Genomic DNA, 72,089 nt, shown 5'->3' on the forward strand with positions numbered 1-72,089 from the left:
CTCCGGGAGAGAATCTCATCCTTAACCTCAGCGTGGAGTCCCTCCAGAAAACGAGCGAGCAACGCCGGCTCGTTCCAGTCACTGGATGCAGCAAGAGTGCGAAACTCTATAGAGTAATCCGTTATGGATCGATCACCTTGACATAGGGAAGCCAGGACCCTGGAAGCCTCCTTCCCAAAAACTGAACGATCAAAAACCCGTATCATCTCCTCTTTAAAGTTCTGATAAACGTTAGAACACTCAGCCCTTGCCTCCCAGATAGCTGTGCCCCACTCCCGAGCCCGACCAGTAAGGAGTGATATGACGTAAGCGATCCGAGCTCTCTCTCTTGAGTATGTGTTGGGCTGGAGAGAGAACACAATATCACACTGGGTGAGAAAGGAGCGACACTCAGTGGGCTGCCCAGAGTAACATGGTGGGTTATTAACCCTAGGTTCCGGAGACTCGGAAGACCAGGAAGTAGCTGGTGGCACGAGACGAAGACTCTGAAACTGTCCTGAGAGATCGGAGACCTGAGCGGACAGGGTCTCAACGGCATGGCGAGCAGCAGACAATTCCTGCTCGTGTCTGCCGAGCATTGCTCCCTGGATCTCGACGGCAGTGTTGCGAGAATCCGTAGTCGCTGGGTCCATTCTTGGTCGGATTCTTCTGTTATGCTGGTGAATGAGGACCCAAAAGCGACGTAATAGTAACAGAGTCTTTATTCCAGTATTAAACAAATAATGATTCTCCTGGATATAATCAATGGTAAATCCAAAACAGGAAACTGAAATCCTCTCGTCAATAGAGAGGAACGACTGGAGACGCGACCACAGACTGCAGGTCGCTTCGGGAAGGCACTGGCCGTAGCTGACATAGACACCTGCTCACACGCAGCATCTGAAGAAGGCAAAGAACACGACAGGGCGGAACAAGGACACAGGAACAGCAAACATCAAACAAGAATCCGACAAGGACAGAAGCGGAAACAGAGGGAGAAATAGGGACTCTAATCAGAGGGCAAAATAGGGGACAGGTGTGAAAGAGTAAATGAGGTCGTTAGGAGAATGAGAAACAGCTGGGAGCAGGAACGGAACGATAGAGAGAGAGAGAGCGGGAGAGGGAGAGAGGGAGGAGGAGAGAGAGAGAGAAAGAGAAAGAACCTAATAAGACCAGCAGAGGGAAGCACAGGGACAAGACATGATAATCAATGACAAAACATGACAACATAACTTGACATTACTGCAATCCATTGTGACAACCTTCTAATTAATGGGAATGCATTTCTTAGTCACTATACAATGCATTCGGAAACTATTCAGCCCCCTTCCGTTTTTCCACATTTTGTTACTTTACAGCCTTATTTTAAATTGATTAAATAAAAAAATGTTCCTCATCATTCTACACAATACCCCACAATGACAAAGCGAAAAATAGTTTTTAGACAGAAAACAGAAATATCTTATTTACAAACACTACCGGTCAAAAGGTTTAGAACACCTACTCATTTTTTTAACCTTTATTTAACTAGGCAAGTCAGTTAAGCAACAAATCTTTATTTTCAGTGATGGCCTAGAAACAGTTGGTTAACTGCCTTGTTCAGGGGCAGAACAACAGATTTTACCTTGTCAGCTCAGGGATTTGATCTTGCAACCTTTCGGTTACTAGTCCAACACTCTAACCACTAGGCTACCTGCCGCCTCATTCAAGATGTTTTCTTTATTTGTAATATTTTCTACATTGTAAAATAATAGTGAAGACATCAAAACTATGAAATAACACATATGGAATCATGTAGTAACCAAAAAAGTGTTAAACAAATCAAAATATATTTTATAGTTGAGATTCTTCAAATAGCCACCCTTTGCTTTGATGAGAGCTTTGCACACTCTTGACATTGAACATTGACACCAAGATTGAACTCTTTTGCCTGAATGCCAAGCGTCACGTCTGGAGGAAACCTGACATCATCCCTACGGTGAAGCATGGTGATGGCAGCATCATGATGCTGTGTGGATGTTTTTCAGCGGCAGGGACTGGGAGACTAGTCAGGATCGAGGGAAAGATGAACGGAGCAAAGTACAGAGAGATCCTTGATGAAAACCTACTCCAGAGCGCTCAGGATCTCAGACAGGGGCAAAGTTTCACCATCCAACAGCACCACGACCATAAGCACACAGCCAAGACAAAGCAGGAGTGGCTTCGGGACAAGTCTCTGAATGTGTTTGAGTGGCCCAGACAGAGCCTGGCCTGACACCCTAGACCCACTTCAATTTGCTTACCGCCACAATAGATCCACAGATGATGCAATCGCAATGCACACTGACCTATCCCATCTGGACATGAGGAATACCTATGTAAGAATGCTGTTCATTGACTATAGCTCAGCATTCAACACCATAGTACCCTCCAAGCTCATCAATAAGCTTGAGGCCCTGGGTCTGAACCCCGCCCTGTGCAACTGGGTCCTGGACTTCCTGATGGGCCGCCCCCAGGTGGTGAAGGTAGCAAAAAACACCTCCACTTCGCTGATACTCAACACTGGGGTCCCACAAGGATGCGTGCTCAGCCCCCTACTGTACTCCCTCCAACTCAATCATTAAGTTTGCAGACAACACAACAGTAGTAGGCCTGATTACCCACAATGACGAGACAGCCTACAGGGAGGAGGTGAGGGCCCTGGGAGTGTGGTGCCAGGAAAATAACCTCTCACCCAACATCAACAAAACAAAAGAGTAGATTGTGGACATCAGGAAACAGCAGAGGGAGCAACCCTGTGTCCACATCGATGGGACGGCAGTGGAGAAGGTGGAAAGCTTCAAATTCAGCGTACATATCACTGACAAACTGAAATGGTCCACCCACAGATAGTGTGGTGAAGAAGGCACAACAGCGCCTCTTCAACCTCAGGAGGCTAAAGAAATTTGGCTTGGCACCTAAAACCCTCACAAACTCTTACAGATGCACAATTGAGAGCATCTTGTCGGGCTGTATCACCGTCTGGTACGGGAACTGCACTGCCCGCAACCGCAGGGCTCTCCAGAGGGTGGTGCGGTCTGCCCAATGCATCACCGGGGTAAAAATACCTGCCCTCCAGGACACCTACAGCACCCGATGTCACAGGAAGGCCAAAAAGATCATCAAGGACAACAACCACCTGAGCCACTGCCTGTTCACTCTGCTATCATCCAGAAGGCGAGGTCAGTACATATGCATCAAAGCAGGGACCGAGAGACTGAAAAAAAGCTTCTATCTCAAGGCCATCAGACTGTTAAGGATCTGACAGACGGGGTTAAAACTGTAGAAACTAGTTCCTACATTTGAATATAAAAATTGGTTTTATCAAACAAAACCATACTACATTTTATCTCTGGGACCCCTGGGATGATAAATCAGAGCAAGATTACTGAATGTAAGTGCATTATTTACCATTTACCTTCAGAGGTGAATGTATCAAACCAGTTGCCGTGATAAATGTTTTTTGTTGTTGTGCACTCTCCTCAAATAATATCATGGTATTTTTTCACTGTAATAGCTACCATAAATTGGACAGTGCAGTTAGATTAACAGGAAGTTAAGCTTTCTGCACATTTAAGACATGCATATGTCCTGGAAAGTTGGCTGTTACTTACAACGTCATTCTTGTCACATTAGCAACAACCATCCGTCACTATCACATTAGAGGCTGCTTTAGATTTACTTTAGATTTGTGTGTATTGTTGTGAAATTGTTAGATATTACTGTTAGATATTACTGCACTGTTAGAACTAGAAACACAAGCGTTTCGCTATACCCGCAATAACATCTGCTAAACACGTGTGAGAAATACAATTTGATTTGGTTTGATTTGACTTAAACTCGGTCTAACATCTCTGGAGAGATCTGAAAATAGCTGAGCAGCGACGCTCCTCATGTAACCTGACAGAGCTTCAGAGGATCTGCAGAGAAGAATGGGAGAAATTCCCATACCCAAGAAGACTCGAGGCTGTAATCACTGCCAAAGGTGCTTTAACAAAGTACTGAGTAAAGGGTCTGAATACTTATGTAAATGTAATATTTCCAGAGGGGTGGGGGGGTTTATAATTTTGCAAAAATTTCTAAAAACCTGTTTTTTTGCTTTGTCATTATGGGGTATTGTGTGTAGATTGATGGGGGGGGGAACTATTGAATTCATTTTAGAATAAGGCTGTAATGTAACAAAATGTGGAAAAATGGAAGGGGTCTGAATACTTTCAGAATGCACTGTAAATGCCTCCAGTATCAATATTTCCAAGCAAACAAAAACAGGGAGAAAAGAGAATATGTAGACATGCTCAGATAAAAGAACATACTCTTTGCCAGAATTCATTCAGCCTTCACGAGACCATAACATATGCAAATATGTCCCCTTTTGTGTTTTCCACCTCCAGCAGAGGTATTGCATTTCTGAATGCGTGATATTCAGTTTCACTTGCATATAGGATGTTCTATGGATGGCCTTAAACTGCAGTAATTTATGTCTGAGATTATATGAACATGACTGAGCATTACATCAAATCTGTATCATCATCAATAGCTTCTACCAGGTCTTCCTCACATTTTTGTTTTACATGTTAAGTGTTATTCGGGAAAAGCCTCTATCAACCATTGATACAGTTTGGAAATCAACTTTGGAGGTTTGTCAGACTGCCTTAAAATAGCATCAGGCTTGTCCAGTGTTTGCTACACAGAGTGAATAAAGTGAAGTATCTGCTGGTCTTCCCTGGCTGCCTGACCCTGCTGAGACCCCTGTCACCATCTGATCCTCCTAAAATGAGGCATGACAGGGCCTCCCGGGTAGCGCAGTGGTCTAGAGAACCCAGAGTCTCTGGGTTCACTCCCAGGCTCTGTCGCAGCCGGCCGCGACCGGGAGGTCCGTCGGGCGACGCACAATTGGCCTAGCGTCGTCCGGGTTAGGGAGGGTTTGGGATATCCTTGTCTCATCGCGCTCCAGCGACTCCTGTGGCGGGCCGGGCGCAGTGCGCGCTAACCGAGGGGGGCGGGTGCACGGTGTTTCCTCCACACATTGGTGCGGCTGGCTTCCGGGCGCGCTGTGTTAAGAAGCAGTGCGGCTTGGTTGGGTTGTGCTTCGGAGGACGCATGGCTTTCGACCTTCGTCTCTCCCGAGCCCGTACGGGAGTTGTAGCGATGAGACAAGATAGTAATTACTAGCGATTGGATACCACGAAAATTGGGGAGAAAAGGGGATACAATTAGAAGAAAAAGAAAAAAAAAGAAGAAAAAAAATGAGGCATGACAAATAATTACCTGGCAGTACATTTATACATTATATTATCCAAGGATAGAATCAATGGTTCAATAATTGAAATGACCATTATTCCCAGATCCCAGACTGTAGCTTTAAGATTCAACTGCTGTCCTGTAACTACTGTAGGTCTAGACATCAATTATAGATGGAACATTGTATCATTCACTTGTATTGTTAATATATTGCAAAATTCACCTGAGCTCAGTAGACTGATCTTCCCTGGCTGTCTGACCCTGCTGTCACCATCGAATCGTGCTAAAACATGATGAGCATAGTGTTGTGTACTGACTGCACTAGAGGGCTGCATTCCTGCGGCGAGCCTGCGGGACCTGCAGGTCCTGACAGAGATCATTGTGATGCAGTGGGCGGGAGCTGGCAATCAGACAGACAACTTTGGGAGGAAAATAGTTATGTTGTCCCACAGATTATTTGGAAACGGTCCTCTTTCTGCTTTGTATGCGTTAGCCTACCTATTGTATTAAAAGCACATATTTTTTGCTGCATCAAATTCAGTAGCCTACTACTCCTAGCTGGGCATGAGAGTTCAAGTGCCCTAGTAAGTGTGGTCTCATTGATATAGAGTAGTCTGCCTAAATGGGCGGAGAACAATGTAGCAGTTAACTTGAACATGAAATTAATTTAAATATGTTTCGACTGTAGTTTATTACAGTGTCTGTAAATAAATATTGATCATGGAAAGTGGAGGGCGCTCAACCAAGTGCAATGGTTTTTTAAAATCATAACTTAAAAGGAAAAGGCACAAAGCGCACATCGGTTAGGCTACTATGGTGAGCAATCGTTGCGCCTTTTCAGTTTCAATAAGTATTGATTACTCATTTATTTGTCTCTGCCTGCAAATCGTCCTCCTAAAAGGTAGGCTATATCCTATAGGACTGTGAAAAACGTAGCAAGTGTTGCTGTCATCATTCTTGCTGCTTCCAGTTCAGTAGCCATAAAGCGTGAACAGGTGCACGTGTGGTCTCTATTAAATAGAGTAGGCTATAGCCTATGCATGTGCGCAGAAGCACGGGGCAGTTATCTTTCCAAGGAAATGTACTGCCTAAATAGGCCTATGATTAGGCTATAGTTTACTACATTGCCTAGAAATAGGCCTAAATATTGGTCACCCATTATTTCTCTGTCTGAAAATCGTCCCTCTGGTAAAGGGTATAGCTCAAGAGAAAGTGCAAGTCTTTCTCTACAAAATGCATGCTGTGTGTTCAAAATACATTTGACATGATATTGATTCCATACAGTTCTTGCAGTAGCGGGCGGGGAGTCAGTCTGACAGAAATCCAGCAGGTACACGCTGGAGGGGGATGAAGAAATCGGTCCTGCGCAGACTTTTACAATGCACCATGAGAGTGAAGCCTGTAACATTAGAGCTGTTTATTTTTTTATTTTTTTTATTTAACCTTTATTTAACCAGAGAGGCCAGTTGAGAACAAGTTCTCATTTACAACTGTGACCTGGCCAAGATAAAGCAAAGCAGTGCGACACAAACAACAACACAGAGTTACACATGGAAATAAACAAACATACAGTCAATAACACAATAGAAAAGTCTATATACAGTGTGTGCAAATGAGGTCAAATTAGGGAGTTAAGGCAATTAATAGGCAGAAGTGGCGAAATAATTACAATTTAGCAATTAAACACTGGAGTGATAGATGTGCAGAAGATGAATGTTCAAGTAGAGATACTAGGGTGCAAAAGAGCAGAAAATAAAAAAATAAAAATATGGGGATGAGGTAGTTGGATGGGCTATTTACAGAAGGGCTATGTACAGGTGCAATGATCTGTAAGCTGCTCTGATAGCTGATGCTTGAAGTTAGTGAGGGAGATATGAGTCTCCAGCTTCAGTGATTGTTGCAATTCGTTCCAGTCATCACAACCCAACTGGCTGGGTCAAAATTACTCAGCGTGTGTTCTGTCCAATATTTACCCGGCGGTGGGTAACCAAATACCCCAAATTGGGTTGTTTTAAACCCAGCATTTTGTTTGAGTGTAGCTACAAATCGTCATCAATTGGTTAAAACAAGTCATGAAAAAAAAGATGCATGCCGCTAGGATGGTGCGTGCACATTCTAGGTGAGTTTAGATTCAGTTGTTGATGGTTGTCACGTTCTGACCATAGTTCTTTTGTATTTTCTTTGTTTTAGTGTGGTCAGGGCATGAGTTGGGTGGGTAATCTATGTTTTCTATTTCTGTGTTGGGTTTGTGTTTGGCCTGATATGGTTCTCAATCAGAGGCAGGTGTTTTGCGTTGTCTCTGATTGGGAACCATATTTAGGTAGCCTGTTTTGTGTTGGGTTTTGTGGGTGGTTGTCTTCAGTCTTTGTGTGTCTGCACCAGACAGAACTGTTTCGGTTTCGTTTATGTTCACCTTTATTGTTTTGTATTTCGTAGTGTTCAGTTTATGTTTTATAATAAACGTTATGGACACTTACCACGCTGCGCATTGGTCCTCTGATCCTTCAAAGTTCTCCTCCTCAGACGAGGAGGAAGACGACAGCCGTTACAATGGTACTGTTCTTCTTCAATCATAGCTTGTTGGCAGAATGGACATTTTTAGCAAACACGTATGAGTTTCGTTTTCCTTTCTGCTAAATGAAAAGCTTTGATATAACAGGAAGTGGGTAGTGTCTCTGAGGGTTATTATCTCAATACTGTAGCCTGTCTTCTCTGCCATTGACTGTAAAATGAGGTAAGAATTTTACTAAAATTATAACATATTTGAATGACATGCACATACATAATCTCTCTCTCTAATGTACTTAATATAACACAATAATAAGCAATGCTGTTGTGTTATGAGTGAGCAAGAGAGAGAGGAGTTATGGCGGACTGAACACTTTGCTGCAGAACGTCTCAAGATAAAAACGGAATATTCAATATTTATAAATTTCACTAAATATTAGCACTTCACTCCACATCCTCGTGTGCAATAACCTTCAATCTGGATAACACAAAACGAATTATAAGGCTAGAGAAATGTACCAACCAATATTACCAATACAATCAACACCCAAACATGTTTGAAAGTAAGCATGGTGAACCAATCCCCAGAAGAAAACGCAACTCCTCGATAGCTATTGTAAAATATACTGTGTCCATAAAATGTATATAGGTTCAGATCTTTTGTGAAACAGCACAGTTCAAAAATATATGGCAAATAAAAATCAAACTGGAAGGTCTTCAGAGATAGATCGGAGGGCTTGAGGGAAGCTGAAGGAAAAACAAACAAAAAATAACTATTGTAAAATATATTGTGTCCGTAAAGTGTATATAGTACGTATTAGCTGGAAGTAGAAACCTATGTGTTGTTGTCCATTATTTTACTCCAATTAGGGAAGGTTAGGGGAAAATAATTTAAAAAATATATATTTTTTAAAGATATACAGTACCAGTCAAACGATTGGACACACCTACTCATTCCAGGGTTTTTCCTTATTTTTACTATTTTCTACATCAAAACTATGAAATAACAAATATGTAATCATGTAGTAACCAAACAGTGTTAAACAAATATAAATTATATTTGAGACCCTTCAAAGTAGCCACCCTTTGCCTTGATGACAAATTTGCACACTCCGGCATTCGCTCAACCAGCATCATGAGGTAGTCACCTGGAATTAATTTAAATTAAGAGGTGTGCCTTGTTAAAAGTTAATTTGTGGAATTTCTTTACTTCTTAATGCGTTTGAGCCAATCAGTTATGTTGTGACAAGGTAGGGGTGGTATACAGAAGATAGCCCTATTTGGTAAAATACCAAGTCCATATAATGGCAAGAACAGCAAAAATAAGCAAAGAGAAACAACAGTTCATCATTACTTTAAGACATGAAGGTCAGTCAATCCAGAAAATGTCAAGAACTTTGAAAGTTTCTTCAAGTGCAGTCGAAAAACCATCAAGCGCTATGATGAAACTGTCTCTCGTGAGGACCGCCATGGGAATGGAAGACCCAGTGGTGCCTCTGCTGCAGAGGATAAGTTTACTAAAGTTACCAGCCTCAGAAATTACAGCCCAAATAAATGCTTCACAGAGTTCAAGTAACAGACACATCTAAATATCAACTGTTCAGAGTAGACTGTGTGAATCAGGCCTTCATAGTCGAATTGCTGCAAAGAAACCACTACTAAAGGACACCAATAAGAAGAAGAGACTTGCTTGGGAAAGAAACTCGAGCAATGGACATTAGACCGGTGGAAATTGGTCCTTTGGTCTGATGAGTCCAAATGTTTGAGTTTTGGTTCCAACCGCCGTGTCTTTGTGAGACGCAGAGTAGGTGAACGGATGATCTCTGCATGTGTGGTTCCCACTGTGAAACATGGAGGAGGAGGTGTGATGTGTGGGGGTGCTTTGCTGGTGACACAGTCAGTGATTAACTTTGATATAACAGGAAGTGGGTAGTGTCTCTGAGGGTTATTATCTCAATACTGTAGCCTGTCTTCTCTGCCATTGACTGTAAAATGAGGTAAGAATTTTACTAAAATTATAACATATTTGAATGACATGCACATACATAATCTCTCTCTCTAATGTACTTAATATAACACAATAATAAGCAATGCTGTTGTGTTATGAGTGAGCAAGAGAGAGAGGAGTTATGGCGGACTGAACACTTTGCTGCAGAACGTCTCAAGATAAAAACGGAATATTCAATATTTATAAATTTCACTAAATATTAGCACTTCACTCCACATCCTCGTGTGCAATAACCTTCAATCTGGATAACACAAAACGAATTATAAGGCTAGAGAAATGTACCAACCAATATTACCAATACAATCAACACCCAAACATGTTTGAAAGTAAGCATGGTGAACCAATCCCCAGAAGAAAACGCAACTCCTCGATAGCTATTGTAAAATATACTGTGTCCATAAAATGTATATAGGTTCAGATCTTTTGTGAAACAGCACAGTTCAAAAATATATGGCAAATAAAAATCAAACTGGAAGGTCTTCAGAGATAGATCGGAGGGCTTGAGGGAAGCTGAAGGAAAAACAAACAAAAAATAACTATTGTAAAATATATTGTGTCCGTAAAGTGTATATAGTACGTATTAGCTGGAAGTAGAAACCTATGTGTTGTTGTCCATTATTTTACTCCAATTAGGGAAGGTTAGGGGAAAATAATTTAAAAAATATATATTTTTTTAAAGATATACAGTACCAGTCAAACGATTGGACACACCTACTCATTCCAGGGTTTTTCCTTATTTTTACTATTTTCTACATCAAAACTATGAAATAACAAATATGTAATCATGTAGTAACCAAACAGTGTTAAACAAATATAAATTATATTTGAGACCCTTCAAAGTAGCCACCCTTTGCCTTGATGACAAATTTGCACACTCCGGCATTCGCTCAACCAGCATCATGAGGTAGTCACCTGGAATTAATTTAAATTAAGAGGTGTGCCTTGTTAAAAGTTAATTTGTGGAATTTCTTTACTTCTTAATGCGTTTGAGCCAATCAGTTATGTTGTGACAAGGTAGGGGTGGTATACAGAAGATAGCCCTATTTGGTAAAATACCAAGTCCATATAATGGCAAGAACAGCAAAAATAAGCAAAGAGAAACAACAGTTCATCATTACTTTAAGACATGAAGGTCAGTCAATCCAGAAAATGTCAAGAACTTTGAAAGTTTCTTCAAGTGCAGTCGAAAAACCATCAAGCGCTATGATGAAACTGTCTCTCGTGAGGACCGCCATGGGAATGGAAGACCCAGTGGTGCCTCTGCTGCAGAGGATAAGTTTACTAAAGTTACCAGCCTCAGAAATTACAGCCCAAATAAATGCTTCACAGAGTTCAAGTAACAGACACATCTAAATATCAACTGTTCAGAGTAGACTGTGTGAATCAGGCCTTCATAGTCGAATTGCTGCAAAGAAACCACTACTAAAGGACACCAATAAGAAGAAGAGACTTGCTTGGGAAAGAAACTCGAGCAATGGACATTAGACCGGTGGAAATTGGTCCTTTGGTCTGATGAGTCCAAATGTTTGAGTTTTGGTTCCAACCGCCGTGTCTTTGTGAGACGCAGAGTAGGTGAACGGATGATCTCTGCATGTGTGGTTCCCACTGTGAAACATGGAGGAGGAGGTGTGATGTGTGGGGGTGCTTTGCTGGTGACACAGTCAGTGATTAACTTAGAATTCAAGGCACACTTAACCAGCATGGCTACCACAGCATTCTGCAGCGATACGCCATCCCATTTGGTTTGCTCTTAGTGGGACTATCATTTGTTTTTCAACCGGACAATGACCCAACACACCTCCAGGCTGCGTAAGGACTATTTGACCAAGAAAGAGAGTGATGGAGTGCTGCATCAGATGACCTGGCCTCCACAATCCCCCGATCTCAACCCAATTGAGATGGTTTGGGATGAGTTGGACTGCAAACTGAAGGAAAAGCAACCAACATGTGCTCAGCATATGTGGGAACTCCTTCAAGACTGTTGGAAAAGCATTCCAGGTGAAGCTGGTTGAGAGAATGCCAAGAGTGTGCAAAGCTGTCATCAAGGCAAAGGGTGGCTACTTTGAACAATCAAAATTGTCAAACACTTTTCTGGCTATTACATGATTCCAAGTGTGTTATTTCATAGTTTTGATGTCTTCACTAATATTCTACAATGTAGAAAATAGTAAAAATAAAGAAAAGCCCTTGAATGAGTAGGTGTGCCCAAACTTTTGACTGGTACTGTATATCACAGTGTATTCGGAAAGTATTCAGACCCCTTGACTTGTTCCAAATTTTGTTACGTTCAGTGGTGGAAAAAGTACCCAATTGTCAGACCTGAGTAAAAGTAAAGATATCTTATTCAAGTAAAAGTGAAAGTCACCCAGTAAAATACAACTTGAGTAAAACTCAGACATAATTTAAGAACGAAGCATGTGTTCAGTGAGTCTGTCAGTTCAGAGGCAGTAGGGATGACCAGGGATGTTCTCTTGATAAGTGTGTGAATTAGACCCTTTTCCTGTCCTGATAAGCATTCAAAATGTAACTAGTACTTTTGGGAGTCAGGTAAATGTATGTAGTAAAAAGTACATCATTTTCTAAAGGAATGTGGTGAAGTAAAAGTAAAAGTTGTCAAAAAATATTAATAGCAAAGTAAAGTACAGATACCCCAAAAAACTACTTAAGTAGTACTTTCAAGTATTTTTACTTTACGCCACTGGTTACGTTACAGCCTTATTCTAAAATGGATTAAATGTTTTTTCCCTCATCAATCAGAACACAATACCCCATATTGACAAAGCAAAAACAGGTTTTTAGAAATGTTTTCTGATTTATAAAACTTATGGTCTCTCCAGAGATGTTGCATCAGGTTCAAGTCCGGCCTCTTGCTGGGCCACTCAAGGACATTCAGAGACTTGTCCCGAAGCCACTCCTCTGTTGTCTTGGCTGTTTGCTTAGGGTTGTTGTTCTGTTGGAAGGTGAACCTTCGCCTTAGTCTGAGGTCCTGAGCGCTCTGGAGAAGGTATTCATCAAGGATCTCTCTGTACTTTTCTCTGTTCATCTTTCCCTCCATCCTTACTAGTCTCCCAGTCCCTGCAGCAGAAAAACATCCACACAGCATGATGCTGCCACCACCATCTTTCACCATAGGCATGATGCCAGGTTTCCTCCAGACGTGACGCTTGGCATTCAGACTAAAAAGTTCCATCTTGGTTTCATCAGACCGGAGAATCTTGTTTCTCATTGTCTGAGAGCCCTTTAGGTTCCTTTTGGCAAACTAAAAGCGGGCTGTCATGTGCGTTCTACTGAGGAGTGGCCTCCGTCTGGCCACTCTACCATAAAAGCCTGATTGGTGGAGTACTGCAGAGATGGTTGTACTTCTGGAAGGTTCTGCCATCTTCACAGAGGAACTCTGGAGCTCTGTCAGAGTGACCATCGAGTTCTTGGTCACCTCCCTGACCAAGGTCCTTCTCCTCCGATTGCTCAGTCTCATAGCAAAGGGTCTGAATACTTATGTAAATAATGTCCTTTTTTTTTTAAACCGAATGCACTGTATATGTTTTATATATTTACAAAATATATATGCAAGATTACATTGATGGAAGCTACAATCAATCTGCAATATTAAAGCTGATTCCACCCTAAAAGAAACACAAAAGAAACAATGCTGTTGTGATGATTATTAGGATGGTTTTGTTGATGAGGATGGTTTTGGCTGATAACAACGACAACAATGATGGGCTAATAAAAATGTTATAATACCAAATACTAATGGGTCATTTTCTTTTTTCCTCATAGCGCTTCTGTCACAACAGATATGGAAGTGAAGCTGAAAGCACTTGAGTGTCACTTTACATGGGGAATAGAAAAGGCTGACATCAAGGACCGGGACAGCCTCCCTGAAAGACTTCTGGATCGCATCATGAAGTTCAGCACTTCGAACCATGCCACATATTTCAACTTACTAGCCTTTCTGAGCCACCTGAAGGAAAACAATGTTAGTGCTCTTGAGTATCTCCACAAGGCTGAGAGTGCATTGAAGAATAGACAGGATGATACAGAGTTACTGGTAACCTATGCTAACTTTGCATGGGTTCACTATCACTCAGGGAACATGAATGATGTGGATGCCTACATTGGAAAGCTGGAAAACATCAATAAGGGTTTTACGATTGCTATTCAAGGCAGTTTACCTTCAATACATGGTGAGAAGGCTTGGAGTTTTCTAAGGTTTGGGGGGCTATTTTACAAGGGGGCAAAGGAGAGCTTTCAGAAAGCTCTTAAGGGAGAACCAGACAATGCATCCTTCAACGTGGGCTATGCCATGGTCCTGTACAGGTTGGAGGGGTTAGCCATGGATGGAACAGAGAGGTTGGCGCATACTGAAGGTGCTACTCAGCTAAGGAAAGCCTTATCCTTAGAGCCCGATAACACTGAAGTCATGGTCCTGCTAGCCCTGCAGCTTCAACACCAAAGTAGACATGAATCCATGAAACTCATCAAAGAGGCCCTCAGACTGTCTCCTGACGTGCCTCACGTCACACATTACTTGGCCGAGTATTTCAGACACGCGGGCATCAATGAGACTCTGGAGGTTTTGGAGGAAGCTGTCGAACTGTCTGTAAACTCCCCCTTCATGAATTACCAAATCGGCCGGTGTCACAAACACCAGTTCAACCAGATGTCTGAGCAGAAGAGGAAAGGGAGCTGGGTCAATGCACGCCAGATAAAAGAGAAGACAGAGCTCTGCATCCATTACTTCTCCAGAGCTGTGGAACTGAAGCCATCCAACGTCCAATTCAGGTTTAACCTGGCTCAGGCTTACGGAGGAAACTACCAGCTGGAGGAGGCGATGAAGATCTTCACCAACCTGCTGAAAGATGAGTCCCTTAGTGACTCAGACAAGCAGCAATGCTACACCGGCTTCGGAAAGTTTCTGTACTACAGTAAGAAAGACGTGGATGGTGCTGTGACCCAGTTCAAAAAGGCCTACCAGATTCCGATTGAGAGTTGGCACAGGAATAAGGCTGGGAAGATACTGATGCAGATAGCAGAGTGGTCTCAGGCTAACAAGAAGAGAGCTGGTGATGCCTCTGCGATTTTGGAATTCCTCGCAATTGAAGACAAAAAAGGCAGGAAGGCTGAAGATCCAATTCGAGTCGAGGTGCACTCTCCAGACACAGATGACCTTACAGATGCTCTAGGCAAAGGAATGAAACTGAAATGATATAGGGGAGACCGGTGTTGGTTGTCACAGTGCTAATTGCTCCCAATTGAAATGGCGCTGTGTAATAATTGGAAGGTTAAAATGTATGAATTTGAAAGAACTCATCCACCTGGTCAATTTATATCAACATGACAAAACATTGTGGTGAGAGGAATTTGTGTTTTTCATAGGTGAAAGCTAAAAAAATGTATGACATTTTCTTTGTAATTGTTTGAATTATCGGAGTATCCATGAACAATGATGTTCGTTGAAAAGAGGAAAGGGAGAGATATTTAAATTCCTAGGTCAAGCCATGTGGTAACTAACATCTTAATTAGCATTGGGGGGGGGTGTAGTTGGGGATGGTTGTCACATGGAATATTGGGTTGGTTGTCACTTTCAACATTGCCACCCCTGGTATACAATAAATTGCAAGCTATTTTGTTCTTGTGATATAAAGAGCTCCCTTCATTGCTTTTCTCTCAAACACACATTATTTTCTGTCACACACCCACACACGCATGTGCAAGCACGCACAAATTCACTGAAAATGTCACATGTTATTCTCACGGCATAAAATGCTGAATTTTGATATAAATATTGTTCGATCAAATAAAGGAATAAGCTACTAGCAAATATTGTGACAACCAACCCCATACTGTGTGACATCCAAACCCACAATGGGACTGGTTGTCACAAGTGGACAGAGTGTGTTTGATGGCTTTAAACTCCATGTTGGGATAAGATAAGAGGATAAAAAAGGTCCCCATTTCAACCCTTGACCTTGGTCTTTCTCCTAACATCGAAAAGAGTCTTGTAAGATATACTGGTGCTGAGAAATACACATACTGTTACACAACACATGGCTTATTGGAGTACTGCTACATGCATTTTAATGGTTTTAATCATAAAGTGTAACAGTATCTTCAAGTTGCGTGCATTTTTCTTATGTTCCATTTTTTGTGTAAAAATTGCAACAAAAATGTTTTGAATTAGAATGTATTACTTTAGGAAAACATGTTTTTATGTCTTTGGATGTGTCTCCTTTCAGGTAGTTGATTAGATATCTTCACCGACCGTTCATCTGTTGTTGCTCTTGTAACTGGCATTAACATTGTGAAAGAGATAATAAAACATACTGCCAAAAACGTGATGATTTTGAGCTTGTTGACTTGCTTCTTTCTACTTTGCTCCAAAAACAAACCTGATGGCCAAATATTTGTCACGTTCCTGACCTGTTTTCTGTTAGTTTTTGTATGTGTTAGTTGGTCAGGACGTGAGTTTGGGTGGGCAGTCTATGTTTTGTGTTTCTATGTTGGTTTATGGGTACCTGATATGGTTCTCAATTAGAGGCAGGTGGTTTTCATCTCCTCTGATTGAGAATCATATTAAGGTAGGTGTTTTCACTTTGTTTGTGGTGGGTGATTGTCTTCCGTGTTTGTGTCTGCGCACCACACGGGACTGTTTCGTTTGTTCGTTCGTTTGATGTAGTCTGTTCCTGTTCGTGAGTTCTTCGTGTAGTTATGTAAGTTCCATGTTCAGGTCTGTCTACGTCGTTTTGTTGTTTTGTAATTATTCAAGTATATTTTCGTGTTCGTTTTCGTCTTGTTTAATAAATTTCATGTCTACTAGAAACGCTGCGTTTTGGTTCAATCCCTGCTCCTCCTCTTCGGATGAAGAGGAGGAGGAACACCGTTACAGAACCACCCACCAAATCAGAACCAAGCAGCGTATGTTCGAGCAGTGGAATACACAGGACTACTGGACTTGGGAGGACGAGCTGGATGGAAAAGGACCGTGGGCTCAACCAGGAGAATATCGCCGCCCCAAAGCTGAGCTGGAGGCAGCGAGAGCAGAGAGGCGGCAATATGAGGAGGCAGCAAGGAGACGTGGCTGGAAGCCGGAGAATCAAGCGCAAGACCGGAGTTATGAAGGTACGTGGCTAGCACGGAAGCCCGTGAAGAAACCCCAAAAATTTCTTGGGGGGGGGCTAAGAGGTAGTGGGCCAAGGGCAGGTAGGAGACCTGCGCCCACTTCCCATGCTTACCGTGGAGAGCGGGAGTACGGGCAGACATCGTGTTACGCAGTAGAGCGCACGGTGTCTCCTGTACGTGTGCATAGCCCGGTGCGGGTTATTCCACCTCTCCGCACTGGTAGGGCTAGATTGAGCATTGAACCAAGTGCCATGAAGCCGGCTCTACATATCTGGCCACCAGTGCGTCTCCTCGGGCCGGCTTACATGGCACCAGCCTTACGCATGGTGTCCCCGGTTCGCCTACATAGCCCGGTGCGGGTTATTCCACCTCCCCGCACTGGTCGGGCGACGGGGAGTATTCAACCAGGTAAGGTTGGGCAGGCTCAATGCTCAAGGGAGCCAGTACGCCTGCACGGTCCGGTATTTCCGGCGCCACCTTCCCGCCCCAGCCTAGGACCACCAGTGCCTACACCACGCACCAGGCTTCCAGTGCGTTTTCAGAGCCCTGTACGCCCTGTCCCTGCTTCCCGCACTAGCTTTGAAGTGCGTGTATCCAGTTCGGTGCCTCCAGTTCCGGCACCACGCACTAAGCCACCTGTGCGTCTCCAGAGCCCTGTACACACTGTTCCTTCTCCCCGTACTCGCCCTGATGTGCGTGCCCTCAGCCCGGTGCCACCAGTGCCGGTACCACGCACCAGGCCCATAGTACGTTTTGAGAATCCAGTGTGCCCTGTCCCTGCTCCCCGCACTAGCCTGAAGTTGCGTGTCCTTAGCCCGGTGCCTCCAGTTCCGGCACCACGCACCAGGTCTACAGTGCGCCTCATCCGGCCTGAGCCATCCGTCTCCCCAGCGCCATCTGAGCCATCCGTCTCCCCAGCGCCATCTGAGCCATCCGTCTCCCCAGCGCCATCTGAGTCATCCGTCTCCCCAGCGCCATCTGAGTCATCCGTCTCCCCAGCGCCATCTGAGTCATCCGTCTCCCCAGCGCCATCTGAGTCATCCGTCTCCCCAGCGCCATCTGAGTCATCCGTCTCCCCAGCGCCGTCTGAGCCATCCGTCTGCCCAGTGCCGTCTGAGCCATCCGTCTGCCCCGAGCCATTAGAGCCGCCCGTCTGTCCCGAGCCGTCAGAGCCGTTCGTCAGTCAGGAGCCGCTAGTGCCATTCGTCAGTCAGGATCTGCCAGAGCCGCCAACCAGACAGGATCTGCCAGAGCCGCCAACCAGACAGGATCTGCCAGAGCCGCCAACCAGACAGGATCTGCCAGAGCCGCCAACCAGACAGGATCTGCCAGAGCCGCCAACCAGACAGGATCTGCCAGAGCCGCCAACCAGACAGGATCTGCCAGAGCCGCCAACCAGACAGGATCTGCCAGAGCCGCCAGTGAGCCATGAGCAGCCAGAGCTGCCAGCGAGCCATGAGCGTCCAGAGCTGTCAGCGAGCCATGAGCAGCTAGAGCCGTCAGCGAGCCATGGGCGTCCAGAGCCGTCAGCGAGCCATGAGCGTCCAGAGCCGTCAGCGAGCCATGAGCGTCCAGAGCCGTCAGCCAGCCATGAGCGTCCAGAGCCGTCAGCCAGCCATGAGCGTCCAGAGCCGTCAGCCAGCCATGAGCGTCCAGAGCCGTCAGCCAGCCATGAGCGTCCAGAGCCGTCAGCCAGCCATGAGCGTCTAGAGCCGTCAGCCAGCCATGAGCGTCTAGAGCCGTCAGCCAGCCATGAGCGTCTAGAGCCGTCAGCCAGCCATGAGCGTCTAGAGCCGTCAGCCAGCCATGAGCGTCCAGAGCCGTCAGCCAGCCATGAGCAGCCCCTCAGCCCGGAGCTGTCATTAATCCAGAACTGCCCCTCAGTCCAGAGCTGTCTCTCTGTCCGGAGCTGCCCTTCAGTTCGGAGTTGCCCCTCTATCCTGAGCTACCTCTCTATCCTGACCTACCTCTCTGTCTTGAGCTATCTCTCTGTCCTGTGCTACCTTATCCTGGTGCTGCCCCTTATCTTGATGTTACCATTTAAATTAAGTGGGTGTAATAGGAGGGTGGTCATTCTAAGGGGGAGACGTAAGCTGGGATTGACTATGGTGGGGTGGGGACCTCGCCCAGAGCCTGAGCCACCACCGTGGTCAGATGCCCACCCAGACCCTCCCCAAGACTTTGTGCTGGTGCGCCCGGAGTTCGCACCTTAAGGGGGGGGTTATGTCACGTTCCTGACCTGTTTTCTGTTAGTTTTTGTATGTGTTAGTTGGTCAGGACGTGAGTTTGGGTGGGCAGTCTATGTTTTGTGTTTCTATGTTGGTTTATGGGTACCTGATATGGTTCTCAATTAGAGGCAGGTGGTTTTCATCTCCTCTGATTGAGAATCATATTAAGGTAGGTGTTTTCACTTTGTTTGTGGTGGGTGATTGTCTTCCGTGTTTGTGTCTGCGCACCACACGGGACTGTTTCGTTTGTTCGTTCGTTTGATGTAGTCTGTTCCTGTTCGTGAGTTCTTCGTGTAGTTATGTAAGTTCCATGTTCAGGTCTGTCTACGTCGTTTTGTTGTTTTGTAATTATTCAAGTATATTTTCGTGTTCGTTTTTGTCTTGTTTAATAAATTTCATGTCTACTAGAAACGCTGCGTTTTGGTTCAATCCCTGCTCCTCCTCTTCGGATGAAGAGGAGGAGGAACACCGTTACAATATTAAATCTTCTTATTGTTCCCTCTAAGTATTTCCATGCTGGCACTTTGACAAACGTTTGGGGGGAGTCGTTGGAAGTTTGACAGTGAGTTGACCTTCCAGTTAGTCGAAAGGGTAAAATAAGACAATAATATGTTGATGTTGTTCACATTTAAAGATACATTCCTTAACTAAATAAAACATATTTCATTACAGATATTAACAAGTGTGGTGATTGGATAGGCTATGTAGGCCTAATGCAATTTCCCTGGGAATTCTTCAAGAACATTAATAAAATAAAGTTTGCTTCAGATTAAAAAGTCAAAGTGAGAGATCATGAATCAGTCTCTTAACGTTGTAATATCTTAAGTAGAATGCTGCTGTGTTTTCTGCTCTATTTTGACTGAGCATTTGCCACGGATGGAGCCCAAACTATAAGCACACTAATGTTTTTACAACATCTCAATAGCTTTGCCCTTCTACACTCCAAAACATACTGGGTTGTTTGGTAGACCCAACTGCTGGTTTGCAGGCGATGGGTCACTTAGTTGGGTTGTTCTCTTTAAAAACTGTTGGGTTATTGATGCTGGGTGCTGGGTTGTCGGTGATGGGTTATTGAGATCAGAACACTGGAGGGGTAGTTTAGTAGGGGTGTGGCTTTCAGATAGTTATTTTTAGCCACCAATGAGAGTAAATGTCATTCCTATTCATCTGTTCTGTTGTATAGTTATCAAATGGTAAGGTTGAACATTGATCATGTTGTAGTTTCAATGACGCTTACAGAAGAGTACGAGTTCCCTAAAAGTTCCTTAACCTGGCAGTGTGTCTGGGGGTCCTCCCCCAGAATTTGTCGAGCATCTAAAGGTAATTTAAAGATTTTTACACAATCCAAAATGCCGTCTCCATTTAGAACAAAAAGTAAGCAAAAATACCCACAGTCATCAAGCTAAGTAAGAGATCATTATTCAAAATGCTTACGTGATTAATAAGACTGAACTAGATCAAAGGTAATTCAATAATAAATATTGTGTTGCACCTTTGACCAAGAGCCTAACAAATGAACTCTTGAAAAAAAGACAAAGACTTTTGATTGTCTTTATTAAGACTCTCTATATCAAATTTCTCCCAGACCGACCAGCCAGCCCTAGCCGCCTGCACGCCCAACCCCCACCAGTTTAGTCAATAACTCAACTCCCTCGCAACACAATTTCCATCCCAGTTCACAACTTTCATTTTTTAAATTGGAAACAAAAAACATCATAAAAAAAAACACACACCTCAAATATACAGTACATTAACACACAGGAACAGCAAATCCGCCATAAAATGTATCTCACAGGACTAATAGTACTGTAGAGCTCTTTTTTTACGCGCACACAATATAGCTGGGTCACCACGTCCTGTCCCTAGGGACTCAGCTTTAGGATCTTAGGGAAACATTCATTATTGACTTTGGGTGTGTTAGGCCAAGGCCAGAGTGACAACCCACAGGATGGAAGACCCCAAGGGCCAGGACTGAGCAGCCCAGCAGCTTGGGATTGCCTAAATAAGTATCTTCCCTAACATGGGCATGTTTTCAATACAGACTCCTTTAGTTGTACTGTATTCCATAAAAGGCATCCAGGCCTTATGAAAGTTGCCCAGTATACATATGTTATGCTGGTGAATGAGGACCCAAAAGCGACGTAATAGTAACAGAGTCTTTATTCCAGTATTAAACAAATAATGATTCTCCTGGATATAATCAATGGTAAATCCAAAACAGGAAACTGAAATCCTCTCGTCAATAGAGAGGAACGACTGGAGACGCGACCACAGACTGCAGGTCGCTTCGGGAAGGCACTGGCCGTAGCTGACATAGACACCTGCTCACACGCAGCATCTGAAGAAGGCAAAGAACACGACAGGGCGGAACAAGGACACAGGAACAGCAAACATCAAACAAGAATCCGACAAGGACAGAAGCGGAAACAGAGGGAGAAATAGGGACTCTAATCAGAGGGCAAAATAGGGGACAGGTGTGAAAGAGTAAATGAGGTCGTTAGGAGAATGAGAAACAGCTGGGAGCAGGAACGGAACGATAGAGAGAGAGAGAGCGGGAGAGGGAGAGAGGGAGGAGGAGAGAGAGAGAGAAAGAGAAAGAACCTAATAAGACCAGCAGAGGGAAGCACAGGGACAAGACATGATAATCAATGACAAAACATGACAGTACCCCCCCACTCACCGAGCGCCTCCTGGCGCACTCGAGGAGGAACCCTGGCGGCAATGAAGGAAATCATCAATCAACGAACGGTCCAGCACGTCCCGAGATGGAACCCAACTCCTCTCCTCAGGACCGTAACCCTCCCAATCCACTAAGTACTGGTGACCACGTCCCCGAGAACGCATGTCCATGATCTTCCGTACCTTGTAAATAGGAGCGCCCTCGACAAGGACGGGGGGGGGGGGGGGGGAAGACGAACGGGGGCGCGAAGAAAAGGCTTGACACAAGAGACATGGAAGACAGGGTGGACGCGACGAAGATGTCGCGGAAGAAGCAGTCGCACAGCGACAGGATTGACGACCTGAGAGACACGGAACGGACCAATGAACCGCGGAGTCAACTTGCGAGAAGCTGTCGTAAGGGGAAGGTTACGAGTGGAAAGCCACACTCTCTGACCGCGACAATACCTAGGACTCTTAATCCTACGTTTATTGGCGGCTCTCACAGTCTGCGCCCTGTAACGGCAAAGTGCAGACCTGACCCTCCTCCAGGTGCGCTCACAACGTTGGACAAAAGCCTGAGCGGAGGGAACGCTGGACTCGGCGAGCTGGGACGAAAACAGAGGAGGCTGGTAGCCAAGACTACTCTGAAACGGGGATAGCCCGGTAGCAGACGAAGGAAGCGAGTTGTGAGCGTACTCAGCCCAGGGGAGCTGTTCTGCCCAAGACGCAGGGTTTCGAAACGAAAGGCTGCGTAATATGCGACCAATCGACTGATTGGCCCCTTCTGCTTGACCGTTAGACTGGGGATGAAACCCGGAAGAGAGACTGACGGAAGCACCAATCAAACGACAGAACTCCCTCCAAAACTGTGACGTGAATTGCGGACCTCTGTCTGAAACGGCGTCTAACGGGAGGCCATGAATTCTGAACACATTCTCAATGATGATTTGTGCCGTCTCCTTAGCGGAAGGAAGCTTAGCGAGGGGAATGAAATGTGCCGCCTTAGAGAACCTATCGATAACCGTAAGAATCACAGTCTTCCCCGCAGACGAAGGCAGACCGGTAATAAAGTCTAAGGCGATGTGAGACCATGGTCGAGAAGGAATGGGAAGCGGTCTGAGACGACCGGCAGGAGGAGAGTTACCTGACTTAGTCTGCGCGCAGTCCGAACAAGCAGCCACGAAACGGCGCGTGTCCCGCTCCTGAGTAGGCCACCAAAACCGCTGGCGAATAGAAGCAAGCGTACCCCGAACGCCGGGGTGGCCAGCTAACTTGGCAGAGTGAGCCCACTGAAGAACAGCCAGACGAGTAGAGACAGGAACGAACAGAAGGTTACTAGGACAAGCGCGCGGCGACGCAGTGTGAGTGAGTGCTTGCTTTACCTGTCTCTCAATTCCCCAGACAGTCAACCCGACAACACGCCCTTCAGGGAGAATCCCCTCGGGGTCGGTAGAAACCACAGAAGAACTAAAGAGACGGGATAAGGCATCAGGCTTGGTGTTCTTATTTCCCGGACGATAGGAAATCACGAACTCGAAACGAGCGAAAAACAACGCCCAACGAGCTTGACGTGCATTAAGTCGTTTGGCCGAACGGATGTACTCAAGGTTCTTATGGTCAGTCCAAACGACAAAAGGGACGGTCGCCCCCTCCAACCACTGTCGCCATTCGCCTATGGCTAAGCGGATGGCGAGCAGTTCGCGGTTACCCACATCATAGTTGCGTTCCGATGGCGACAGGCGATGAGAAAAGTAAGCGCAAGGATGGACCTTATCGTCAGACTGGAAGCGCTGAGACAGAATGGCTCCCACGCCCACCTCTGAAGCGTCAACCTCGACAATGAATTGTTTAGTGACGTCAGGAGTAACAAGGATAGGGGCGGATGTAAAACGCTTCTTGAGGAGATCAAAAGCTCCCTGGGCGGAACCGGACCACTTAAAGCAAGTCTTGACAGAAGTCAGAGCTGTGAGAGGGGCAGCCACTTGACCGAAATTACGAATGAAACGCCGATAGAAATTAGCGAAACCGAGAAAGCGCTGCAACTCGACACGTGACTTAGGAACGGGCCAATCGCTGACAGCCTGGACCTTAGCGGGATCCATCTGAATGCCTTCAGCGGAAATAACAGAACCGAGAAATGTGACAGAGGAGACATGAAAGGCGCACTTCTCAGCCTTCACGTAGAGACAATTCTCTAAAAGGCGCTGGAGTACACGTCGAACGTGCTGAACATGAATCTCGAGTGACGGTGAAAAAATCAGGATATCGTCAATGTAAACGAAAACAAAAATGTTCAGCATGTCTCTCAGTACATCATTAACTAATGCCTGAAAGACAGCTGGAGCATTAGCGAGACCGAACGGCAGAACCCGGTATTCAAAATGCCCTAACGGAGTGTTAAACGCCGTCTTCCACTCGTCCCCCTCTCTGATGCGTACGAGATGGTAAGCGTTACGAAGGTCCAACTTAGTAAAGAACCTGGCTCCCTGCAAAATCTCGAAGGCTGACGACATAAGGGGAAGCGGATAACGATTCTTAACCGTTATGTCATTCAGCCCTCGATAATCCACGCAGGGGCGCAGAGTACCGTCCTTCTTCTTAACAAAGAAAAAATCCCGCTCCGGCGGGAGAGGAAGAAGGCACCACGGTACCGGCGTCGAGAGAAACAGACAGATAATCCTCGAGAGCCTTACGTTCGGGAGCCGACAGAGAGTATAGTCTACCCCGAGGGGGAGTGGTCCCCGGAAGGAGATCAATACAACAATCATACGACCGGTGAGGAGGAAGGGAGCTGGCTCTGGACCGACTGAAGACCGTGCGCAGATCATGATATTCCTCCGGCACTCCTGTCAAATCACCAGGTTCCTCCTGAGTAGAGGGGACAGAAGACACAGGAGGGATAGCAGACATTAAACACTTCACATGACAAGAAACGTTCCAGGATAGAATAGAATTACTAGACCAATTAATAGAAGGATTATGACTTACTAGCCAGGGATGACCCAAAACAACAGGTGTAAAAGGTGAACGAAAAATCAAAAAGGAAATGGTCTCACTGTGGTTACCAGATACAGTGAGGGTTAAAGGTAGTGTCTCACATCTGATACTGGGGAGAAGACTACCATCTAAGGCGAACATGGGCGTGGGCTTCCCTAACTGTCTGAGAGGAATGTCATGTTTCCGAGCCCATGCTTCGTCCATAAAACAACCCTCAGCCCCTGAGTCTATCAAGGCACTGCAGGAAGCAGCCGAACCGGTCCAGCGTAGATGGACCGACAAGGTAGTACAGGATCTTGATGGAGAGACCTGAGTAGTAGCGCTCACCAGTAGCCCTCCGCTTACTGATGAGCTCTGGCTTTTACTGGACATGACATGACAAAATGTCCAGCAGAACCGCAATAGAGGCAAAGGCGGTTGGTGATTCTCCGTTCCCTCTCCTTAGTCGAGATGCGAATACCTCCCAGCTGCATGGGCTCAGTCTCTGAGCCGGTGGGAGGAGATGGTTGAGATGCGGAGAGGGGAAACACCGTTAACGCGAGCTCTCTTCCACGAGCTCGGTGACGAAGATCTACCCGTCGTTCTATGCGGATGGCGAGAGCAATCAAAGAGTCCACGCTGGAAGGAACCTCCGGGAGAGAATCTCATCCTTAACCTCAGCGTGGAGTCCCTCCAGAAAACGAGCGAGCAACGCCGGCTCGTTCCAGTCACTGGATGCAGCAAGAGTGCGAAACTCTATAGAGTAATCCGTTATGGATCGATCACCTTGACATAGGGAAGCCAGGACCCTGGAAGCCTCCTTCCCAAAAACTGAACGATCAAAAACCCGTATCATCTCCTCTTTAAAGTTCTGATAAACGTTAGAACACTCAGCCCTTGCCTCCCAGATAGCTGTGCCCCACTCCCGAGCCCGACCAGTAAGGAGTGATATGACGTAAGCGATCCGAGCTCTCTCTCTTGAGTATGTGTTGGGCTGGAGAGAGAACACAATATCACACTGGGTGAGAAAGGAGCGACACTCAGTGGGCTGCCCAGAGTAACATGGTGGGTTATTAACCCTAGGTTCCGGAGACTCGGAAGACCAGGAAGTAGCTGGTGGCACGAGACGAAGACTCTGAAACTGTCCTGAGAGATCGGAGACCTGAGCGGACAGGGTCTCAACGGCATGGCGAGCAGCAGACAATTCCTGCTCGTGTCTGCCGAGCATTGCTCCCTGGATCTCGACGGCAGTGTTGCGAGAATCCGTAGTCGCTGGGTCCATTCTTGGTCGGATTCTTCTGTTATGCTGGTGAATGAGGACCCAAAAGCGACGTAATAGTAACAGAGTCTTTATTCCAGTATTAAACAAATAATGATTCTCCTGGATATAATCAATGGTAAATCCAAAACAGGAAACTGAAATCCTCTCGTCAATAGAGAGGAACGACTGGAGACGCGACCACAGACTGCAGGTCGCTTCGGGAAGGCACTGGCCGTAGCTGACATAGACACCTGCTCACACGCAGCATCTGAAGAAGGCAAAGAACACGACAGGGCGGAACAAGGACACAGGAACAGCAAACATCAAACAAGAATCCGACAAGGACAGAAGCGGAAACAGAGGGAGAAATAGGGACTCTAATCAGAGGGCAAAATAGGGGACAGGTGTGAAAGAGTAAATGAGGTCGTTAGGAGAATGAGAAACAGCTGGGAGCAGGAACGGAACGATAGAGAGAGAGAGAGCGGGAGAGGGAGAGAGGGAGGAGGAGAGAGAGAGAGAAAGAGAAAGAACCTAATAAGACCAGCAGAGGGAAGCACAGGGACAAGACATGATAATCAATGACAAAACATGACAACATAACTTGACATTACTGCAATCCATTGTGACAACCTTCTAATTAATGGGAATGCATTTCTTAGTCACTATACAATGCATTCGGAAACTATTCAGCCCCCTTCCGTTTTTCCACATTTTGTTACTTTACAGCCTTATTTTAAATTGATTAAATAAAAAAATGTTCCTCATCATTCTACACAATACCCCACAATGACAAAGCGAAAAATAGTTTTTAGACAGAAAACAGAAATATCTTATTTACAAACACTACCGGTCAAAAGGTTTAGAACACCTACTCATTTTTTTAACCTTTATTTAACTAGGCAAGTCAGTTAAGCAACAAATCTTTATTTTCAGTGATGGCCTAGAAACAGTTGGTTAACTGCCTTGTTCAGGGGCAGAACAACAGATTTTACCTTGTCAGCTCAGGGATTTGATCTTGCAACCTTTCGGTTACTAGTCCAACACTCTAACCACTAGGCTACCTGCCGCCTCATTCAAGATGTTTTCTTTATTTGTAATATTTTCTACATTGTAAAATAATAGTGAAGACATCAAAACTATGAAATAACACATATGGAATCATGTAGTAACCAAAAAAGTGTTAAACAAATCAAAATATATTTTATAGTTGAGATTCTTCAAATAGCCACCCTTTGCTTTGATGAGAGCTTTGCACACTCTTGACATTGAACATTGACACCAAGATTGAACTCTTTTGCCTGAATGCCAAGCGTCACGTCTGGAGGAAACCTGACATCATCCCTACGGTGAAGCATGGTGATGGCAGCATCATGATGCTGTGTGGATGTTTTTCAGCGGCAGGGACTGGGAGACTAGTCAGGATCGAGGGAAAGATGAACGGAGCAAAGTACAGAGAGATCCTTGATGAAAACCTACTCCAGAGCGCTCAGGATCTCAGACAGGGGCAAAGTTTCACCATCCAACAGCACCACGACCATAAGCACACAGCCAAGACAAAGCAGGAGTGGCTTCGGGACAAGTCTCTGAATGTGTTTGAGTGGCCCAGACAGAGCCTGGCCTGACACCCTAGACCCACTTCAATTTGCTTACCGCCACAATAGATCCACAGATGATGCAATCGCAATGCACACTGACCTATCCCATCTGGACATGAGGAATACCTATGTAAGAATGCTGTTCATTGACTATAGCTCAGCATTCAACACCATAGTACCCTCCAAGCTCATCAATAAGCTTGAGGCCCTGGGTCTGAACCCCGCCCTGTGCAACTGGGTCCTGGACTTCCTGATGGGCCGCCCCCAGGTGGTGAAGGTAGCAAAAAACACCTCCACTTCGCTGATACTCAACACTGGGGTCCCACAAGGATGCGTGCTCAGCCCCCTACTGTACTCCCTCCAACTCAATCATTAAGTTTGCAGACAACACAACAGTAGTAGGCCTGATTACCCACAATGACGAGACAGCCTACAGGGAGGAGGTGAGGGCCCTGGGAGTGTGGTGCCAGGAAAATAACCTCTCACCCAACATCAACAAAACAAAAGAGTAGATTGTGGACATCAGGAAACAGCAGAGGGAGCAACCCTGTGTCCACATCGATGGGACGGCAGTGGAGAAGGTGGAAAGCTTCAAATTCAGCGTACATATCACTGACAAACTGAAATGGTCCACCCACAGATAGTGTGGTGAAGAAGGCACAACAGCGCCTCTTCAACCTCAGGAGGCTAAAGAAATTTGGCTTGGCACCTAAAACCCTCACAAACTCTTACAGATGCACAATTGAGAGCATCTTGTCGGGCTGTATCACCGTCTGGTACGGGAACTGCACTGCCCGCAACCGCAGGGCTCTCCAGAGGGTGGTGCGGTCTGCCCAATGCATCACCGGGGTAAAAATACCTGCCCTCCAGGACACCTACAGCACCCGATGTCACAGGAAGGCCAAAAAGATCATCAAGGACAACAACCACCTGAGCCACTGCCTGTTCACTCTGCTATCATCCAGAAGGCGAGGTCAGTACATATGCATCAAAGCAGGGACCGAGAGACTGAAAAAAAGCTTCTATCTCAAGGCCATCAGACTGTTAAGGATCTGACAGACGGGGTTAAAACTGTAGAAACTAGTTCCTACATTTGAATATAAAAATTGGTTTTATCAAACAAAACCATACTACATTTTATCTCTGGGACCCCTGGGATGATAAATCAGAGCAAGATTACTGAATGTAAGTGCATTATTTACCATTTACCTTCAGAGGTGAATGTATCAAACCAGTTGCCGTGATAAATGTTTTTTGTTGTTGTGCACTCTCCTCAAATAATATCATGGTATTTTTTCACTGTAATAGCTACCATAAATTGGACAGTGCAGTTAGATTAACAGGAAGTTAAGCTTTCTGCACATTTAAGACATGCATATGTCCTGGAAAGTTGGCTGTTACTTACAACGTCATTCTTGTCACATTAGCAACAACCATCCGTCACTATCACATTAGAGGCTGCTTTAGATTTACTTTAGATTTGTGTGTATTGTTGTGAAATTGTTAGATATTACTGTTAGATATTACTGCACTGTTAGAACTAGAAACACAAGCGTTTCGCTATACCCGCAATAACATCTGCTAAACACGTGTGAGAAATACAATTTGATTTGGTTTGATTTGACTTAAACTCGGTCTAACATCTCTGGAGAGATCTGAAAATAGCTGAGCAGCGACGCTCCTCATGTAACCTGACAGAGCTTCAGAGGATCTGCAGAGAAGAATGGGAGAAATTCCCATACCCAAGAAGACTCGAGGCTGTAATCACTGCCAAAGGTGCTTTAACAAAGTACTGAGTAAAGGGTCTGAATACTTATGTAAATGTAATATTTCCAGAGGGGTGGGGGGGTTTATAATTTTGCAAAAATTTCTAAAAACCTGTTTTTTTGCTTTGTCATTATGGGGTATTGTGTGTAGATTGATGGGGGGGGGGAACTATTGAATTCATTTTAGAATAAGGCTGTAATGTAACAAAATGTGGAAAAATGGAAGGGGTCTGAATACTTTCAGAATGCACTGTAAATGCCTCCAGTATCAATATTTCCAAGCAAACAAAAACAGGGAGAAAAGAGAATATGTAGACATGCTCAGATAAAAGAACATACTCTTTGCCAGAATTCATTCAGCCTTCACGAGACCATAACATATGCAAATATGTCCCCTTTTGTGTTTTCCACCTCCAGCAGAGGTATTGCATTTCTGAATGCGTGATATTCAGTTTCACTTGCATATAGGATGTTCTATGGATGGCCTTAAACTGCAGTAATTTATGTCTGAGATTATATGAACATGACTGAGCATTACATCAAATCTGTATCATCATCAATAGCTTCTACCAGGTCTTCCTCACATTTTTGTTTTACATGTTAAGTGTTATTCGGGAAAAGCCTCTATCAACCATTGATACAGTTTGGAAATCAACTTTGGAGGTTTGTCAGACTGCCTTAAAATAGCATCAGGCTTGTCCAGTGTTTGCTACACAGAGTGAATAAAGTGAAGTATCTGCTGGTCTTCCCTGGCTGCCTGACCCTGCTGAGACCCCTGTCACCATCTGATCCTCCTAAAATGAGGCATGACAGGGCCTCCCGGGTAGCGCAGTGGTCTAGAGAACCCAGAGTCTCTGGGTTCACTCCCAGGCTCTGTCGCAGCCGGCCGCGACCGGGAGGTCCGTCGGGCGACGCACAATTGGCCTAGCGTCGTCCGGGTTAGGGAGGGTTTGGGATATCCTTGTCTCATCGCGCTCCAGCGACTCCTGTGGCGGGCCGGGCGCAGTGCGCGCTAACCGAGGGGGGCGGGTGCACGGTGTTTCCTCCACACATTGGTGCGGCTGGCTTCCGGGCGCGCTGTGTTAAGAAGCAGTGCGGCTTGGTTGGGTTGTGCTTCGGAGGACGCATGGCTTTCGACCTTCGTCTCTCCCGAGCCCGTACGGGAGTTGTAGCGATGAGACAAGATAGTAATTACTAGCGATTGGATACCACGAAAATTGGGGAGAAAAGGGGATACAATTAGAAGAAAAAGAAAAAAAAAGAAGAAAAAAAATGAGGCATGACAAATAATTACCTGGCAGTACATTTATACATTATATTATCCAAGGATAGAATCAATGGTTCAATAATTGAAATGACCATTATTCCCAGATCCCAGACTGTAGCTTTAAGATTCAACTGCTGTCCTGTAACTACTGTAGGTCTAGACATCAATTATAGATGGAACATTGTATCATTCACTTGTATTGTTAATATATTGCAAAATTCACCTGAGCTCAGTAGACTGATCTTCCCTGGCTGTCTGACCCTGCTGTCACCATCGAATCGTGCTAAAACATGATGAGCATAGTGTTGTGTACTGACTGCACTAGAGGGCTGCATTCCTGCGGCGAGCCTGCGGGACCTGCAGGTCCTGACAGAGATCATTGTGATGCAGTGGGCGGGAGCTGGCAATCAGACAGACAACTTTGGGAGGAAAATAGTTATGTTGTCCCACAGATTATTTGGAAACGGTCCTCTTTCTGCTTTGTATGCGTTAGCCTACCTATTGTATTAAAAGCACATATTTTTTGCTGCATCAAATTCAGTAGCCTACTACTCCTAGCTGGGCATGAGAGTTCAAGTGCCCTAGTAAGTGTGGTCTCATTGATATAGAGTAGTCTGCCTAAATGGGCGGAGAACAATGTAGCAGTTAACTTGAACATGAAATTAATTTAAATATGTTTCGACTGTAGTTTATTACAGTGTCTGTAAATAAATATTGATCATGGAAAGTGGAGGGCGCTCAACCAAGTGCAATGGTTTTTTAAAATCATAACTTAAAAGGAAAAGGCACAAAGCGCACATCGGTTAGGCTACTATGGTGAGCAATCGTTGCGCCTTTTCAGTTTCAATAAGTATTGATTACTCATTTATTTGTCTCTGCCTGCAAATCGTCCTCCTAAAAGGTAGGCTATATCCTATAGGACTGTGAAAAACGTAGCAAGTGTTGCTGTCATCATTCTTGCTGCTTCCAGTTCAGTAGCCATAAAGCGTGAACAGGTGCACGTGTGGTCTCTATTAAATAGAGTAGGCTATAGCCTATGCATGTGCGCAGAAGCACGGGGCAGTTATCTTTCCAAGGAAATGTACTGCCTAAATAGGCCTATGATTAGGCTATAGTTTACTACATTGCCTAGAAATAGGCCTAAATATTGGTCACCCATTATTTCTCTGTCTGAAAATCGTCCCTCTGGTAAAGGGTATAGCTCAAGAGAAAGTGCAAGTCTTTCTCTACAAAATGCATGCTGTGTGTTCAAAATACATTTGACATGATATTGATTCCATACAGTTCTTGCAGTAGCGGGCGGGGAGTCAGTCTGACAGAAATCCAGCAGGTACACGCTGGAGGGGGATGAAGAAATCGGTCCTGCGCAGACTTTTACAATGCACCATGAGAGTGAAGCCTGTAACATTAGAGCTGTTTATTTTTTTATTTTTTTTATTTAACCTTTATTTAACCAGAGAGGCCAGTTGAGAACAAGTTCTCATTTACAACTGTGACCTGGCCAAGATAAAGCAAAGCAGTGCGACACAAACAACAACACAGAGTTACACATGGAAATAAACAAACATACAGTCAATAACACAATAGAAAAGTCTATATACAGTGTGTGCAAATGAGGTCAAATTAGGGAGTTAAGGCAATTAATAGGCAGAAGTGGCGAAATAATTACAATTTAGCAATTAAACACTGGAGTGATAGATGTGCAGAAGATGAATGTTCAAGTAGAGATACTAGGGTGCAAAAGAGCAGAAAATAAAAAAATAAAAATATGGGGATGAGGTAGTTGGATGGGCTATTTACAGAAGGGCTATGTACAGGTGCAATGATCTGTAAGCTGCTCTGATAGCTGATGCTTGAAGTTAGTGAGGGAGATATGAGTCTCCAGCTTCAGTGATTGTTGCAATTCGTTCCAGTCATCACAACTCAACTGGCTGGGTCAAAATTACTCAGCGTGTGTTCTGTCCAATATTTACCCGGCGGTGGGTAACCAAATACCCCAAATTGGGTTGTTTTAAACCCAGCATTTTGTTTGAGTGTAGCTACAAATCGTCATCAATTGGTTAAAACAAGTCATGAAAAAAAAGATGCATGCCGCTAGGATGGTGCGTGCACATTCTAGGTGAGTTTAGATTCAGTTGTTGATGGTTGTCACGTTCTGACCATAGTTCTTTTGTATTTTCTTTGTTTTAGTGTGGTCAGGGCATGAGTTGGGTGGGTAATCTATGTTTTCTATTTCTGTGTTGGGTTTGTGTTTGGCCTGATATGGTTCTCAATCAGAGGCAGGTGTTTTGCGTTGTCTCTGATTGGGAACCATATTTAGGTAGCCTGTTTTGTGTTGGGTTTTGTGGGTGGTTGTCTTCAGTCTTTGTGTGTCTGCACCAGACAGAACTGTTTCGGTTTCGTTTATGTTCACCTTTATTGTTTTGTATTTCGTAGTGTTCAGTTTATGTTTTATAATAAACGTTATGGACACTTACCACGCTGCGCATTGGTCCTCTGATCCTTCAAAGTTCTCCTCCTCAGACGAGGAGGAAGACGACAGCCGTTACAATGGTACTGTTCTTCTTCAATCATAGCTTGTTGGCAGAATGGACATTTTTAGCAAACACGTATGAGTTTCGTTTTCCTTTCTGCTAAATGAAAAGCTTTGATATAACAGGAAGTGGGTAGTGTCTCTGAGGGTTATTATCTCAATACTGTAGCCTGTCTTCTCTGCCATTGACTGTAAAATGAGGTAAGAATTTTACTAAAATTATAACATATTTGAATGACATGCACATACATAATCTCTCTCTCTAATGTACTTAATATAACACAATAATAAGCAATGCTGTTGTGTTATGAGTGAGCAAGAGAGAGAGGAGTTATGGCGGACTGAACACTTTGCTGCAGAACGTCTCAAGATAAAAACGGAATATTCAATATTTATAAATTTCACTAAATATTAGCACTTCACTCCACATCCTCGTGTGCAATAACCTTCAATCTGGATAACACAAAACGAATTATAAGGCTAGAGAAATGTACCAACCAATATTACCAATACAATCAACACCCAAACATGTTTGAAAGTAAGCATGGTGAACCAATCCCCAGAAGAAAACGCAACTCCTCGATAGCTATTGTAAAATATACTGTGTCCATAAAATGTATATAGGTTCAGATCTTTTGTGAAACAGCACAGTTCAAAAATATATGGCAAATAAAAATCAAACTGGAAGGTCTTCAGAGATAGATCGGAGGGCTTGAGGGAAGCTGAAGGAAAAACAAACAAAAAATAACTATTGTAAAATATATTGTGTCCGTAAAGTGTATATAGTACGTATTAGCTGGAAGTAGAAACCTATGTGTTGTTGTCCATTATTTTACTCCAATTAGGGAAGGTTAGGGGAAAATAATTTAAAAAATATATATTTTTTAAAGATATACAGTACCAGTCAAACGATTGGACACACCTACTCATTCCAGGGTTTTTCCTTATTTTTACTATTTTCTACATCAAAACTATGAAATAACAAATATGTAATCATGTAGTAACCAAACAGTGTTAAACAAATATAAATTATATTTGAGACCCTTCAAAGTAGCCACCCTTTGCCTTGATGACAAATTTGCACACTCCGGCATTCGCTCAACCAGCATCATGAGGTAGTCACCTGGAATTAATTTAAATTAAGAGGTGTGCCTTGTTAAAAGTTAATTTGTGGAATTTCTTTACTTCTTAATGCGTTTGAGCCAATCAGTTATGTTGTGACAAGGTAGGGGTGGTATACAGAAGATAGCCCTATTTGGTAAAATACCAAGTCCATATAATGGCAAGAACAGCAAAAATAAGCAAAGAGAAACAACAGTTCATCATTACTTTAAGACATGAAGGTCAGTCAATCCAGAAAATGTCAAGAACTTTGAAAGTTTCTTCAAGTGCAGTCGAAAAACCATCAAGCGCTATGATGAAACTGTCTCTCGTGAGGACCGCCATGGGAATGGAAGACCCAGTGGTGCCTCTGCTGCAGAGGATAAGTTTACTAAAGTTACCAGCCTCAGAAATTACAGCCCAAATAAATGCTTCACAGAGTTCAAGTAACAGACACATCTAAATATCAACTGTTCAGAGTAGACTGTGTGAATCAGGCCTTCATAGTCGAATTGCTGCAAAGAAACCACTACTAAAGGACACCAATAAGAAGAAGAGACTTGCTTGGGAAAGAAACTCGAGCAATGGACATTAGACCGGTGGAAATTGGTCCTTTGGTCTGATGAGTCCAAATGTTTGAGTTTTGGTTCCAACCGCCGTGTCTTTGTGAGACGCAGAGTAGGTGAACGGATGATCTCTGCATGTGTGGTTCCCACTGTGAAACATGGAGGAGGAGGTGTGATGTGTGGGGGTGCTTTGCTGGTGACACAGTCAGTGATTAACTTTGATATAACAGGAAGTGGGTAGTGTCTCTGAGGGTTATTATCTCAATACTGTAGCCTGTCTTCTCTGCCATTGACTGTAAAATGAGGTAAGAATTTTACTAAAATTATAACATATTTGAATGACATGCACATACATAATCTCTCTCTCTAATGTACTTAATATAACACAATAATAAGCAATGCTGTTGTGTTATGAGTGAGCAAGAGAGAGAGGAGTTATGGCGGACTGAACACTTTGCTGCAGAACGTCTCAAGATAAAAACGGAATATTCAATATTTATAAATTTCACTAAATATTAGCACTTCACTCCACATCCTCGTGTGCAATAACCTTCAATCTGGATAACACAAAACGAATTATAAGGCTAGAGAAATGTACCAACCAATATTACCAATACAATCAACACCCAAACATGTTTGAAAGTAAGCATGGTGAACCAATCCCCAGAAGAAAACGCAACTCCTCGATAGCTATTGTAAAATATACTGTGTCCATAAAATGTATATAGGTTCAGATCTTTTGTGAAACAGCACAGTTCAAAAATATATGGCAAATAAAAATCAAACTGGAAGGTCTTCAGAGATAGATCGGAGGGCTTGAGGGAAGCTGAAGGAAAAACAAACAAAAAATAACTATTGTAAAATATATTGTGTCCGTAAAGTGTATATAGTACGTATTAGCTGGAAGTAGAAACCTATGTGTTGTTGTCCATTATTTTACTCCAATTAGGGAAGGTTAGGGGAAAATAATTTAAAAAATATATATTTTTTTAAAGATATACAGTACCAGTCAAACGATTGGACACACCTACTCATTCCAGGGTTTTTCCTTATTTTTACTATTTTCTACATCAAAACTATGAAATAACAAATATGTAATCATGTAGTAACCAAACAGTGTTAAACAAATATAAATTATATTTGAGACCCTTCAAAGTAGCCACCCTTTGCCTTGATGACAAATTTGCACACTCCGGCATTCGCTCAACCAGCATCATGAGGTAGTCACCTGGAATTAATTTAAATTAAGAGGTGTGCCTTGTTAAAAGTTAATTTGTGGAATTTCTTTACTTCTTAATGCGTTTGAGCCAATCAGTTATGTTGTGACAAGGTAGGGGTGGTATACAGAAGATAGCCCTATTTGGTAAAATACCAAGTCCATATAATGGCAAGAACAGCAAAAATAAGCAAAGAGAAACAACAGTTCATCATTACTTTAAGACATGAAGGTCAGTCAATCCAGAAAATGTCAAGAACTTTGAAAGTTTCTTCAAGTGCAGTCGAAAAACCATCAAGCGCTATGATGAAACTGTCTCTCGTGAGGACCGCCATGGGAATGGAAGACCCAGTGGTGCCTCTGCTGCAGAGGATAAGTTTACTAAAGTTACCAGCCTCAGAAATTACAGCCCAAATAAATGCTTCACAGAGTTCAAGTAACAGACACATCTAAATATCAACTGTTCAGAGTAGACTGTGTGAATCAGGCCTTCATAGTCGAATTGCTGCAAAGAAACCACTACTAAAGGACACCAATAAGAAGAAGAGACTTGCTTGGGAAAGAAACTCGAGCAATGGACATTAGACCGGTGGAAATTGGTCCTTTGGTCTGATGAGTCCAAATGTTTGAGTTTTGGTTCCAACCGCCGTGTCTTTGTGAGACGCAGAGTAGGTGAACGGATGATCTCTGCATGTGTGGTTCCCACTGTGAAACATGGAGGAGGAGGTGTGATGTGTGGGGGTGCTTTGCTGGTGACACAGTCAGTGATTAACTTAGAATTCAAGGCACACTTAACCAGCATGGCTACCACAGCATTCTGCAGCGATACGCCATCCCATTTGGTTTGCTCTTAGTGGGACTATCATTTGTTTTTCAACCGGACAATGACCCAACACACCTCCAGGCTGCGTAAGGACTATTTGACCAAGAAAGAGAGTGATGGAGTGCTGCATCAGATGACCTGGCCTCCACAATCCCCCGATCTCAACCCAATTGAGATGGTTTGGGATGAGTTGGACTGCAAACTGAAGGAAAAGCAACCAACATGTGCTCAGCATATGTGGGAACTCCTTCAAGACTGTTGGAAAAGCATTCCAGGTGAAGCTGGTTGAGAGAATGCCAAGAGTGTGCAAAGCTGTCATCAAGGCAAAGGGTGGCTACTTTGAACAATCAAAATTGTCAAACACTTTTCTGGCTATTACATGATTCCAAGTGTGTTATTTCATAGTTTTGATGTCTTCACTAATATTCTACAATGTAGAAAATAGTAAAAATAAAGAAAAGCCCTTGAATGAGTAGGTGTGCCCAAACTTTTGACTGGTACTGTATATCACAGTGTATTCGGAAAGTATTCAGACCCCTTGACTTGTTCCAAATTTTGTTACGTTCAGTGGTGGAAAAAGTACCCAATTGTCAGACCTGAGTAAAAGTAAAGATATCTTATTCAAGTAAAAGTGAAAGTCACCCAGTAAAATACAACTTGAGTAAAACTCAGACATAATTTAAGAACGAAGCATGTGTTCAGTGAGTCTGTCAGTTCAGAGGCAGTAGGGATGACCAGGGATGTTCTCTTGATAAGTGTGTGAATTAGACCCTTTTCCTGTCCTGATAAGCATTCAAAATGTAACTAGTACTTTTGGGAGTCAGGTAAATGTATGTAGTAAAAAGTACATCATTTTCTAAAGGAATGTGGTGAAGTAAAAGTAAAAGTTGTCAAAAAATATTAATAGCAAAGTAAAGTACAGATACCCCAAAAAACTACTTAAGTAGTACTTTCAAGTATTTTTACTTTACGCCACTGGTTACGTTACAGCCTTATTCTAAAATGGATTAAATGTTTTTTCCCTCATCAATCAGAACACAATACCCCATATTGACAAAGCAAAAACAGGTTTTTAGAAATGTTTTCTGATTTATAAAACTTATGGTCTCTCCAGAGATGTTGCATCAGGTTCAAGTCCGGCCTCTTGCTGGGCCACTCAAGGACATTCAGAGACTTGTCCCGAAGCCACTCCTCTGTTGTCTTGGCTGTTTGCTTAGGGTTGTTGTTCTGTTGGAAGGTGAACCTTCGCCTTAGTCTGAGGTCCTGAGCGCTCTGGAGAAGGTATTCATCAAGGATCTCTCTGTACTTTTCTCTGTTCATCTTTCCCTCCATCCTTACTAGTCTCCCAGTCCCTGCAGCAGAAAAACATCCACACAGCATGATGCTGCCACCACCATCTTTCACCATAGGCATGATGCCAGGTTTCCTCCAGACGTGACGCTTGGCATTCAGACTAAAAAGTTCCATCTTGGTTTCATCAGACCGGAGAATCTTGTTTCTCATTGTCTGAGAGCCCTTTAGGTTCCTTTTGGCAAACTAAAAGCGGGCTGTCATGTGCGTTCTACTGAGGAGTGGCCTCCGTCTGGCCACTCTACCATAAAAGCCTGATTGGTGGAGTACTGCAGAGATGGTTGTACTTCTGGAAGGTTCTGCCATCTTCACAGAGGAACTCTGGAGCTCTGTCAGAGTGACCATCGAGTTCTTGGTCACCTCCCTGACCAAGGTCCTTCTCCTCCGATTGCTCAGTCTCATAGCAAAGGGTCTGAATACTTATGTAAATAATGTCCTTTTTTTTTTAAACCGAATGCACTGTATATGTTTTATATATTTACAAAATATATATGCAAGATTACATTGATGGAAGCTACAATCAATCTGCAATATTAAAGCTGATTCCACCCTAAAAGAAACACAAAAGAAACAATGCTGTTGTGATGATTATTAGGATGGTTTTGTTGATGAGGATGGTTTTGGCTGATAACAACGACAACAATGATGGGCTAATAAAAATGTTATAATACCAAATACTAATGGGTCATTTTCTTTTTTCCTCATAGCGCTTCTGTCACAACAGATATGGAAGTGAAGCTGAAAGCACTTGAGTGTCACTTTACATGGGGAATAGAAAAGGCTGACATCAAGGACCGGGACAGCCTCCCTGAAAGACTTCTGGATCGCATCATGAAGTTCAGCACTTCGAACCATGCCACATATTTCAACTTACTAGCCTTTCTGAGCCACCTGAAGGAAAACAATGTTAGTGCTCTTGAGTATCTCCACAAGGCTGAGAGTGCATTGAAGAATAGACAGGATGATACAGAGTTACTGGTAACCTATGCTAACTTTGCATGGGTTCACTATCACTCAGGGAACATGAATGATGTGGATGCCTACATTGGAAAGCTGGAAAACATCAATAAGGGTTTTACGATTGCTATTCAAGGCAGTTTACCTTCAATACATGGTGAGAAGGCTTGGAGTTTTCTAAGGTTTGGGGGGCTATTTTACAAGGGGGCAAAGGAGAGCTTTCAGAAAGCTCTTAAGGGAGAACCAGACAATGCATCCTTCAACGTGGGCTATGCCATGGTCCTGTACAGGTTGGAGGGGTTAGCCATGGATGGAACAGAGAGGTTGGCGCATACTGAAGGTGCTACTCAGCTAAGGAAAGCCTTATCCTTAGAGCCCGATAACACTGAAGTCATGGTCCTGCTAGCCCTGCAGCTTCAACACCAAAGTAGACATGAATCCATGAAACTCATCAAAGAGGCCCTCAGACTGTCTCCTGACGTGCCTCACGTCACACATTACTTGGCCGAGTATTTCAGACACGCGGGCATCAATGAGACTCTGGAGGTTTTGGAGGAAGCTGTCGAACTGTCTGTAAACTCCCCCTTCATGAATTACCAAATCGGCCGGTGTCACAAACACCAGTTCAACCAGATGTCTGAGCAGAAGAGGAAAGGGAGCTGGGTCAATGCACGCCAGATAAAAGAGAAGACAGAGCTCTGCATCCATTACTTCTCCAGAGCTGTGGAACTGAAGCCATCCAACGTCCAATTCAGGTTTAACCTGGCTCAGGCTTACGGAGGAAACTACCAGCTGGAGGAGGCGATGAAGATCTTCACCAACCTGCTGAAAGATGAGTCCCTTAGTGACTCAGACAAGCAGCAATGCTACACCGGCTTCGGAAAGTTTCTGTACTACAGTAAGAAAGACGTGGATGGTGCTGTGACCCAGTTCAAAAAGGCCTACCAGATTCCGATTGAGAGTTGGCACAGGAATAAGGCTGGGAAGATACTGATGCAGATAGCAGAGTGGTCTCAGGCTAACAAGAAGAGAGCTGGTGATGCCTCTGCGATTTTGGAATTCCTCGCAATTGAAGACAAAAAAGGCAGGAAGGCTGAAGATCCAATTCGAGTCGAGGTGCACTCTCCAGACACAGATGACCTTACAGATGCCCTAGGCAAAGGAATGAAACTGAAATGATATAGGGGAGACCGGTGTTGGTTGTCACAGTGCTAATTGCTCCCAATTGAAATGGCGCTGTGTAATAATTGGAAGGTTAAAATGTATGAATTTGAAAGAACTCATCCACCTGGTCAATTTATATCAACATGACAAAACATTGTGGTGAGAGGAATTTGTGTTTTTCATAGGTGAAAGCTAAAAAAATGTATGACATTTTCTTTGTAATTGTTTGAATTATCGGAGTATCCATGAACAATGATGTTCGTTGAAAAGAGGAAAGGGAGAGATATTTAAATTCCTAGGTCAAGCCATGTGGTAACTAACATCTTAATTAGCATTGGGGGGGGGTGTAGTTGGGGATGGTTGTCACATGGAATATTGGGTTGGTTGTCACTTTCAACATTGCCACCCCTGGTATACAATAAATTGCAAGCTATTTTGTTCTTGTGATATAAAGAGCTCCCTTCATTGCTTTTCTCTCAAACACACATTATTTTCTGTCACACACCCACACACGCATGTGCAAGCACGCACAAATTCACTGAAAATGTCACATGTTATTCTCACGGCATAAAATGCTGAATTTTGATATAAATATTGTTCGATCAAATAAAGGAATAAGCTACTAGCAAATATTGTGACAACCAACCCCATACTGTGTGACATCCAAACCCACAATGGGACTGGTTGTCACAAGTGGACAGAGTGTGTTTGATGGCTTTAAACTCCATGTTGGGATAAGATAAGAGGATAAAAAAGGTCCCCATTTCAACCCTTGACCTTGGTCTTTCTCCTAACATCGAAAAGAGTCTTGTAAGATATACTGGTGCTGAGAAATACACATACTGTTACACAACACATGGCTTATTGGAGTACTGCTACATGCATTTTAATGGTTTTAATCATAAAGTGTAACAGTATCTTCAAGTTGCGTGCATTTTTCTTATGTTCCATTTTTTGTGTAAAAATTGCAACAAAAATGTTTTGAATTAGAATGTATTACTTTAGGAAAACATGTTTTTATGTCTTTGGATGTGTCTCCTTTCAGGTAGTTGATTAGATATCTTCACCGACCGTTCATCTGTTGTTGCTCTTGTAACTGGCATTAACATTGTGAAAGAGATAATAAAACATACTGCCAAAAACGTGATGATTTTGAGCTTGTTGACTTGCTTCTTTCTACTTTGCTCCAAAAACAAACCTGATGGCCAAATATTTGTCACGTTCCTGACCTGTTTTCTGTTAGTTTTTGTATGTGTTAGTTGGTCAGGACGTGAGTTTGGGTGGGCAGTCTATGTTTTGTGTTTCTATGTTGGTTTATGGGTACCTGATATGGTTCTCAATTAGAGGCAGGTGGTTTTCATCTCCTCTGATTGAGAATCATATTAAGGTAGGTGTTTTCACTTTGTTTGTGGTGGGTGATTGTCTTCCGTGTTTGTGTCTGCGCACCACACGGGACTGTTTCGTTTGTTCGTTCGTTTGATGTAGTCTGTTCCTGTTCGTGAGTTCTTCGTGTAGTTATGTAAGTTCCATGTTCAGGTCTGTCTACGTCGTTTTGTTGTTTTGTAATTATTCAAGTATATTTTCGTGTTCGTTTTCGTCTTGTTTAATAAATTTCATGTCTACTAGAAACGCTGCGTTTTGGTTCAATCCCTGCTCCTCCTCTTCGGATGAAGAGGAGGAGGAACACCGTTACAGAACCACCCACCAAATCAGAACCAAGCAGCGTATGTTCGAGCAGTGGAATACACAGGACTACTGGACTTGGGAGGACGAGCTGGATGGAAAAGGACCGTGGGCTCAACCAGGAGAATATCGCCGCCCCAAAGCTGAGCTGGAGGCAGCGAGAGCAGAGAGGCGGCAATATGAGGAGGCAGCAAGGAGACGTGGCTGGAAGCCGGAGAATCAAGCGCAAGACCGGAGTTATGAAGGTACGTGGCTAGCACGGAAGCCCGTGAAGAAACCCCAAAAATTTCTTGGGGGGGGGCTAAGAGGTAGTGGGCCAAGGGCAGGTAGGAGACCTGCGCCCACTTCCCATGCTTACCGTGGAGAGCGGGAGTACGGGCAGACATCGTGTTACGCAGTAGAGCGCACGGTGTCTCCTGTACGTGTGCATAGCCCGGTGCGGGTTATTCCACCTCTCCGCACTGGTAGGGCTAGATTGAGCATTGAACCAAGTGCCATGAAGCCGGCTCTACATATCTGGCCACCAGTGCGTCTCCTCGGGCCGGCTTACATGGCACCAGCCTTACGCATGGTGTCCCCGGTTCGCCTACATAGCCCGGTGCGGGTTATTCCACCTCCCCGCACTGGTCGGGCGACGGGGAGTATTCAACCAGGTAAGGTTGGGCAGGCTCAATGCTCAAGGGAGCCAGTACGCCTGCACGGTCCGGTATTTCCGGCGCCACCTTCCCGCCCCAGCCTAGGACCACCAGTGCCTACACCACGCACCAGGCTTCCAGTGCGTTTTCAGAGCCCTGTACGCCCTGTCCCTGCTTCCCGCACTAGCTTTGAAGTGCGTGTATCCAGTTCGGTGCCTCCAGTTCCGGCACCACGCACTAAGCCACCTGTGCGTCTCCAGAGCCCTGTACACACTGTTCCTTCTCCCCGTACTCGCCCTGATGTGCGTGCCCTCAGCCCGGTGCCACCAGTGCCGGTACCACGCACCAGGCCCATAGTACGTTTTGAGAATCCAGTGTGCCCTGTCCCTGCTCCCCGCACTAGCCTGAAGTTGCGTGTCCTTAGCCCGGTGCCTCCAGTTCCGGCACCACGCACCAGGTCTACAGTGCGCCTCATCCGGCCTGAGCCATCCGTCTCCCCAGCGCCATCTGAGCCATCCGTCTCCCCAGCGCCATCTGAGCCATCCGTCTCCCCAGCGCCATCTGAGTCATCCGTCTCCCCAGCGCCATCTGAGTCATCCGTCTCCCCAGCGCCATCTGAGTCATCCGTCTCCCCAGCGCCATCTGAGTCATCCGTCTCCCCAGCGCCGTCTGAGCCATCCGTCTGCCCAGTGCCGTCTGAGCCATCCGTCTGCCCCGAGCCATTAGAGCCGCCCGTCTGTCCCGAGCCGTCAGAGCCGTTCGTCAGTCAGGAGCCGCTAGTGCCATTCGTCAGTCAGGATCTGCCAGAGCCGCCAACCAGACAGGATCTGCCAGAGCCGCCAACCAGACAGGATCTGCCAGAGCCGCCAACCAGACAGGATCTGCCAGAGCCGCCAACCAGACAGGATCTGCCAGAGCCGCCAACCAGACAGGATCTGCCAGAGCCGCCAACCAGACAGGATCTGCCAGAGCCGCCAACCAGACAGGATCTGCCAGAGCCGCCAGTGAGCCATGAGCAGCCAGAGCTGCCAGCGAGCCATGAGCGTCCAGAGCTGTCAGCGAGCCATGAGCAGCTAGAGCCGTCAGCGAGCCATGGGCGTCCAGAGCCGTCAGCGAGCCATGAGCGTCCAGAGCCGTCAGCGAGCCATGAGCGTCCAGAGCCGTCAGCCAGCCATGAGCGTCCAGAGCCGTCAGCCAGCCATGAGCGTCCAGAGCCGTCAGCCAGCCATGAGCGTCCAGAGCCGTCAGCCAGCCATGAGCGTCCAGAGCCGTCAGCCAGCCATGAGCGTCTAGAGCCGTCAGCCAGCCATGAGCGTCTAGAGCCGTCAGCCAGCCATGAGCGTCTAGAGCCGTCAGCCAGCCATGAGCGTCTAGAGCCGTCAGCCAGCCATGAGCGTCCAGAGCCGTCAGCCAGCCATGAGCAGCCCCTCAGCCCGGAGCTGTCATTAATCCAGAACTGCCCCTCAGTCCAGAGCTGTCTCTCTGTCCGGAGCTGCCCTTCAGTTCGGAGTTGCCCCTCTATCCTGAGCTACCTCTCTATCCTGACCTACCTCTCTGTCTTGAGCTATCTCTCTGTCCTGTGCTACCTTATCCTGGTGCTGCCCCTTATCTTGATGTTACCATTTAAATTAAGTGGGTGTAATAGGAGGGTGGTCATTCTAAGGGGGAGACGTAAGCTGGGATTGACTATGGTGGGGTGGGGACCTCGCCCAGAGCCTGAGCCACCACCGTGGTCAGATGCCCACCCAGACCCTCCCCAAGACTTTGTGCTGGTGCGCCCGGAGTTCGCACCTTAAGGGGGGGGTTATGTCACGTTCCTGACCTGTTTTCTGTTAGTTTTTGTATGTGTTAGTTGGTCAGGACGTGAGTTTGGGTGGGCAGTCTATGTTTTGTGTTTCTATGTTGGTTTATGGGTACCTGATATGGTTCTCAATTAGAGGCAGGTGGTTTTCATCTCCTCTGATTGAGAATCATATTAAGGTAGGTGTTTTCACTTTGTTTGTGGTGGGTGATTGTCTTCCGTGTTTGTGTCTGCGCACCACACGGGACTGTTTCGTTTGTTCGTTCGTTTGATGTAGTCTGTTCCTGTTCGTGAGTTCTTCGTGTAGTTATGTAAGTTCCATGTTCAGGTCTGTCTACGTCGTTTTGTTGTTTTGTAATTATTCAAGTATATTTTCGTGTTCGTTTTTGTCTTGTTTAATAAATTTCATGTCTACTAGAAACGCTGCGTTTTGGTTCAATCCCTGCTCCTCCTCTTCGGATGAAGAGGAGGAGGAACACCGTTACAATATTAAATCTTCTTATTGTTCCCTCTAAGTATTTCCATGCTGGCACTTTGACAAACGTTTGGGGGGAGTCGTTGGAAGTTTGACAGTGAGTTGACCTTCCAGTTAGTCGAAAGGGTAAAATAAGACAATAATATGTTGATGTTGTTCACATTTAAAGATACATTCCTTAACTAAATAAAACATATTTCATTACAGATATTAACAAGTGTGGTGATTGGATAGGCTATGTAGGCCTAATGCAATTTCCCTGGGAATTCTTCAAGAACATGAATAAAATAAAGTTTGCTTCAGATTAAAAAGTCAAAGTGAGAGATCATGAATCAGTCTCTTAACGTTGTAATATCTTAAGTAGAATGCTGCTGTGTTTTCTGCTCTATTTTGACTGAGCATTTGCCACGGATGGAGCCCAAACTATAAGCACACTAATGTTTTTACAACATCTCAATAGCTTTGCCCTTCTACACTCCAAAACATACTGGGTTGTTTGGTAGACCCAACTGCTGGTTTGCAGGCGATGGGTCACTTAGTTGGGTTGTTCTCTTTAAAAACTGTTGGGTTATTGATGCTGGGTGCTGGGTTGTCGGTGATGGGTTATTGAGATCAGAACACTGGAGGGGTAGTTTAGTAGGGGTGTGGCTTTCAGATAGTTATTTTTAGCCACCAATGAGAGTAAATGTCATTCCTATTCATCTGTTCTGTTGTATAGTTATCAAATGGTAAGGTTGAACATTGATCATGTTGTAGTTTCAATGACGCTTACAGAAGAGTACGAGTTCCCTAAAAGTTCCTTAACCTGGCAGTGTGTCTGGGGGTCCTCCCCCAGAATTTGTCGAGCATCTAAAGGTAATTTAAAGATTTTTACACAATCCAAAATGCCGTCTCCATTTAGAACAAAAAGTAAGCAAAAATACCCACAGTCATCAAGCTAAGTAAGAGATCATTATTCAAAATGCTTACGTGATTAATAAGACTGAACTAGATCAAAGGTAATTCAATAATAAATATTGTGTTGCACCTTTGACCAAGAGCCTAACAAATGAACTCTTGAAAAAAAGACAAAGACTTTTGATTGTCTTTATTAAGACTCTCTATATCAAATTTCTCCCAGACCGACCAGCCAGCCCTAGCCGCCTGCACGCCCAACCCCCACCAGTTTAGTCAATAACTCAACTCCCTCGCAACACAATTTCCATCCCAGTTCACAACTTTCATTTTTTAAATTGGAAACAAAAAACATCATTAAAAAAAACACACACCTCAAATATACAGTACATTAACGCACAGGAACAGCAAATCCGCCATAAAATGTATCTCACAGGACTAATAGTACTGTAGAGCTCTTTTTTTACGCGCACACAATATAGCTGGGTCACCACGTCCTGTCCCTAGGGACTCAGCTTTAGGATCTTAGGGAAACATTCATTATTGACTTTGGGTGTGTTAGGCCAAGGCCAGAGTGACAACCCACAGGATGGAAGACCCCAAGGGCCAGGACTGAGCAGCCCAGCAGCTTGGGATTGCCTAAATAAGTATCTTCCCTAACATGGGCATGTTTTCAATACAGACTCCTTTAGTTGTACTGTATTCCATAAAAGGCATCCAGGCCTTATGAAAGTTGCCCAGTATACATATGTTATGCTGGTGAATGAGGACCCAAAAGCGACGTAATAGTAACAGAGTCTTTATTCCAGTATTAAACAAATAATGATTCTCCTGGATATAATCAATGGTAAATCCAAAACAGGAAACTGAAATCCTCTCGTCAATAGAGAGGAACGACTGGAGACGCGACCACAGACTGCAGGTCGCTTCGGGAAGGCACTGGCCGTAGCTGACATAGACACCTGCTCACACGCAGCATCTGAAGAAGGCAAAGAACACGACAGGGCGGAACAAGGACACAGGAACAGCAAACATCAAACAAGAATCCGACAAGGACAGAAGCGGAAACAGAGGGAGAAATAGGGACTCTAATCAGAGGGCAAAATAGGGGACAGGTGTGAAAGAGTAAATGAGGTCGTTAGGAGAATGAGAAACAGCTGGGAGCAGGAACGGAACGATAGAGAGAGAGAGAGCGGGAGAGGGAGAGAGGGAGGAGGAGAGAGAGAGAGAAAGAGAAAGAACCTAATAAGACCAGCAGAGGGAAGCACAGGGACAAGACATGATAATCAATGACAAAACATGACAGTACCCCCCCACTCACCGAGCGCCTCCTGGCGCACTCGAGGAGGAACCCTGGCGGCAACGAAGGAAATCATCAATCAACGAACGGTCCAGCACGTCCCGAGATGGAACCCAACTCCTCTCCTCAGGACCGTAACCCTCCCAATCCACTAAGTACTGGTGACCACGTCCCCGAGAACGCATGTCCATGATCTTCCGTACCTTGTAAATAGGAGCGCCCTCGACAAGGACGGGGGGGGGGGGGGGAAGACGAACGGGGGCGCGAAGAAAAGGCTTGACACAAGAGACATGGAAGACAGGGTGGACGCGACGAAGATGTCGCGGAAGAAGCAGTCGCACAGCGACAGGATTGACGACCTGAGAGACACGGAACGGACCAATGAACCGCGGAGTCAACTTGCGAGAAGCTGTCGTAAGGGGAAGGTTACGAGTGGAAAGCCACACTCTCTGACCGCGACAATACCTAGGACTCTTAATCCTACGTTTATTGGCGGCTCTCACAGTCTGCGCCCTGTAACGGCAAAGTGCAGACCTGACCCTCCTCCAGGTGCGCTCACAACGTTGGACAAAAGCCTGAGCGGAGGGAACGCTGGACTCGGCGAGCTGGGACGAAAACAGAGGAGGCTGGTAGCCAAGACTACTCTGAAACGGGGATAGCCCGGTAGCAGACGAAGGAAGCGAGTTGTGAGCGTACTCAGCCCAGGGGAGCTGTTCTGCCCAAGACGCAGGGTTTCGAAACGAAAGGCTGCGTAATATGCGACCAATCGACTGATTGGCCCCTTCTGCTTGACCGTTAGACTGGGGATGAAACCCGGAAGAGAGACTGACGGAAGCACCAATCAAACGACAGAACTCCCTCCAAAACTGTGACGTGAATTGCGGACCTCTGTCTGAAACGGCGTCTAACGGGAGGCCATGAATTCTGAACACATTCTCAATGATGATTTGTGCCGTCTCCTTAGCGGAAGGAAGCTTAGCGAGGGGAATGAAATGTGCCGCCTTAGAGAACCTATCGATAACCGTAAGAATCACAGTCTTCCCCGCAGACGAAGGCAGACCGGTAATAAAGTCTAAGGCGATGTGAGACCATGGTCGAGAAGGAATGGGAAGCGGTCTGAGACGACCGGCAGGAGGAGAGTTACCTGACTTAGTCTGCGCGCAGTCCGAACAAGCAGCCACGAAACGGCGCGTGTCCCGCTCCTGAGTAGGCCACCAAAACCGCTGGCGAATAGAAGCAAGCGTACCCCGAACGCCGGGGTGGCCAGCTAACTTGGCAGAGTGAGCCCACTGAAGAACAGCCAGACGAGTAGAGACAGGAACGAACAGAAGGTTACTAGGACAAGCGCGCGGCGACGCAGTGTGAGTGAGTGCTTGCTTGACCTGTCTCTCAATTCCCCAGACAGTCAACCCGACAACACGCCCTTCAGGGAGAATCCCCTCGGGGTCGGTAGAAACCACAGAAGAACTAAAGAGACGGGATAAGGCATCAGGCTTGGTGTTCTTATTTCCCGGACGATAGGAAATCACGAACTCGAAACGAGCGAAAAACAACGCCCAACGAGCTTGACGTGCATTAAGTCGTTTGGCCGAACGGATGTACTCAAGGTTCTTATGGTCAGTCCAAACGACAAAAGGGACGGTCGCCCCCTCCAACCACTGTCGCCATTCGCCTATGGCTAAGCGGATGGCGAGCAGTTCGCGGTTACCCACATCATAGTTGCGTTCCGATGGCGACAGGCGATGAGAAAAGTAAGCGCAAGGATGGACCTTATCGTCAGACTGGAAGCGCTGAGACAGAATGGCTCCCACGCCCACCTCTGAAGCGTCAACCTCGACAATGAATTGTTTAGTGACGTCAGGAGTAACAAGGATAGGGGCGGATGTAAAACGCTTCTTGAGGAGATCAAAAGCTCCCTGGGCGGAACCGGACCACTTAAAGCAAGTCTTGACAGAAGTCAGAGCTGTGAGAGGGGCAGCCACTTGACCGAAATTACGAATGAAACGCCGATAGAAATTAGCGAAACCGAGAAAGCGCTGCAACTCGACACGTGACTTAGGAACGGGCCAATCGCTGACAGCCTGGACCTTAGCGGGATCCATCTGAATGCCTTCAGCGGAAATAACAGAACCGAGAAATGTGACAGAGGAGACATGAAAGGCGCACTTCTCAGCCTTCACGTAGAGACAATTCTCTAAAAGGCGCTGGAGTACACGTCGAACGTGCTGAACATGAATCTCGAGTGACGGTGAAAAAATCAGGATATCGTCAAGGTAAACGAAAACAAAAATGTTCAGCATGTCTCTCAGTACATCATTAACTAATGCCTGAAAGACAGCTGGAGCATTAGCGAGACCGAACGGCAGAACCCGGTATTCAAAATGCCCTAACGGAGTGTTAAACGCCGTCTTCCACTCGTCCCCCTCTCTGATGCGTACGAGATGGTAAGCGTTACGAAGGTCCAACTTAGTAAAGAACCTGGCTCCCTGCAAAATCTCGAAGGCTGACGACATAAGGGGAAGCGGATAACGATTCTTAACCGTTATGTCATTCAGCCCTCGATAATCCACGCAGGGGCGCAGAGTACCGTCCTTCTTCTTAACAAAGAAAAAATCCCGCTCCGGCGGGAGAGGAAGAAGGCACCACGGTACCGGCGTCGAGAGAAACAGACAGATAATCCTCGAGAGCCTTACGTTCGGGAGCCGACAGAGAGTATAGTCTACCCCGAGGGGGAGTGGTCCCCGGAAGGAGATCAATACAACAATCATACGACCGGTGAGGAGGAAGGGAGCTGGCTCTGGACCGACTGAAGACCGTGCGCAGATCATGATATTCCTCCGGCACTCCTGTCAAATCACCAGGTTCCTCCTGAGTAGAGGGGACAGAAGACACAGGAGGGATAGCAGACATTAAACACTTCACATGACAAGAAACGTTCCAGGATAGAATAGAATTACTAGACCAATTAATAGAAGGATTATGACTTACTAGCCAGGGATGACCCAAAACAACAGGTGTAAAAGGTGAACGAAAAATCAAAAAGGAAATGGTCTCACTGTGGTTACCAGATACAGTGAGGGTTAAAGGTAGTGTCTCACATCTGATACTGGGGAGAAGACTACCATCTAAGGCGAACATGGGCGTGGGCTTCCCTAACTGTCTGAGAGGAATGTCATGTTTCCGAGCCCATGCTTCGTCCATAAAACAACCCTCAGCCCCTGAGTCTATCAAGGCACTGCAGGAAGCAGCCGAACCGGTCCAGCGTAGATTGACCGACAAGGTAGTACAGGATCTTGATGGAGAGACCTGAGTAGTAGCGCTCACCAGTAGCCCTCCGCTTACTGATGAGCTCTGGCTTTTACTGGACATGACATGACAAAATGTCCAGCAGAACCGCAATAGAGGCAAAGGCGGTTGGTGATTCTCCGTTCCCTCTCCTTAGTCGAGATGCGAATACCTCCCAGCTGCATGGGCTCAGTCTCTGAGCCGGTGGGAGGAGATGGTTGAGATGCGGAGAGGGGAAACACCGTTAACGCGAGCTCTCTTCCACGAGCTCGGTGACGAAGATCTACCCGTCGTTCTATGCGGATGGCGAGAGCAATCAAAGAGTCCACGCTGGAAGGAACCTCCCGGGAGAGAATCTCATCCTTAACCTCAGCGTGGAGTCCCTCCAGAAAACGAGCGAGCAACGCCGGCTCGTTCCAGTCACTGGATGCAGCAAGAGTGCGAAACTCTATAGAGTAATCCGTTATGGATCGATCACCTTGACATAGGGAAGCCAGGACCCTGGAAGCCTCCTTCCCAAAAACTGAACGATCAAAAACCCGTATCATCTCCTCTTTAAAGTTCTGATAAACGTTAGAACACTCAGCCCTTGCCTCCCAGATAGCTGTGCCCCACTCCCGAGCCCGACCAGTAAGGAGTGATATGACGTAAGCGATCCGAGCTCTCTCTCTTGAGTATGTGTTGGGCTGGAGAGAGAACACAATATCACACTGGGTGAGAAAGGAGCGACACTCAGTGGGCTGCCCAGAGTAACATGGTGGGTTATTAACCCTAGGTTCCGGAGACTCGGAAGACCAGGAAGTAGCTGGTGGCACGAGACGAAGACTCTGAAACTGTCCTGAGAGATCGGAGACCTGAGCGGACAGGGTCTCAACGGCATGGCGAGCAGCAGACAATTCCTGCTCGTGTCTGCCGAGCATTGCTCCCTGGATCTCGACGGCAGTGTTGCGAGAATCCGTAGTCGCTGGGTCCATTCTTGGTCGGATTCTTCTGTTATGCTGGTGAATGAGGACCCAAAAGCGACGTAATAGTAACAGAGTCTTTATTCCAGTATTAAACAAATAATGATTCTCCTGGATATAATCAATGGTAAATCCAAAACAGGAAACTGAAATCCTCTCGTCAATAGAGAGGAACGACTGGAGACGCGACCACAGACTGCAGGTCGCTTCGGGAAGGCACTGGCCGTAGCTGACATAGACACCTGCTCACACGCAGCATCTGAAGAAGGCAAAGAACACGACAGGGCGGAACAAGGACACAGGAACAGCAAACATCAAACAAGAATCCGACAAGGACAGAAGCGGAAACAGAGGGAGAAATAGGGACTCTAATCAGAGGGCAAAATAGGGGACAGGTGTGAAAGAGTAAATGAGGTCGTTAGGAGAATGAGAAACAGCTGGGAGCAGGAACGGAACGATAGAGAGAGAGAGAGCAGGAGAGGGAGAGAGGGAGGAGGAGAGAGAGAGAGAAAGAGAAAGAACCTAATAAGACCAGCAGAGGGAAGCACAGGGACAAGACATGATAATCAATGACAAAACATGACAACATAACTTGACATTACTGCAATCCATTGTGACAACCTTCTAATTAATGGGAATGCATTTCTTAGTCACTATACAATGCATTCGGAAACTATTCAGCCCCCTTCCGTTTTTCCACATTTTGTTACTTTACAGCCTTATTTTAAATTGATTAAATAAAAAAATGTTCCTCATCATTCTACACAATACCCCACAATGACAAAGCGAAAAATAGTTTTTAGACAGAAAACAGAAATATCTTATTTACAAACACTACCGGTCAAAAGGTTTAGAACACCTACTCATTTTTTTAACCTTTATTTAACTAGGCAAGTCAGTTAAGCAACAAATCTTTATTTTCAGTGATGGCCTAGAAACAGTTGGTTAACTGCCTTGTTCAGGGGCAGAACAACAGATTTTACCTTGTCAGCTCAGGGATTTGATCTTGCAACCTTTCGGTTACTAGTCCAACACTCTAACCACTAGGCTACCTGCCGCCTCATTCAAGATGTTTTCTTTATTTGTAATATTTTCTACATTGTAAAATAATAGTGAAGACATCAAAACTATGAAATAACACATATGGAATCATGTAGTAACCAAAAAAGTGTTAAACAAATCAAAATATATTTTATAGTTGAGATTCTTCAAATAGCCACCCTTTGCTTTGATGAGAGCTTTGCACACTCTTGACATTGAACATTGACACCAAGATTGAACTCTTTTGCCTGAATGCCAAGCGTCACGTCTGGAGGAAACCTGACATCATCCCTACGGTGAAGCATGGTGATGGCAGCATCATGATGCTGTGTGGATGTTTTTCAGCGGCAGGGACTGGGAGACTAGTCAGGATCGAGGGAAAGATGAACGGAGCAAAGTACAGAGAGATCCTTGATGAAAACCTACTCCAGAGCGCTCAGGATCTCAGACAGGGGCAAAGTTTCACCATCCAACAGCACCACGACCATAAGCACACAGCCAAGACAAAGCAGGAGTGGCTTCGGGACAAGTCTCTGAATGTGTTTGAGTGGCCCAGACAGAGCCTGGCCTGACACCCTAGACCCACTTCAATTTGCTTACCGCCACAATAGATCCACAGATGATGCAATCGCAATGCACACTGACCTATCCCATCTGGACATGAGGAATACCTATGTAAGAATGCTGTTCATTGACTATAGCTCAGCATTCAACACCATAGTACCCTCCAAGCTCATCAATAAGCTTGAGGCCCTGGGTCTGAACCCCGCCCTGTGCAACTGGGTCCTGGACTTCCTGATGGGCCGCCCCCAGGTGGTGAAGGTAGCAAAAAACACCTCCACTTCGCTGATACTCAACACTGGGGTCCCACAAGGATGCGTGCTCAGCCCCCTACTGTACTCCCTCCAACTCAATCATTAAGTTTGCAGACAACACAACAGTAGTAGGCCTGATTACCCACAATGACGAGACAGCCTACAGGGAGGAGGTGAGGGCCCTGGGAGTGTGGTGCCAGGAAAATAACCTCTCACCCAACATCAACAAAACAAAAGAGTAGATTGTGGACATCAGGAAACAGCAGAGGGAGCAACCCTGTGTCCACATCGATGGGACGGCAGTGGAGAAGGTGGAAAGCTTCAAATTCAGCGTACATATCACTGACAAACTGAAATGGTCCACCCACAGATAGTGTGGTGAAGAAGGCACAACAGCGCCTCTTCAACCTCAGGAGGCTAAAGAAATTTGGCTTGGCACCTAAAACCCTCACAAACTCTTACAGATGCACAATTGAGAGCATCTTGTCGGGCTGTATCACCGTCTGGTACGGGAACTGCACTGCCCGCAACCGCAGGGCTCTCCAGAGGGTGGTGCGGTCTGCCCAATGCATCACCGGGGGAAAAATACCTGCCCTCCAGGACACCTACAGCACCCGATGTCACAGGAAGGCCAAAAAGATCATCAAGGACAACAACCACCTGAGCCACTGCCTGTTCACTCTGCTATCATCCAGAAGGCGAGGTCAGTACATATGCATCAAAGCAGGGACCGAGAGACTGAAAAAAAGCTTCTATCTCAAGGCCATCAGACTGTTAAGGATCTGACAGACGGGGTTAAAACTGTAGAAACTAGTTCCTACATTTGAATATAAAAATTGGTTTTATCAAACAAAACCATACTACATTTTATCTCTGGGACCCCTGGGATGATAAATCAGAGCAAGATTACTGAATGTAAGTGCATTATTTACCATTTACCTTCAGAGGTGAATGTATCAAACCAGTTGCCGTGATAAATGTTTTTTGTTGTTGTGCACTCTCCTCAAATAATATCATGGTATTTTTTCACTGTAATAGCTACCATAAATTGGACAGTGCAGTTAGATTAACAGGAAGTTAAGCTTTCTGCACATTTAAGACATGCATATGTCCTGGAAAGTTGGCTGTTACTTACAACGTCATTCTTGTCACATTAGCAACAACCATCCGTCACTATCACATTAGAGGCTGCTTTAGATTTACTTTAGATTTGTGTGTATTGTTGTGAAATTGTTAGATATTACTGTTAGATATTACTGCACTGTTAGAACTAGAAACACAAGCGTTTCGCTATACCCGCAATAACATCTGCTAAACACGTGTGAGAAATACAATTTGATTTGGTTTGATTTGACTTAAACTCGGTCTAACATCTCTGGAGAGATCTGAAAATAGCTGAGCAGCGACGCTCCTCATGTAACCTGACAGAGCTTCAGAGGATCTGCAGAGAAGAATGGGAGAAATTCCCATACCCAAGAAGACTCGAGGCTGTAATCACTGCCAAAGGTGCTTTAACAAAGTACTGAGTAAAGGGTCTGAATACTTATGTAAATGTAATATTTCCAGAGGGGTGGGGGGGTTTATAATTTTGCAAAAATTTCTAAAAACCTGTTTTTGCTTTGTCATTATGGGGTATTGTGTGTAGATTGATGGGGGGGGAAACTATTGAATTCATTTTAGAATAAGGCTGTAATGTAACAAAATGTGGAAAAATGGAAGGGGTCTGAATACTTTCAGAATGCACTGTAAATGCCTCCAGTATCAATATTTCCAAGCAAACAAAAACAGGGAGAAAAGAGAATATGTAGACATGCTCAGATAAAAGAACATACTCTTTGCCAGAATTCATTCAGCCTTCACGAGACCATAACATATGCAAATATGTCCCCTTTTGTGTTTTCCACCTCCAGCAGAGGTATTGCATTTCTGAATGCGTGATATTCAGTTTCACTTGCATATAGGATGTTCTATGGATGGCCTTAAACTGCAGTAATTTATGTCTGAGATTATATGAACATGACTGAGCATTACATCAAATCTGTATCATCATCAATAGCTTCTACCAGGTCTTCCTCACATTTTTGTTTTACATGTTAAGTGTTATTCGGGAAAAGCCTCTATCAACCATTGATACAGTTTGGAAATCAACTTTGGAGGTTTGTCAGACTGCCTTAAAATAGCATCAGGCTTGTCCAGTGTTTGCTACACAGAGTGAATAAAGTGAAGTATCTGCTGGTCTTCCCTGGCTGCCTGACCCTGCTGAGACCCCTGTCACCATCTGATCCTCCTAAAATGAGGCATGACAGGGCCTCCCGGGTAGCGCAGTGGTCTAGAGAACCCAGAGTCTCTGGGTTCACTCCCAGGCTCTGTCGCAGCCGGCCGCGACCGGGAGGTCCGTCGGGCGACGCACAATTGGCCTAGCGTCGTCCGGGTTAGGGAGGGTTTGGGATATCCTTGTCTCATCGCGCTCCAGCGACTCCTGTGGCGGGCCGGGCGCAGTGCGCGCTAACCGAGGGGGGCGGGTGCACGGTGTTTCCTCCACACATTGGTGCGGCTGGCTTCCGGGCGCGCTGTGTTAAGAAGCAGTGCGGCTTGGTTGGGTTGTGCTTCGGAGGACGCATGGCTTTCGACCTTCGTCTCTCCCGAGCCCGTACGGGAGTTGTAGCGATGAGACAAGATAGTAATTACTAGCGATTGGATACCACGAAAATTGGGGAGAAAAGGGGATACAATTAGAAGAAAAAGAAAAAAAAAGAAGAAAAAAAATGAGGCATGACAAATAATTACCTGGCAGTACATTTATACATTATATTATCCAAGGATAGAATCAATGGTTCAATAATTGAAATGACCATTATTCCCAGATCCCAGACTGTAGCTTTAAGATTCAACTGCTGTCCTGTAACTACTGTAGGTCTAGACATCAATTATAGATGGAACATTGTATCATTCACTTGTATTGTTAATATATTGCAAAATTCACCTGAGCTCAGTAGACTGATCTTCCCTGGCTGTCTGACCCTGCTGTCACCATCGAATCGTGCTAAAACATGATGAGCATAGTGTTGTGTACTGACTGCACTAGAGGGCTGCATTCCTGCGGCGAGCCTGCGGGACCTGCAGGTCCTGACAGAGATCATTGTGATGCAGTGGGCGGGAGCTGGCAATCAGACAGACAACTTTGGGAGGAAAATAGTTATGTTGTCCCACAGATTATTTGGAAACGGTCCTCTTTCTGCTTTGTATGCGTTAGCCTACCTATTGTATTAAAAGCACATATTTTTTGCTGCATCAAATTCAGTAGCCTACTACTCCTAGCTGGGCATGAGAGTTCAAGTGCCCTAGTAAGTGTGGTCTCATTGATATAGAGTAGTCTGCCTAAATGGGCGGAGAACAATGTAGCAGTTAACTTGAACATGAAATTAATTTAAATATGTTTCGACTGTAGTTTATTACAGTGTCTGTAAATAAATATTGATCATGGAAAGTGGAGGGCGCTCAACCAAGTGCAATGGTTTTTTAAAATCATAACTTAAAAGGAAAAGGCACAAAGCGCACATCGGTTAGGCTACTATGGTGAGCAATCGTTGCGCCTTTTCAGTTTCAATAAGTATTGATTACTCATTTATTTGTCTCTGCCTGCAAATCGTCCTCCTAAAAGGTAGGCTATATCCTATAGGACTGTGAAAAACGTAGCAAGTGTTGCTGTCATCATTCTTGCTGCTTCCAGTTCAGTAGCCATAAAGCGTGAACAGGTGCACGTGTGGTCTCTATTAAATAGAGTAGGCTATAGCCTATGCATGTGCGCAGAAGCACGGGGCAGTTATCTTTCCAAGGAAATGTACTGCCTAAATAGGCCTATGATTAGGCTATAGTTTACTACATTGCCTAGAAATAGGCCTAAATATTGGTCACCCATTATTTCTCTGTCTGAAAATCGTCCCTCTGGTAAAGGGTATAGCTCAAGAGAAAGTGCAAGTCTTTCTCTACAAAATGCATGCTGTGTGTTCAAAATACATTTGACATGATATTGATTCCATACAGTTCTTGCAGTAGCGGGCGGGGAGTCAGTCTGACAGAAATCCAGCAGGTACATGCTGGAGGGGGATGAAGAAATCGGTCCTGCGCAGACTTTTACAATGCACCATGAGAGTGAAGCCTGTAACATTAGAGCTGTTTATTTTTTTATTTTTTTTATTTAACCTTTATTTAACCAGAGAGGCCAGTTGAGAACAAGTTCTCATTTACAACTGTGACCTGGCCAAGATAAAGCAAAGCAGTGCGACACAAACAACAACACAGAGTTACACATGGAATAAACAAACATACAGTCAATAACACAATAGAAAAGTCTATATACAGTGTGTGCAAATGAGGTCAAATTAGGGAGTTAAGGCAATTAATAGGCAGAAGTGGCGAAATAATTACAATTTAGCAATTAAACACTGGAGTGATAGATGTGCAGAAGATGAATGTTCAAGTAGAGATACTAGGGTGCAAAAGAGCAGAAAATAAAAAAATAAAAATATGGGGATGAGGTAGTTGGATGGGCTATTTACAGAAGGGCTATGTACAGGTGCAATGATCTGTAAGCTGCTCTGATAGCTGATGCTTGAAGTTAGTGAGGGAGATATGAGTCTCCAGCTTCAGTGATTGTTGCAATTCGTTCCAGTCATCACAACCCAACTGGCTGGGTCAAAATTACTCAGCGTGTGTTCTGTCCAATATTTACCCGGCGGTGGGTAACCAAATACCCCAAATTGGGTTGTTTTAAACCCAGCATTTTGTTTGAGTGTAGCTACAAATCGTCATCAATTGGTTAAAACAAGTCATGAAAAAAAAGATGCATGCCGCTAGGATGGTGCGTGCACATTCTAGGTGAGTTTAGATTCAGTTGTTGATGGTTGTCACGTTCTGACCATAGTTCTTTTGTATTTTCTTTGTTTTAGTGTGGTCAGGGCATGAGTTGGGTGGGTAATCTATGTTTTCTATTTCTGTGTTGGGTTTGTGTTTGGCCTGATATGGTTCTCAATCAGAGGCAGGTGTTTTGCGTTGTCTCTGATTGGGAACCATATTTAGGTAGCCTGTTTTGTGTTGGGTTTTGTGGGTGGTTGTCTTCAGTCTTTGTGTGTCTGCACCAGACAGAACTGTTTCGGTTTCGTTTATGTTCACCTTTATTGTTTTGTATTTCGTAGTGTTCAGTTTATGTTTTATAATAAACGTTATGGACACTTACCACGCTGCGCATTGGTCCTCTGATCCTTCAAAGTTCTCCTCCTCAGACGAGGAGGAAGACGACAGCCGTTACAATGGTACTGTTCTTCTTCAATCATAGCTTGTTGGCAGAATGGACATTTTTAGCAAACACGTATGAGTTTCGTTTTCCTTTCTGCTAAATGAAAAGCTTTGATATAACAGGAAGTGGGTAGTGTCTCTGAGGGTTATTATCTCAATACTGTAGCCTGTCTTCTCTGCCATTGACTGTAAAATGAGGTAAGAATTTTACTAAAATTATAACATATTTGAATGACATGCACATACATAATCTCTCTCTCTAATGTACTTAATATAACACAATAATAAGCAATGCTGTTGTGTTATGAGTGAGCAAGAGAGAGAGGAGTTATGGCGGACTGAACACTTTGCTGCAGAACGTCTCAAGATAAAAACGGAATATTCAATATTTATAAATTTCACTAAATATTAGCACTTCACTCCACATCCTCGTGTGCAATAACCTTCAATCTGGATAACACAAAACGAATTATAAGGCTAGAGAAATGTACCAACCAATATTACCAATACAATCAACACCCAAACATGTTTGAAAGTAAGCATGGTGAACCAATCCCCAGAAGAAAACGCAACTCCTCGATAGCTATTGTAAAATATACTGTGTCCATAAAATGTATATAGGTTCAGATCTTTTGTGAAACAGCACAGTTCAAAAATATATGGCAAATAAAAATCAAACTGGAAGGTCTTCAGAGATAGATCGGAGGGCTTGAGGGAAGCTGAAGGAAAAACAAACAAAAAATAACTATTGTAAAATATATTGTGTCCGTAAAGTGTATATAGTACGTATTAGCTGGAAGTAGAAACCTATGTGTTGTTGTCCATTATTTTACTCCAATTAGGGAAGGTTAGGGGAAAATAATTTAAAAAATATATATTTTTTAAAGATATACAGTACCAGTCAAACGATTGGACACACCTACTCATTCCAGGGTTTTTCCTTATTTTTACTATTTTCTACATCAAAACTATGAAATAACAAATATGTAATCATGTAGTAACCAAACAGTGTTAAACAAATATAAATTATATTTGAGACCCTTCAAAGTAGCCACCCTTTGCCTTGATGACAAATTTGCACACTCCGGCATTCGCTCAACCAGCATCATGAGGTAGTCACCTGGAATTAATTTAAATTAAGAGGTGTGCCTTGTTAAAAGTTAATTTGTGGAATTTCTTTACTTCTTAATGCGTTTGAGCCAATCAGTTATGTTGTGACAAGGTAGGGGTGGTATACAGAAGATAGCCCTATTTGGTAAAATACCAAGTCCATATAATGGCAAGAACAGCAAAAATAAGCAAAGAGAAACAACAGTTCATCATTACTTTAAGACATGAAGGTCAGTCAATCCAGAAAATGTCAAGAACTTTGAAAGTTTCTTCAAGTGCAGTCGAAAAACCATCAAGCGCTATGATGAAACTGTCTCTCGTGAGGACCGCCATGGGAATGGAAGACCCAGTGGTGCCTCTGCTGCAGAGGATAAGTTTACTAAAGTTACCAGCCTCAGAAATTACAGCCCAAATAAATGCTTCACAGAGTTCAAGTAACAGACACATCTAAATATCAACTGTTCAGAGTAGACTGTGTGAATCAGGCCTTCATAGTCGAATTGCTGCAAAGAAACCACTACTAAAGGACACCAATAAGAAGAAGAGACTTGCTTGGGAAAGAAACTCGAGCAATGGACATTAGACCGGTGGAAATTGGTCCTTTGGTCTGATGAGTCCAAATGTTTGAGTTTTGGTTCCAACCGCCGTGTCTTTGTGAGACGCAGAGTAGGTGAACGGATGATCTCTGCATGTGTGGTTCCCACTGTGAAACATGGAGGAGGAGGTGTGATGTGTGGGGGTGCTTTGCTGGTGACACAGTCAGTGATTAACTTTGATATAACAGGAAGTGGGTAGTGTCTCTGAGGGTTATTATCTCAATACTGTAGCCTGTCTTCTCTGCCATTGACTGTAAAATGAGGTAAGAATTTTACTAAAATTATAACATATTTGAATGACATGCACATACATAATCTCTCTCTCTAATGTACTTAATATAACACAATAATAAGCAATGCTGTTGTGTTATGAGTGAGCAAGAGAGAGAGGAGTTATGGCGGACTGAACACTTTGCTGCAGAACGTCTCAAGATAAAAACGGAATATTCAATATTTATAAATTTCACTAAATATTAGCACTTCACTCCACATCCTCGTGTGCAATAACCTTCAATCTGGATAACACAAAACGAATTATAAGGCTAGAGAAATGTACCAACCAATATTACCAATACAATCAACACCCAAACATGTTTGAAAGTAAGCATGGTGAACCAATCCCCAGAAGAAAACGCAACTCCTCGATAGCTATTGTAAAATATACTGTGTCCATAAAATGTATATAGGTTCAGATCTTTTGTGAAACAGCACAGTTCAAAAATATATGGCAAATAAAAATCAAACTGGAAGGTCTTCAGAGATAGATCGGAGGGCTTGAGGGAAGCTGAAGGAAAAACAAACAAAAAATAACTATTGTAAAATATATTGTGTCCGTAAAGTGTATATAGTACGTATTAGCTGGAAGTAGAAACCTATGTGTTGTTGTCCATTATTTTACTCCAATTAGGGAAGGTTAGGGGAAAATAATTTAAAAAATATATATTTTTTAAAGATATACAGTACCAGTCAAACGATTGGACACACCTACTCATTCCAGGGTTTTTCCTTATTTTTACTATTTTCTACATCAAAACTATGAAATAACAAATATGTAATCATGTAGTAACCAAACAGTGTTAAACAAATATAAATTATATTTGAGACCCTTCAAAGTAGCCACCCTTTGCCTTGATGACAAATTTGCACACTCCGGCATTCGCTCAACCAGCATCATGAGGTAGTCACCTGGAATTAATTTAAATTAAGAGGTGTGCCTTGTTAAAAGTTAATTTGTGGAATTTCTTTACTTCTTAATGCGTTTGAGCCAATCAGTTATGTTGTGACAAGGTAGGGGTGGTATACAGAAGATAGCCCTATTTGGTAAAATACCAAGTCCATATAATGGCAAGAACAGCAAAAATAAGCAAAGAGAAACAACAGTTCATCATTACTTTAAGACATGAAGGTCAGTCAATCCAGAAAATGTCAAGAACTTTGAAAGTTTCTTCAAGTGCAGTCGAAAAACCATCAAGCGCTATGATGAAACTGTCTCTCGTGAGGACCGCCATGGGAATGGAAGACCCAGTGGTGCCTCTGCTGCAGAGGATAAGTTTACTAAAGTTACCAGCCTCAGAAATTACAGCCCAAATAAATGCTTCACAGAGTTCAAGTAACAGACACATCTAAATATCAACTGTTCAGAGTAGACTGTGTGAATCAGGCCTTCATAGTCGAATTGCTGCAAAGAAACCACTACTAAAGGACACCAATAAGAAGAAGAGACTTGCTTGGGAAAGAAACTCGAGCAATGGACATTAGACCGGTGGAAATTGGTCCTTTGGTCTGATGAGTCCAAATGTTTGAGTTTTGGTTCCAACCGCCGTGTCTTTGTGAGACGCAGAGTAGGTGAACGGATGATCTCTGCATGTGTGGTTCCCACTGTGAAACATGGAGGAGGAGGTGTGATGTGTGGGGGTGCTTTGCTGGTGACACAGTCAGTGATTAACTTAGAATTCAAGGCACACTTAACCAGCATGGCTACCACAGCATTCTGCAGCGATACGCCATCCCATTTGGTTTGCTCTTAGTGGGACTATCATTTGTTTTTCAACCGGACAATGACCCAACACACCTCCAGGCTGCGTAAGGACTATTTGACCAAGAAGGAGAGTGATGGAGTGCTGCATCAGATGACCTGGCCTCCACAATCCCCCGATCTCAACCCAATTGAGATGGTTTGGGATGAGTTGGACTGCAAACTGAAGGAAAAGCAACCAACATGTGCTCAGCATATGTGGGAACTCCTTCAAGACTGTTGGAAAAGCATTCCAGGTGAAGCTGGTTGAGAGAATGCCAAGAGTGTGCAAAGCTGTCATCAAGGCAAAGGGTGGCTACTTTGAACAATCAAAATTGTCAAACACTTTTCTGGCTATTACATGATTCCAAGTGTGTTATTTCATAGTTTTGATGTCTTCACTAATATTCTACAATGTAGAAAATAGTAAAAATAAAGAAAAGCCCTTGAATGAGTAGGTGTGCCCAAACTTTTGACTGGTACTGTATATCACAGTGTATTCGGAAAGTATTCAGACCCCTTGACTTGTTCCAAATTTTGTTACGTTCAGTGGTGGAAAAAGTACCCAATTGTCAGACCTGAGTAAAAGTAAAGATATCTTATTCAAGTAAAAGTGAAAGTCACCCAGTAAAATACAACTTGAGTAAAACTCAGACATAATTTAAGAACGAAGCATGTGTTCAGTGAGTCTGTCAGTTCAGAGGCAGTAGGGATGACCAGGGATGTTCTCTTGATAAGTGTGTGAATTAGACCCTTTTCCTGTCCTGATAAGCATTCAAAATGTAACTAGTACTTTTGGGAGTCAGGTAAATGTATGTAGTAAAAAGTACATCATTTTCTAAAGGAATGTGGTGAAGTAAAAGTAAAAGTTGTCAAAAAATATTAATAGCAAAGTAAAGTACAGATACCCCAAAAAACTACTTAAGTAGTACTTTCAAGTATTTTTACTTTACGCCACTGGTTACGTTACAGCCTTATTCTAAAATGGATTAAATGTTTTTTCCCTCATCAATCAGAACACAATACCCCATATTGACAAAGCAAAAACAGGTTTTTAGAAATGTTTTCTGATTTATAAAACTTATGGTCTCTCCAGAGATGTTGCATCAGGTTCAAGTCCGGCCTCTTGCTGGGCCACTCAAGGACATTCAGAGACTTGTCCCGAAGCCACTCCTCTGTTGTCTTGGCTGTTTGCTTAGGGTTGTTGTTCTGTTGGAAGGTGAACCTTCGCCTTAGTCTGAGGTCCTGAGCGCTCTGGAGAAGGTATTCATCAAGGATCTCTCTGTACTTTTCTCTGTTCATCTTTCCCTCCATCCTTACTAGTCTCCCAGTCCCTGCAGCAGAAAAACATCCACACAGCATGATGCTGCCACCACCATCTTTCACCATAGGCATGATGCCAGGTTTCCTCCAGACGTGACGCTTGGCATTCAGACTAAAAAGTTCCATCTTGGTTTCATCAGACCGGAGAATCTTGTTTCTCATTGTCTGAGAGCCCTTTAGGTTCCTTTTGGCAAACTAAAAGCGGGCTGTCATGTGCGTTCTACTGAGGAGTGGCCTCCGTCTGGCCACTCTACCATAAAAGCCTGATTGGTGGAGTACTGCAGAGATGGTTGTACTTCTGGAAGGTTCTGCCATCTTCACAGAGGAACTCTGGAGCTCTGTCAGAGTGACCATCGAGTTCTTGGTCACCTCCCTGACCAAGGTCCTTCTCCTCCGATTGCTCAGTCTCATAGCAAAGGGTCTGAATAATTATGTAAATAATGTCCTTTTTTTTAAAAACCGAATGCACTGTATATGTTTTATATATTTACAAAATATATATGCAAGATTACATTGATGGAAGCTACAATCAATCTGCAATATTAAAGCTGATTCCACCCTAAAAGAAACACAAAAGAAACAATGCTGTTGTGATGATTATTAGGATGGTTTTGTTGATGAGGATGGTTTTGGCTGATAACAACGACAACAATGATGGGCTAATAAAAATGTTATAATACCAAATACTAATGGGTCATTTTCTTTTTTTTCTCATAGCGCTTCTGTCACAACAGATATGGAAGTGAAGCTGAAAGCACTTGAGTGTCACTTTACATGGGGAATAGAAAAGGCTGACATCAAGGACCGGGACAGCCTCCCTGAAAGACTTCTGGATCGCATCATGAAGTTCAGCACTTCGAACCATGCCACATATTTCAACTTACTAGCCTTTCTGAGCCACCTGAAGGAAAACAATGTTAGTGCTCTTGAGTATCTCCACAAGGCTGAGAGTGCATTGAAGAATAGACAGGATGATACAGAGTTACTGGTAACCTATGCTAACTTTGCATGGGTTCACTATCACTCAGGGAACATGAATGATGTGGATGCCTACATTGGAAAGCTGGAAAACATCAATAAGGGTTTTACGATTGCTATTCAAGGCAGTTTACCTTCAATACATGGTGAGAAGGCTTGGAGTTTTCTAAGGTTTGGGGGGCTATTTTACAAGGGGGCAAAGGAGAGCTTTCAGAAAGCTCTTAAGGGAGAACCAGACAATGCATCCTTCAACGTGGGCTATGCCATGGTCCTGTACAGGTTGGAGGGGTTAGCCATGGATGGAACAGAGAGGTTGGCGCATACTGAAGGTGCTACTCAGCTAAGGAAAGCCTTATCCTTAGAGCCCGATAACACTGAAGTCATGGTCCTGCTAGCCCTGCAGCTTCAACACCAAAGTAGACATGAATCCATGAAACTCATCAAAGAGGCCCTCAGACTGTCTCCTGACGTGCCTCACGTCACACATTACTTGGCCGAGTATTTCAGACACGCGGGCATCAATGAGACTCTGGAGGTTTTGGAGGAAGCTGTCGAACTGTCTGTAAACTCCCCCTTCATGAATTACCAAATCGGCCGGTGTCACAAACACCAGTTCAACCAGATGTCTGAGCAGAAGAGGAAAGGGAGCTGGGTCAATGCACGCCAGATAAAAGAGAAGACAGAGCTCTGCATCCATTACTTCTCCAGAGCTGTGGAACTGAAGCCATCCAACGTCCAATTCAGGTTTAACCTGGCTCAGGCTTACGGAGGAAACTACCAGCTGGAGGAGGCGATGAAGATCTTCACCAACCTGCTGAAAGATGAGTCCCTTAGTGACTCAGACAAGCAGCAATGCTACACCGGCTTTGGAAAGTTTCTGTACTACAGTAAGAAAGACGTGGATGGTGCTGTGACCCAGTTCAAAAAGGCCTACCAGATTCCGATTGAGAGTTGGCACAGGAATAAGGCTGGGAAGATACTGATGCAGATAGCAGAGTGGTCTCAGGCTAACAAGAAGAGAGCTGGTGATGCCTCTGCGATTTTGGAATTCCTCGCAATTGAAGACAAAAAAGGCAGGAAGGCTGAAGATCCAATTCGAGTCGAGGTGCACTCTCCAGACACAGATGACCTTACAGATGCCCTAGGCAAAGGAATGAAACTGAAATGATATAGGGGAGACCGGTGTTGGTTGTCACAGTGCTAATTGCTCCCAATTGAAATGGCGCTGTGTAATAATTGGAAGGTTAAAATGTATGAATTTGAAAGAACTCATCCACCTGGTCAATTTATATCAACATGACAAAACATTGTGGTGAGAGGAATTTGTGTTTTTCATAGGTGAAAGCTAAAAAAATGTATGACATTTTCTTTGTAATTGTTTGAATTATCGGAGTATCCATGAACAATGATGTTCGTTGAAAAGAGGAAAGGGAGAGATATTTAAATTCCTAGGTCAAGCCATGTGGTAACTAACATCTTAATTAGCATTGGGGGGGGGTGTAGTTGGGGATGGTTGTCACATGGAATATTGGGTTGGTTGTCACTTTCAACATTGCCACCCCTGGTATACAATAAATTGCAAGCTATTTTGTTCTTGTGATATAAAGAGCTCCCTTCATTGCTTTTCTCTCAAACACACATTATTTTCTGTCACACACCCACACACGCATGTGCAAGCACGCACAAATTCACTGAAAATGTCACATGTTATTCTCACGGCATAAAATGCTGAATTTTGATATAAATATTGTTCGATCAAATAAAGGAATAAGCTACTAGCAAATATTGTGACAACCAACCCCATACTGTGTGACATCCAAACCCACAATGGGACTGGTTGTCACAAGTGGACAGAGTGTGTTTGATGGCTTTAAACTCCATGTTGGGATAAGATAAGAGGATAAAAAAGGTCCCCATTTCAACCCTTGACCTTGGTCTTTCTCCTAACATCGAAAAGAGTCTTGTAAGATATACTGGTGCTGAGAAATACACATACTGTTACACAACACATGGCTTATTGGAGTACTGCTACATGCATTTTAATGGTTTTAATCATAAAGTGTAACAGTATCTTCAAGTTGCGTGCATTTTTCTTATGTTCCATTTTTTGTGTAAAAATTGCAACAAAAATGTTTTGAATTAGAATGTATTACTTTAGGAAAACATGTTTTTATGTCTTTGGATGTGTCTCCTTTCAGGTAGTTGATTAGATATCTTCACCGACCGTTCATCTGTTGTTGCTCTTGTAACTGGCATTAACATTGTGAAAGAGATAATAAAACATACTGCCAAAAACGTGATGATTTTGAGCTTGTTGACTTGCTTCTTTCTACTTTGCTCCAAAAACAAACCTGATGGCCAAATATTTGTCACGTTCCTGACCTGTTTTCTGTTAGTTTTTGTATGTGTTAGTTGGTCAGGACGTGAGTTTGGGTGGGCAGTCTATGTTTTGTGTTTCTATGTTGGTTTATGGGTACTTGATATGGTTCTCAATTAGAGGCAGGTGGTTTTCATCTCCTCTGATTGAGAATCATATTAAGGTAGGTGTTTTCACTTTGTTTGTGGTGGGTGATTGTCTTCCGTGTTTGTGTCTGCGCACCACACGGGACTGTTTCGTTTGTTCGTTCGTTTGATGTAGTCTGTTCCTGTTCGTGAGTTCTTCGTGTAGTTATGTAAGTTCCATGTTCAGGTCTGTCTACGTCGTTTTGTAATTATTCAAGTATATTTTCGTGTTCGTTTTCGTCTTGTTTAATAAATTTCATGTCTACTAGAAACGCTGCGTTTTGGTTCAATCCCTGCTCCTCCTCTTCGGATGAAGAGGAGGAGGAACACCGTTACAGAACCACCCACCAAATCAGAACCAAGCAGCGTATGTTCGAGCAGTGGAATACACAGGACTACTGGACTTGGGAGGACGAGCTGGATGGAAAAGGACCGTGGGCTCAACCAGGAGAATATCGCCGCCCCAAAGCTGAGCTGGAGGCAGCGAGAGCAGAGAGGCGGCGATATGAGGAGGCAGCAAGGAGACGTGGCTGGAAGCCGGAGAATCAAGCGCAAGACCGGAGTTATGAAGGTACGTGGCTAGCACGGAAGCCCGTGAAGAAACCCCAAAAATTTCTTGGGGGGGGGCTAAGAGGTAGTGGGCCAAGGGCAGGTAGGAGACCTGCGCCCACTTCCCATGCTTACCGTGGAGAGCGGGAGTACGGGCAGACACCGTGTTACGCAGTAGAGCGCACGGTGTCTCCTGTACGTGTGCATAGCCCGGTGCGGGTTATTCCACCTCTCCGCACTGGTAGGGCTAGATTGAGCATTGAACCAAGTGCCATGAAGCCGGCTCTACATATCTGGCCACCAGTGCGTCTCCTCGGGCCGGCTTACATGGCACCAGCCTTACGCATGGTGTCCCCGGTTCGCCTACATAGCCCGGTGCGGGTTATTCCACCTCCCCGCACTGGTCGGGCGACGGGGAGTATTCAACCAGGTAAGGTTGGGCAGGCTCAATGCTCAAGGGAGCCAGTACGCCTGCACGGTCCGGTATTTCCGGCGCCACCTTCCCGCCCCAGCCTAGGACCACCAGTGCCTACACCACGCACCAGGCTTCCAGTGCGTTTTCAGAGCCCTGTACGCCCTGTCCCTGCTTCCCGCACTAGCTTTGAAGTGCGTGTATCCAGTTCGGTGCCTCCAGTTCCGGCACCACGCACTAAGCCACCTGTGCGTCTCCAGAGCCCTGTACACACTGTTCCTTCTCCCCGTACTCGCCCTGATGTGCGTGCCCTCAGCCCGGTGCCACCAGTGCCGGTACCACGCACCAGGCCCATAGTACGTTTTGAGAATCCAGTGTGCCCTGTCCCTGCTCCCCGCACTAGCCTGAAGTTGCGTGTCCTTAGCCCGGTGCCTCCAGTTCCGGCACCACGCACCAGGTCTACAGTGCGCCTCATCCGGCCTGAGCCATCCGTCTCCCCAGCGCCATCTGAGCCATCCGTCTCCCCAGCGCCATCTGAGCCATCCGTCTCCCCAGCGCCATCTGAGTCATCCGTCTCCCCAGCGCCATCTGAGTCATCCGTCTCCCCAGCGCCATCTGAGTCATCCGTCTCCCCAGCGCCATCTGAGTCATCCGTCTCCCCAGCGCCATCTGAGTCATCCGTCTCCCCAGCGCCGTCTGAGCCATCCGTCTGCCCAGTGCCGTCTGAGCCATCCGTCTGCCCCGAGCCATTAGAGCCGCCCGTCTGTCCCGAGCCGTCAGAGCCGTTCGTCAGTCAGGAGCCGCTAGTGCCATTCGTCAGTCAGGATCTGCCAGAGCCGCCAACCAGACAGGATCTGCCAGAGCCGCCAACCAGACAGGATCTGCCAGAGCCGCCAACCAGACAGGATCTGCCAGAGCCGCCAACCAGACAGGATCTGCCAGAGCCGCCAACCAGACAGGATCTGCCAGAGCCGCCAGTGAGCCATGAGCAGCCAGAGCTGCCAGCGAGCCATGAGCGTCCAGAGCTGTCAGCGAGCCATGAGCAGCTAGAGCCGTCAGCGAGCCATGGGCGTCCAGAGCCGTCAGCGAGCCATGAGCGTCCAGAGCCGTCAGCCAGCCATGAGCGTCCAGAGCCGTCAGCCAGCCATGAGCGTCTAGAGCCGTCAGCCAGCCATGAGCGTCTAGAGCCGTCAGCCAGCCATGAGCGTCCAGAGCCGTCAGCCAGCCATGAGCAGCCCCTCAGCCCGGAGCTGTCATTAATCCAGAACTGCCCCTCAGTCCAGAGCTGTCTCTCTGTCCGGAGCTGCCCTTCAGTTCGGAGTTGCCCCTCTATCCTGAGCTACCTCTCTATCCTGACCTACCTCTCTGTCTTGAGCTATCTCTCTGTCCTGTGCTACCTTATCCTGGTGCTGCCCCTTATCTTGATGTTACCATTTAAATTAAGTGGGTGTAATAGGAGGGTGGTCATTCTAAGGGGGAGACGTAAGCTGGGATTGACTATGGTGGGGTGGGGACCTCGCCCAGAGCCTGAGCCACCACCGTGGTCAGATGCCCACCCAGACCCTCCCCAAGACTTTGTGCTGGTGCGCCCGGAGTTCGCACCTTAAGGGGGGGGTTATGTCACGTTCCTGACCTGTTTTCTGTTAGTTTTTGTATGTGTTAGTTGGTCAGGACGTGAGTTTGGGTGGGCAGTCTATGTTTTGTGTTTCTATGTTGGTTTATGGGTACTTGATATGGTTCTCAATTAGAGGCAGGTGGTTTTCATCTCCTCTGATTGAGAATCATATTAAGGTAGGTGTTTTCACTTTGTTTGTGGTGGGTGATTGTCTTCCGTGTTTGTGTCTGCGCACCACACGGGACTGTTTCGTTTGTTCGTTCGTTTGATGTAGTCTGTTCCTGTTCGTGAGTTCTTCGTGTAGTTATGTAAGTTCCATGTTCAGGTCTGTCTACGTCGTTTTGTAATTATTCAAGTATATTTTCGTGTTCGTTTTCGTCTTGTTTAATAAATTTCATGTCTACTAGAAACGCTGCGTTTTGGTTCAATCCCTGCTCCTCCTCTTCGGATGAAGAGGAGGAGGAACACCGTTACAGAACCACCCACCAAATCAGAACCAAGCAGCGTATGTTCGAGCAGTGGAATACACAGGACTACTGGACTTGGGAGGACGAGCTGGATGGAAAAGGACCGTGGGCTCAACCAGGAGAATATCGCCGCCCCAAAGCTGAGCTGGAGGCAGCGAGAGCAGAGAGGCGGCGATATGAGGAGGCAGCAAGGAGACGTGGCTGGAAGCCGGAGAATCAAGCGCAAGACCGGAGTTATGAAGGTACGTGGCTAGCACGGAAGCCCGTGAAGAAACCCCAAAAATTTCTTGGGGGGGGGCTAAGAGGTAGTGGGCCAAGGGCAGGTAGGAGACCTGCGCCCACTTCCCATGCTTACCGTGGAGAGCGGGAGTACGGGCAGACACCGTGTTACGCAGTAGAGCGCACGGTGTCTCCTGTACGTGTGCATAGCCCGGTGCGGGTTATTCCACCTCTCCGCACTGGTAGGGCTAGATTGAGCATTGAACCAAGTGCCATGAAGCCGGCTCTACATATCTGGCCACCAGTGCGTCTCCTCGGGCCGGCTTACATGGCACCAGCCTTACGCATGGTGTCCCCGGTTCGCCTACATAGCCCGGTGCGGGTTATTCCACCTCCCCGCACTGGTCGGGCGACGGGGAGTATTCAACCAGGTAAGGTTGGGCAGGCTCAATGCTCAAGGGAGCCAGTACGCCTGCACGGTCCGGTATTTCCGGCGCCACCTTCCCGCCCCAGCCTAGGACCACCAGTGCCTACACCACGCACCAGGCTTCCAGTGCGTTTTCAGAGCCCTGTACGCCCTGTCCCTGCTTCCCGCACTAGCTTTGAAGTGCGTGTATCCAGTTCGGTGCCTCCAGTTCCGGCACCACGCACTAAGCCACCTGTGCGTCTCCAGAGCCCTGTACACACTGTTCCTTCTCCCCGTACTCGCCCTGATGTGCGTGCCCTCAGCCCGGTGCCACCAGTGCCGGTACCACGCACCAGGCCCATAGTACGTTTTGAGAATCCAGTGTGCCCTGTCCCTGCTCCCCGCACTAGCCTGAAGTTGCGTGTCCTTAGCCCGGTGCCTCCAGTTCCGGCACCACGCACCAGGTCTACAGTGCGCCTCATCCGGCCTGAGCCATCCGTCTCCCCAGCGCCATCTGAGCCATCCGTCTCCCCAGCGCCATCTGAGCCATCCGTCTCCCCAGCGCCATCTGAGTCATCCGTCTCCCCAGCGCCATCTGAGTCATCCGTCTCCCCAGCGCCATCTGAGTCATCCGTCTCCCCAGCGCCATCTGAGTCATCCGTCTCCCCAGCGCCATCTGAGTCATCCGTCTCCCCAGCGCCATCTGAGTCATCCGTCTCCCCAGCGCCATCTGAGTCATCCGTCTCCCCAGTGCCGTCTGAGCCATCCGTCTGCCCCGAGCCATTAGAGCCGCCCGTCTGTCCCGAGCCGTCAGAGCCGTTCGTCAGTCAGGAGCCGCTAGTGCCATTCGTCAGTCAGGATCTGCCAGAGCCGCCAACCAGACAGGATCTGCCAGAGCCGCCAACCAGACAGGATCTGCCAGAGCCGCCAACCAGACAGGATCTGCCAGAGCCGCCAACCAGACAGGATCTGCCAGAGCCGCCAACCAGACAGGATCTGCCAGAGCCGCCAGTGAGCCATGAGCAGCCAGAGCTGCCAGCGAGCCATGAGCGTCCAGAGCTGTCAGCGAGCCATGAGCAGCTAGAGCCGTCAGCGAGCCATGGGCGTCCAGAGCCGTCAGCGAGCCATGAGCGTCCAGAGCCGTCAGCCAGCCATGAGCGTCCAGAGCCGTCAGCCAGCCATGAGCGTCCAGAGCCGTCAGCCAGCCATGAGCGTCCAGAGCCGTCAGCCATCCATGAGCGTCCAGAGCCGTCAGCCAGCCATGAGCGTCTAGAGCCGTCAGCCAGCCATGAGCGTCTAGAGCCGTCAGCCAGCCATGAGCGTCCAGAGCCGTCAGCCAGCCATGAGCAGCCCCTCAGCCCGGAGCTGTCAT

The 72,089-nt window shown here is 45.3% G+C and overlaps 3 protein-coding genes across 3 annotated transcripts; all 3 read left to right on the plus strand.

Annotated features, from left to right (window-relative positions):
- The first annotated feature begins 9,009 nt into the window (after positions 1-9,009).
- Positions 9,010-16,095, plus strand: LOC139570113 (interferon-induced protein with tetratricopeptide repeats 5-like). The gene is made up of 2 exons (XM_071391669.1): positions 9,010-9,743; positions 13,535-16,095. The coding sequence occupies exons 1-2, from the start codon at positions 9,739-9,741 to the stop codon at positions 14,961-14,963; spliced, it is 1,434 nt and encodes a 477-aa protein (XP_071247770.1). The 5' UTR covers positions 9,010-9,738; the 3' UTR covers positions 14,964-16,095.
- Positions 16,096-34,397: 18,302 nt separating this feature from the next.
- On the plus strand, positions 34,398-41,487 carry LOC139570114 (interferon-induced protein with tetratricopeptide repeats 5-like). The gene is made up of 2 exons (XM_071391671.1): positions 34,398-35,135; positions 38,927-41,487. The coding sequence occupies exons 1-2, from the start codon at positions 35,131-35,133 to the stop codon at positions 40,353-40,355; spliced, it is 1,434 nt and encodes a 477-aa protein (XP_071247772.1). The 5' UTR covers positions 34,398-35,130; the 3' UTR covers positions 40,356-41,487.
- An 18,930-nt stretch (positions 41,488-60,417) lies between these two features.
- LOC139570115 (interferon-induced protein with tetratricopeptide repeats 5-like) lies at positions 60,418-66,847 on the plus strand. The gene is made up of 2 exons (XM_071391672.1): positions 60,418-60,495; positions 64,287-66,847. Exons 1-2 carry the CDS (start codon positions 60,491-60,493, stop codon positions 65,713-65,715), a joined length of 1,434 nt encoding a protein of 477 aa, XP_071247773.1. The 5' UTR covers positions 60,418-60,490; the 3' UTR covers positions 65,716-66,847.
- Positions 66,848-72,089: the final 5,242 nt, after the last annotated feature.

Source organism: Salvelinus alpinus, chromosome 3 (genome assembly GCF_045679555.1).
Source record: "Salvelinus alpinus chromosome 3, SLU_Salpinus.1, whole genome shotgun sequence".
Taxonomy (NCBI): Eukaryota; Metazoa; Chordata; class Actinopteri; order Salmoniformes; family Salmonidae; genus Salvelinus; species Salvelinus alpinus.